General features: G+C 49.7%; 2 protein-coding genes and 1 pseudogene across 2 annotated transcripts; 2 read left to right on the top strand and 1 right to left on the bottom strand.

The window, feature by feature from the left end:
* The first annotated feature begins 4,171 nt into the window (after positions 1 to 4,171).
* On the top strand, positions 4,172 to 33,321 carry Mybl2 (MYB proto-oncogene like 2). The gene is made up of 14 exons (XM_032904902.1): positions 4,172 to 4,391; positions 8,480 to 8,573; positions 10,554 to 10,625; positions 11,978 to 12,070; positions 13,278 to 13,498; positions 17,577 to 17,736; positions 21,768 to 22,061; positions 23,544 to 23,978; positions 24,804 to 24,943; positions 26,817 to 26,916; positions 28,583 to 28,696; positions 29,473 to 29,577; positions 31,129 to 31,278; positions 31,788 to 33,321. The coding sequence occupies exons 1-14, from the start codon at positions 4,372 to 4,374 to the stop codon at positions 31,914 to 31,916; spliced, it is 2,127 nt and encodes a 708-aa protein (XP_032760793.1). The 5' UTR covers positions 4,172 to 4,371; the 3' UTR covers positions 31,917 to 33,321.
* LOC116902458 lies at positions 9,243 to 9,360 on the top strand (annotated as a pseudogene).
* Positions 33,322 to 35,745: 2,424 nt separating the features above from the next.
* On the bottom strand, positions 35,746 to 36,451 carry Gtsf1l (gametocyte specific factor 1 like). Its single transcript, XM_032902505.1, has one exon. It carries the CDS (start codon positions 36,268 to 36,270, stop codon positions 35,815 to 35,817), a length of 456 nt encoding a protein of 151 aa, XP_032758396.1. The 5' UTR covers positions 36,271 to 36,451; the 3' UTR covers positions 35,746 to 35,814.
* Positions 36,452 to 60,948: the final 24,497 nt, after the last annotated feature.

Raw genomic sequence — 60,948 nt, 5'->3', positions numbered from 1 at the left:
TTCCTTCCTCTGTCCATCCTTTCTTTTGTTCCTTCTTTCTCTCCTCCTGTTTTTGTTTTGATGATGTTGATGCTACTGCTAGAGATTATACTTAGGGACTTATGGTTGCTACACAAGTGCTGAACCTCTGAGTTATATTATTAGCCCTCTTTTTACTTTTCATAAGATTTCACTAAGTTGCCCAGGCTGGCCTTGAACTTGTAATCCTCCTGCCTCAACTTCCTAAGAAGCTAGGATTCTGGATCTGTGTCATGTCCAACTTTTTTTTTTTTCCTTTTTTTTTCGGAGCTGGGGACCGAACCCAGGGCCTTGCGCTTCCTAGGCAAGCGCTCTACCACTGAGCTAAATCCCCAACCCCCCAACTTTTTTTTTTTTTAATTTACTTATTTATCACATATAAGTACACTGTAGCTGTCTTAGACACACCAGAAGAGGGCATCAGATCTCATTACAGATGGTTGTGAGCCACCATGTGGTTGCTGGGAATTGAACTCAGGACCTCTGGAAGAGCAGCCAGTGCTCTTAACCACTGAGCCATCTCTCCAGCCCCATGTCCAGCTTTTAAACATCTTTTGTGCTTTTGGTACTGAATGCATTTTGAAATGAGAGCCAGTAGGATCTGTAGATGATCAAGGTTGTGACTTGAAAGGACTCAAGAAGGCTTTGAAGTCTTGCCAGTCTCTGAGAAACCCCCTCACCTGCCCCTCCTTTTGGTCTTTTCCTTTCTCCCACCCACCTTCTCCCCACTCCCCTTCCCTCTTTTTTCTCTTTTGATTGGGGAATCTCCCTAGTCCATGCTAGATAAGCAGATGCTTCAACTCTCCATTCTTCTGTTCTAGCCTTCCAGAGTGCTGTAATTTCAGGCATGCACCACTACTTCAAGGAGAATTATCTTTCGGTTTGGGGTACAGGGTCTCCTTGTTTCTCAGTGTGGCCTGGAACTACGGTGTAGCGAAGGCTGGTTTTGAACTTGGGATTCTCCTGCCTTGGCCTTCCAAGTACAGAGATTAGACATGTGACACCACACCTTGCATAGATTTTCAAATCCTTCTCCTTCCTCCTATGCAAAGGGTGTTCTTTGTCATTCCCTACATTGTCTACCTTGCAAATTCCTAAGTAACCCCACTCTGAGGATCAAGAGGTCCGATTGGGTGGGTGCACTCAGTTTCCTCCTGCCCACCCAGTACCTGTGTGCTCAGTGCAATTGTCTCAGCTTGCTTAGTGGGTTGAGCACGCAGCTTATTTATAGCTTGGTTGCCTGGCGGGCTGAAGCCCAGAGTTTGAAGTGCAGCCCTACAGAACAAAGCAAAACCCAAACCAGAGTTACTCAGGAGAGGGACCGTAACTCTGGACAGGTATCCTATTTATTATTTACCACCAATCAATGTTGTGTCCTCCTTGTTGCCAGGCCAAGTGTATTTTAACAAGATTTGATCTTTGTCTTCTTGAAAAAGAAATAGCCTTGAATTTGGAGCCCAGGGTGGGACAGCTAATTGGATGGCTAAATGGCTAGAGCCTTTCCATCCCAGAAGGGTATACCCACGCAATTCACAATGTACGTTATCTGCTTTGAGCCTAGAGACCACTCCCAGGTATGATAGCACCTGGATGCTGGCAATGCTCTCCCCAGGGGTTATGTGTTGCTATGCTGATAACTAGAGGACACACTTGTGGAGGTCACCAGATTCCTTGTGACTCTGGAGTGATCGTACTGCCTCAACACTGATCTCCAGGCTCCTCTAACTCTGGTGTCCCGATTAACTGGCGCCAGTTCCAAGTTCCAGGTGGACTCTGCATCTGCTCTCTGCCTTTTTGCCTTGGGAAGATTTTGTGCAGATTTCTAGGTCCTGCTCTTGCCCGGAAGGGAGATTGGTAATCTAAATGGGAGTGTGTGCAGCCTGCATGGCGGCTTCTCAGATCTCAGGGGGCAAGGGCAAAGACAGATGGAGTCAGAATATAATCATAGAAGAGGTACAGGTGTTGAGAGTAAGGCACAGGGTTGGGGATTTAGCTCAGTGGTAGAGCGCTTGCCTAGGAAGCGCAAGGCCCTGGGTTCGGTCCCCAGCTCCGGGAAAAAAAAAGAAAAAAGAAAAAAAAAAAAAAGAGAGAGTAAGGCACATGGGAAGGCCCAGGGCTAACCTCAGCAACACACCCCACGTAATAGTTGTATACGCCTTCCACATACTCGATCCTATAACTGCCATTTAGGGGAGGTATCTCTGAAGTGCCTAGGGTTAAAAGTTTGTACCACAGTACTCCAAAGTAAAGTATAGAAGGAAATGACCTCCTACTTTTCCAGCATGCTTTGGCCTGGTTATTCTGCAGAAACCATAGACTAGGAAATAGCTTTGTAAGCAGTCCTTTTGTAAAGGAAATCTACATTAGCCAGCCTCTGTACCAGGAACTGGCTGCTGCCAATAACTTTCTTTTAACTGGGAGACTTTTATCTGCACAACAAGACCACCTATTTGCCACATAATTCCTTTCCTTGTCCCCAACTAGTGGGTGGCAGCACCATCCTGACAGAAGTCCTAGGACCCCATTCCTTTTTGTACCTCAGGAAGCTTCAAACTTCTGAGCCTTTGTATGACATTATTTTATGGGATTCCAATGGATGTGCAAGTAATTAAACATGAGTTTCCTCTTACTTATTTTCCATCTAATTTGCAAATAAACCAAAGATGCTAGGGGGAAAACCATTTTTCTCCTTTCGTTTTTTTAAATATTTATTTATTTATTATGTATACAGCATGCCTGCATGTATGACTGCAAGCCAGAAGATCTCAGTATAGATGGTGTGAGCCACCATGTAGTTGCTGGGAATTGAACTCAGGACCTCTGGAAGAGCAGACAGTGCTCTTAACCTCTGAGCCATCTCTCCAGCCCCATTCTTCCCTTTCTTTACCTCTAGAATTACAGTTTGGGGAAGTCAGTGACTCAGTTTCTCCATCTGCTACCAGGTAATACTTAGCATATAACTCATTGGATTCTTAAGATGATCAAAGATTTTTATGAACTGTTTTTGTAGATGAGGAAACGGGCATGGAGAAGTTTGATAGTTTGTGATAATGGACCCGGGGAAAGGTGGGCTGGGAATCAACCCCTAGGAAATATGGCTGTAAGCCCACTAGCAATGCAGAGCCAATGTCCACATGAATTTCTTTGAAGGGAGAGAGGTGGGGGAAAGCCTTGAATTACGCCTGGTGGAAACTGCTAGCTTCTAAGTCTTCATTCTGCTGTAGTGAATGAAGTTTTCAGAATTGTACTGTCTAAAGGTGGCCAGCAGTTTTTCTAAAGAGACCTGAGGTCTGAGCCTAAAGGACATTTGGCTGGGGCCCTTCCAGGAAGTCCCAGTAAGATGACTCTGAGTATTTAGGTAGTAAATGACAGCCTAAAGCGGACAGCTCTTGCCATCAGAGCTTGTCTTAGCCATTAGAAATTGAACCCGGGGCTGCTGGAGTCCCAGGATGCTCACAGTTCAGCTAGGGAAATGCACAAAGCAAGATGGACAAGAGACCCCAATGAGGGGAGATGTGGGGAGTTACTGGTCCAAATAACGACCCAAACAAAAAGCTAGGAGGCCAAATTTCGTCTCTCTGGGCTCGGCGTGGTGATCTGGAAGACCTTTACAATAACGGAGTAACAAATTTAACCCAAGAGGAGAGGTTTAAGTTTGGTGAGAGGAATGTTGGGATTTTGAGCTGGGTCCCTCTGAGGTCGCCGAAGAAGCAAGAGTTGCAAAGGAAAAGGTGCAAACCTAGTCAAAGGGAGCATGGGGGCTCTGGGGCCAGTCTAAGCAATGACAATTTGGGCGGGAAGTTTCTCCCATTCAGTTCTTTCAGTCTTTGCTATGTGTGTTCCTGGGGGATTATCTAAGATCCACACAGAGCCGGTCCTCGCGCCTCATTGAATCCCAAGGTAGGTGTATCTGGACGTAGTAGATTCCCAACCGCAGCTGGAGCATCTGCCCGCTTGACTAGCACAATCGGTATCTGCCCTCCGGCAAACTACTCCCCATCCTCCTCTTCTTGGGCTCCGCCCCTCCCAGGCTCCTCCTAGGGCCCTGGCGCGCCGGCTCCGCCTCTTGTCCCTAGTACGCCTGGCCCCTTCCGTGAGCTCCGCCCCCGCGCTCGCGCGCCAGGGCCGGGCGGCGCCGACGCACTTGGCGGGAGATAGGAAAGTGGTTCAGTGAGCTCCCTAGGCAGCTGCAGTTCCTGGGAACGTGCGACAAGACCTGCAGACACGCTGACGCCTCAGAGCACCGCCTGGGGCCCGGAGCGGCCGGTGCAGCCTGAGTCCTGACCCCGGCCCGGCTCCCGCTCCGGGCTCGGCCGGCGGGCGTAAGGGCGCGGCGGGGTCCGGGCCGGGGGGATGTCTCGGCGGACGCGCTGGTGAGAGACTGCGGGCGCGCTGGGGTTTTCGCCCTTCTCCTTGGGTCAGCAAGCGTGAGATGGGGATCCCCGGGAGAAATGCACCCCGCGCCGCCGGGTGCAGGGGCGCGCGCCACGTTAGAAGCTCTAGGGACCCCTCGATCGGTTCCCGGGCCTCCTGGGCCCGGGAGCCTGAAAGCGCGGGTTCCCCCTCTAGACACGGTCCCGGCCCTGGGTGAGGTCCATCGTCTCCCGCCTAATTGCTGGGTGGGGAAGGAAGGCTGTTGCCCGCGGTGTCAGCTGGAGGCCCATTACTGGGTAGGGAGAATGTCTCCCCTTGTCGCAGCGAGTGGAAGGCAGAAGTCTGGGAGACACTTGTCGTTCAAGAGTGGCTCGACTTTGCTGGCGTTCTTTTCTTGTTAGCATTCCGGGAAGCACAAAGCCCCTGGGCCCTCCGCGGGATGTGAGGCTGGGGAGTCGTTGTCTCTTGGGGATTCGGCGGCCGGTTCGGTTTGGTTTCAGAACTCCTCTTCCTGTCCCACGCTAGTTTTGGGCAACCGGGGATGAGTAAAGACTAATGGTGTGCAACGAGACTGGTCTGCCAGCAAACGCTGGGCCAAAGGCAGGAACTACGTTTCCCTCCTAGTTCCTTAGAGGTTCGGTGGCTGAGTCAAGTCTGGACCTTTGGTACATCTGTGTATCTGGGGCCTAATCGCGGGGCTTTCTAAGGAGTGGGATAATAGGGTTCCGCTGTGTTCTCTTTGGGTCTCTCCAATTGAGAACACCTTACTCGAGTCTTCAGATGGCCGAATCAAGCTTCGATTGAGGATAAGGAACAGAGATGCCTGCTTGCTTACTTTCAGAGTTCCTCGGGGCTGGGGCGGGTTTGGTTGGGTCCGTGGGCGCTGATCAGGGTGGTTCCCCATGCCCCAGTTTCTAGGGCAGTTCAGTGCCCAGGAAGAGCGTCTGGAAGTACTACTCCGAGAGCGCCGGGGTTCATTGGAGGGACCCTTTTGTGAAGCACGGGCTCAGAGTCCCTGCATCCTCACGTAGCCTTTCTCTGCCACATGGTGTAACTCCCTGTACCCCAGTGGCCCATTTCCCTCTTGGCCTCTGACTCACCTTTCCCTGGAGCATAGCCCAGAACGTACAAGGGCATGAGAAAGGGTATGTGTATATACAAAAATGTGACTTTTCTTTAAACAGCACACAGACCTCTGCTTTTTCATGCTATGGTTGCCAAGGAGGTTAGGGTGTAAAAGTGTGGAGTTTGATGTGGCATAATCTTTGTTGGCCTCACTTTTCACATCTGTTAAATGGAGCCCTTGAGAATGCCAGAATGCATGTGAATGATGGACACTCCCATCTGTTTAATACTGTGACCCTGCCGGGTGGCAACACACACCTTTGATTCCAGCACTCAGACAGGCGAATCTGAGTTCGAGGAACAGCATGGTGGTTTACAGATGGAGTTCCAGACTACATAGAGAAGCTGTGTCTCAAAGAACCATTACAATAGTGTCACCATTACAGGGCCCTGAGGCTTCAGAGCTCTGCTACACAGATTTTTTTTTTTTATCCTGCGACATTGGCCGAGCTCTAATAGAATCAGGGCCTTGTGCTGGGTTTTGGAGAAGCAAACTCAATTGTTAGGACTTAGATTTTTGCCTCCCACTTTAGAGTGGTAGGCAGCGCATGGGTCAGGTCAGACATGACAGAACAAAACTGCTTTTCAGGTCCTGTGACGTGCGTTGCTAGGTCTAGGAACGTCTTTTCATTTTGGTTACGGTTTCTAGAATTGTTTAGTAGGCGGTATCTTTGCAAGAATTCATTCATTCACAAATCCACTCCTTCCCTGGGCAAATATTTCTTTAGGCCTTTTCTGTGCCAAATTCCAGGATGTGAATGAAGGTGGAGCTGACCTTTGTGGGTGATGTCAAGACCCGAGGTTGGAGCTGAGGGCAGGGCCTGGCTTTCCAAAGTGCTTTGGGAGTGTAGGAGTGACTGGAGAGGCTGTGAGGAGTGTGAGGGAAGAAAGGGAGGGGTGTGCAGACACCAACAGCACACTTTGGGGCACAAAGTGTGGCCTGTCTTGCTTGTTTGGAAACCTCCTCTTTTCCCAGTTACATGACTGACTTCACCTTTAGTGTTTGTGAGAGGTGACCCAGTGCGGGCCCCAGGGAAGGATTAAACGAGTTCTGGGAATAACTGGTTGTTTTCCCTTCTTTCTTTAGTTATGTACTTGTGTGTGGCTATGTGCACTTGGGTGTAGGTGCCCATAGAGGCCAGAGTCCCTGGATCCTCGTAGAGCTGGGAATTGTGGGAAGGGGGGTTAGAGGTTAAATTTGGATCCTTGTCAAGAGCTGTGTGTTCCTCGACAGAGACAGCTCTCTAGTCCCTAACGAGCATTCCTAGAACTTCATAGTATGATCTCCTTTCTCAAAACCATTAAACTAGGTAATAGGACAGCAGTCAAAAGGCTCCATGTCAGCCAGGCCGTAGTAGACCCTGCCTTTAGGTAATCCCAGCAGGGAGACAGAGGCAGGCAGATCTCTGAGTCTACCGAATGAGTTCCAGGATAGCTAGGGCTACACAGAGAAACTGTCTTGAGAAACAAATAAAAACAAACAAACAAAAAAAGAACAAAAACTTCCATGTTCGTTCTTTGAAGCTTCCAGACGTCAAATCATTGTATTCTGAGGTCTTTGTTCTCCATTAGTTGTGCCCGTGTACAGGCAAGGATTGGAAAGGGACAGGCAGGAATGAATGAAGTTCGGCTTGGTGAGGTGGACTATGCCTTTAATCCAGATCAAAAGAATGGAAAAAGTTATTGAGGACATACCTAAGAGGTTTAAAATTTTGCATTTTTGATGATTACAGGTTATCTTTAAAATATCCAATGCCGGTGACTGTGGGAGAGGTGCCGCAGAGGTTAAGAACACTTAAAGGCTCTTTCAGATGATCCAGGCTCAGTTCCCAGGACCCACCTGATGGCTTACAATCATCTGGAGCTCCAGTTCCTGGGGGGGAGGGGTCACTATTCTAACTGCATGCACCAGGCTTACGTGCGGTATGCAGATACAGGCAAAACACCGGGGCACGTCATAACATACATCTTAAAAAAAAAACACAGGCAATGCCCAGTGTTAAGTTTGTTACTGAGAAGAAAAAAGTGAGAAGGTGGCTTTGAATATCATTTCCCATCTGTTTTGAGCTAGGTCTGTCTCTAGTTCATGCTGGCCTTGTGTTCGCAGTGGATCTGTCTCAGCCTCCAGTCGTGGGGTCGTAGGCCTGCACAAAAATGGCTCAGCCGAATACCACAGTCTTTGTGAAGAGTTTAGATTTTTGTATTTGTGGTAAGGTGGAGGTTAGGAGCCAGGGCTTTGTGCATGCTGGGCAATTTTATCCCCAAAATAAAGCAACGAGAAGGAAAACAGAGCCAGGCATGGTGGCCTAAGTTTCTAATTTCAATTTACAATCGCAGAGAATTAAGGTGGACTTCATAACAAAACTCTGTCTCAACAAATCAAAAAAAAGTATACGCTTCAGTCGGGCAGATGGCTCTGCGGGTGAAGGTGCTGGTGCACGCGTACACAGGCACACCAATAAGTGTAATTTTTAACGCCCATAAACCCATTTCGTTGAGAAGAAAACAGAGGGCAGAGGCTGGCGGGGCATGCATGCCTTCATTATCAGCACTGGCAGTAAGATCTGCATTTGGGGTCATCCTGGTCCACACAGCAAGTCCCAGGACAGCCAGGAGAGATACCTCATAGACGCTGTCTCAAAAAAGAAACAAAAAGCAAAGTGAAATTCTACCTATATTTTTCAGCTTTTTGAGACAGGGCTTGATGATTTAGCCTTGTCCGGGCTTGTCTGGGCTTGAATTGATTATGTAGTTAGAATGACCTTGAACCTTTCTTTTCTGTCACCTGAGTGCTGGATTACCCGTACGGGCCGCCACACCCGTACCTACTTTTGTACAAGTAGAAAAGGCAGGCCTGCCTCCCCAAACCTCCCTATAGTTGACCTGCCCCTGGCCACACACTACCACCCCCAGGTAAAGGTGTGTAAACACACTGTCCGTGACCTTTAGCTTGCTTCCGCAGTGAGGAACTGGATGAGTTACGCTACCAGGACACGGACTCAGACCTCCTGGAGCAGAGAGACAACAAATGTAAGGTCAAATGGACCCACGAGGAGGTGAGCCTCACAGCTACTCCATGGGACTAGGGGGTGGGGGTGGGTGGCCCTGTGGGGGGAGACCGGAGTAGGCTGGTTAGCCAACACGTGTCTGATGTCATCATCTGTGGACAGTGAAGAAGCTGGTGGGCCATCTGCTTCTCTTTGCCTCCCCAGAGCATTCTCGGGCTCTAAGATCTGAGAATGGGGGTTAGTCCTCAGGCCTCGGGACCTCAATCTCTTCTGTGCTTCTTGCTCTGTATCTTGGCTGGCTTTCTGCTGTTACCGCCTAATGCCAGAGACCAGGTAGCTTATCAAGATTCCAGATTTATTCATCTCACCATCCTGGGGTGCATATACTTGGAAGGCACTCTTCCCTGTGGGGACTGTGTTCCTGGGCAGTGTAGAACATCACACCGTAAGAGGGATACACAAGAGGCAGTGCCAAACTGCTTACGTAACAGACTTATTCTCAAAATGCTAGCCCGTTGATCCATGTGTTGAGAATCTATACTGAGGCCAGAGACACCTCCAACCCCCCTTGGAGTATCTCATGCTGCACAGAGGAGATGAAATTTAAACGTGCTGTGGAGGGAGGCATTTGACCAAGTACTGTTGGCTGCAAGGAAGCTAAATCTGCATCCTTTGTTTTGTTTTTTTTTAAAGTTACTTTTTAAAAGATTTAAAACAGTCTACGGCCATACCACCCTGAACATGCCCAATCTCATCTGATCTTGGGTCTAAGCAGGGTCAGGCCTGGTTAGTACTTGGCTGGGAGACCACCTGGGAATACTGGGTGCTGTAGGCTTAAAAAAAATTAAAACAAAATAATTTTATTATTTTATATGTATGGGTATTTTTTTCCTGCATGTATGTAGGTGCACCACTTGTGTGCCTGGTGTCAATAGAGGCCAGAAGAGGGTGCCAGGTCCTCTGGAACTGGAATTACAGATGGTCGTATACTGCCACGTGGGTGCTGAGAATTGAACCTGTGAAAGAGTAGCCAGTGCCCTTAACCACTGAGCTAGCTCTCCAGTCCCCTTTCATTAATCTTTATGTATGATTTTTGGATGAGAGAGGGCTGGTGTGTGCTACTTTTTTCTTTGTTTTTATTACGTGTGTGTGAGCGTGCTCGCACATGCAGATGCATTGGGACAACTTTTGCGGGTCAGGTCTCTCCCATTTGGGTTCTAGGGATTGAAGCCACAGAGCAATCTTTTTGGTCCTTTTTGTTTGCAGACAGGGTTTCTCACATACACTGGGCAGCCCTCCCAGTTTGTGGTGCAGCCGAGGTTGGTCTTGAGTTTGTTATTTTTCCTGAAGTAAGTGCTGTAGACAACACACGGTGCCCACTAGGGAAGGGCGCGCTCTAGCAGTGCCCACTAGGCAAGGGCGCGCTCTAGCGGCCCAGCTGCATTCTCAGCCCTGAATGCCAAAACCAGTTCTTGTCTGTCTGGGATTCCGTTGTTGCGGTTTGGTTTCAGGTGGATCTCTTGTCTCCCAGGCGGCTCTGGAATGCTAGCTAAGTTGTATATTTTCGGAGAACCTCTGTCTCCAGTGCAGAGGGATAGATGGGAGCCGCCCTTGCTTGGCTTTTGTTTTCTGAAACTTTCCCACTCTGGCAGCTCTCGGATACTTTGTAACAATGACATTGAACCTTGATCATCTGCTTCCCTCTCAGTGGCTAATCTGCCTCTTGGTGATAAGAGTCCTGTCACTGGCATCCTCTCCAGCCGTAGCCGCTTCTCTCCCTTCTCCTCAGTTTAAACTGTCCTCCTGCCTGAAGAGGCGGTAACCGTAGCTTTAGCACAGGGTGTCCTCCAGTGTGGAGTGGCTCTGCTTCTGTTTGCCTGAGGCTTTGATTGGCATCTCTGACTAATGCTTGGCACTTAGTAGGCACTCAGTTCCTGAGTAATGCATGAATATGCTGTTATCACGGCATCTGTAAGACTTTCCATACATGTGAGCTAAGCCCAGCCTGTGTCTTTCTTACCTTGGCAGGATGAGCAACTGAGGGCCCTGGTGAGGCAGTTTGGACAGCAAGACTGGAAGTTCCTGGCCAGTCACTTTCCTGTGAGTATTGCCCCTCCCCCAGGGCAAGGACTCTCCTGTGAGCCCTCTCTAGAAAGCTTAGAAAGTGGAGGTGAGGTGAGGCTGGGAGGCCAGGCTTCCTGTACTACGCTTGGGGAGGCAGAGGCAGGTGGATCTCTGACTTCAAGGTCAGCCTGGTCTGCAGAGTGAGTTCCAAGCCAGCCAGGGCTACACAGAAACCTTGTAGCAAAACCAATTTATGTTTATTCCTGACTAGCTTACAAATAAACGAGACTCAGACTGTGGTTATTATACTTGACTTTGACAATTATGGGGGGGGGTCACCCCTAATCTACTCTTCTAACTGCAGGCCTGGGTACCTCCCCAGCAGTGTACCCCAGATACTTGCTGTTTCTCCTGGCCACGTGCTCATGGTTCCTCTCCTCTCCTAAAGGCTTCTTTCTCCTTCTTCTCCCTCTCCCCCTGGTCTCTCCTCCTCCAACCAGGTCACTCCAAACCCACCTACCTCTAATTCCTCCAGTAATTGGCTATAGCCAATTTTATTTAGCCAATAGTTTTAAATCAAGGAACAAGGTTTGCACAACAAAAGCTTGTAACCCTGAGAAGTCACTGCTAGAGTTTAGCATTATAATATATAGCAGTAGGCCAAACCTCAACCAAATAAAACAAGAAAGTTCCCCGGGAGATGACCTCACATAGCTGCCTTAGTGAATCTTAGTCTGAGGCCCAAAGGCAAGTTTTTCTTCCTGCAAGTCAGGAGCAGCTGGATACTTAGTTCTGGGCCCTGAACTTGAACCTAAGGGGAAGCATCCTTTGAGCAGACTTCAAGCTCCTGCACGGTTTTAGTGCCACTACAGTAACATGCAAAGTCCACGTGGATGAGAGCTCCCTTCTACACACACCCTCCCCAGGACTGCTGGCACCAGGAAAGGCTGGAGTATCCAAGGCTACCACTGACTGCTGGGAGTTCCATAGGCATCCTGGCTGAGTCATCACCCTTCTTTCTGCCCTCTGCCTTTTTCCTTGTAACCCGAGCTCTTTAAAGACTAAAAAAAAAAATTTCTCCAAGAAGAAAGGAGGGATAACTAAATAATTTTCACAAAACTTTCATAGACTCTGAGATAGTGCACCCCACACACACATACGTACTAGGTTCACAGGGTGGGGGGTCCCTTTCCACAGGGCCTGAGTTCATCCTTTAAAGTGAAGCAAAATGACTGTACCCATGTTCTGGTATATTGGCCTCTGGTGTGTGGTGGGTGCGTGGCACAGGACACAGCTACCTAAGGTGTGCTCGTACCCTGCCCCCTGAGCTCAAGGCTCAACCAGAGTTCAATCTTCTAGTGTCAGCATTCTTTCTGTTCCTGTTCTAGAACCGCACAGACCAGCAATGCCAGTACCGGTGGCTGAGGGTTTTGAATCCAGACCTTGTTAAGGGACCATGGACCAAAGAGGAAGATCAGAAGGTCGGTGCTAGCAAAGGGACTGCACACACGGTGGGCTTGCAGGGAATCTGAACATCCCCGTACCACACAGCTTCTCCAGGGACTTGTGGGTGTTTGTGTAGTGAGAAAGACCAGCTTTGTAGCTTGGCTGGTCTCATATTCATGCTGTAGCATAATCTGACCTAGAGCTCAGAGCGCTCCTCGAACCCCAGCCTTCCGAGTGCCAGGCCGAGTGGCCACCTCACTCCACGAATCATCCAGGCAGCTCTTTGTTGTTGGTTGTTTTCTGAGACAGAGTTTCTCTGTGTAACCTTGGCTGTCCTGGAACACACTCTGTAGACCTAGCTGGCCTCAAACGCAAAGAAATCCACTTGCCAGAAGCCACCACCATCCAGTGAGACTACCTAGCTTTTAACTGGTAACCATACCTGCCACATAGAACATCATGGACAGGTAATGGGTGGTCCACATAAGGGGCTTGCTTCGCTAGTGGCAGCTGCCATTGAAGCTATGATAATGTGGTAGACACAGTGATACAGGTTAGACCACACAAACACAATGCTCAGATGCCTGGTTTTAGGGTGCTTCACACGAAACCTGTCTCATGCTGGGTAAAGCTTTCTGCCACTGAGCTTCACCGCTCCTCTGATCCCTGCCCTAGCATTATTTTCTTTTTGAAACGGGGTCTCACGTTAGCTTGGGCTAGCCTCAGACTTGCCGTGCAGCCAAAACTCACCTTAAACTCCTGCTTCTCTCCCCTGTGGGTTACAGGAGTTTTGCCACATTTGACATTCAGTGCCATATTTCCGTAGTCTCGCGGGGTGGGTTATTTGTGTAATAGGTGGGTAAATCAAGGCACAGAGAGGGATTGACATTCCCCAAACTGCGATGACCCTGGGCTGCTTTCCCGGTGCTTCTTTAACCATGCAGAAATGAAATAGAATATTTCCACACGGAAATTCCTTTTTTTCCCTAAGTATCTACTCTTGCCTGGTTTTGCCTGTGCACACATGGGAATATGTGTGTTATCACACATCTTGAGGCCGTACACCACAGAAGTGCTGAAGGGATATATCCTGCCCTAGAGTATGGTGGGGGCTGACCTCTCACAGGCTTACTGTAGCTCTGTAAACTCCTGCAAAGCGAGACCCACCGGGCTATCTAGATGCTTAATGGAGGGCGATGGAGGCGGGATGGGGGCCGGTCCTTCACTGCTGTTCTCTTTAAGGTCATTGAGCTGGTCAAGAAGTACGGCACAAAGCAGTGGACGCTCATTGCCAAGCACCTGAAGGGCCGTCTCGGGAAGCAGTGTCGTGAGCGCTGGCACAACCATCTCAACCCTGAGGTGAAGAAGTCCTGCTGGACAGAGGAGGAAGATCGGATCATCTGTGAGGCCCATAAAGTGCTGGGCAACCGCTGGGCTGAGATCGCCAAGATGCTGCCAGGGAGGTGAGCTATCTCCTGGTAGGGAGGTGAGGCCCTTCCTGGGATAGAGTGTCCCAGAGTACTGTGATCAGCCCTACGTGGTCTTTAACATCCAACCAGCCGGGTCTTCTAGAGTGTGCATTAAATGGAAGTAGGTCCCTCAGGAATGACCTGTCTAAAGAGACAGTACTAGGAAGTCCGGCTGAACCCTGTTGGGGGAATCTGATGGGAGAAACATTAGTTTCTGTCCCCAGACTGGTGTTGAACCCAGGCTGACTTCGAACTTGTGACCTTGGCTTCACAAATGATATTAATGTGGATATGAACCACCATGCCTGGACAGTCTCTGTATTTGTGAATGATAGGCTGTGTTTTTAAGAATATTCTACTTGGGGTTGGAGAGATGGCTCAGTGTCTAAGAGCTCTGACTGCTCTTGCAGAGGTCCTGAGTTCAATTCCCAGCAACCACATGGTGGCTCACAAAAATCGGTAAAGAGATCCGATGCCCTCTTCTGGTGTGTCTGAAGAAAGTGAAAGTGTACTCATATAAATAAAATAAATAAAAATATTATAAAAAACATATTCTACTTGGGTTGGGGATTTAGCTCAGTGGTAGAGCACTTGCCTAGCAAGCACAAGGTCCCCAGCTCCAAAAAAAAAGAAAAAGAAAGAATATTCTACGTAATAATTTTTCTATTTAATGTATGTGAGTGTTTTGCCTACTTGTGCGTCCGTACCATGTGCATGCCTGGTGCCTGAGGAGGCCAGAAGAGGGCATTGGATGCCCTAGGACTAGAATTACAGTCGTGAGCTGGTCTGTGGGTGCTGGGATCAAATCGAGATCCTCTGGAAGAGGGAATGCTGCTGTTACCTGCTGCCGGGCTGTCTGTCTCCATGCACTGTGATGGTTACATCCTGGTTTTCAGCCATGGAGACTTTAACTCCCTGGGCCTCTGACCCTCCCTCCTAGCGCACTGCCCATAAAACTTCACCTAAAGCAGTTGGGGAGAGAAGGGTTGACTTGGCTCGCACTCCCAGGTCACAGTTAATCATCGAGGGATACAGCAAGAACTTGAAGCCAGAACCAAGGAGCAACCCTGCTCGCTGGCCGGTCCCGAGCTTACTTGCATGCTCTTCTGGAGACAGGGTCCTTCCATAGCCCTAGCTATCCCGAAACTCTGCCTATATAAACTGGCCTTGATCTCACAGAAATCCGCCTGCCTCTGCCTCTCAAGTGCTGGGATTAAAGGTGTGCACCCCCGCCTCCCAGCTGACTCCAAGTTATTAATTAAAATGAAGTAGATGTTGGTCCAGGTGCTGGTGATGCACGCCCTTCCCCCAGCACCTAGGAGGCAGAGGCAGGGGATCTTAGTAGTTAGGACAACAGAACTTACACTATGATGCCTCAGACATAGAACTAATCTGCCAGTACTGTCTATGAGTATATTTCCTTATTATCTGGCTTTTGTTCTAAGTGTTTCCCCCTCTACGTTTTTTTTTTTTTTTTTTTTTTTTTTTTTTTTTGTTTTTGCTTTTTTTAATAAAGACAATTTTATTAAAAGTTTAAGAGAAAGACATAGTTCCGGGTAAGTGTAAGTTCCAGCACCCACCAGGAGATGGAGAGAAAGCCATGCCTTTTTAAGTTAGTTGTGGACCAGAAGTAGCTTATTAAGAAAGGTAAGAGCTGGGCATTGGTGGCACACGCCTTTAATACAGGCACTTGGGAGGCAGAGGCTAATGGATGTCTGTGAGTTCAAGGCCAGCCTGGTCTACAGAGTTCCCAGGTAGCCAGGGCAACACAGAGAAACCCTCTTGAAAAACAGAGGATGGGAGGGAGGGAAACAGGGTTGGAGAGATGGCTCAGCATATCTTGCTGCTCTGCGGAGGACCTGGGATCAGTTCCCAGCAGCCACGTGGTGCCTAGCAGCCCTCTGTAACTCACTTCAGGGATCCTTTGTCCTCTTCAGCCTCAGCACGCAAGCGCGTCTTTAGTCCCTAGATAATGTATGCAGGTGGAGCACCGTTCCTCTGAGCTGTGACTGCCGCCCTGTTAAGTTGCTTGTCTTTGACCTCTCACTGTTAGAATGAACTCTCCTTTTCTGTTGTTGTTTACTTCCTTGTTTTAGTGGAGCACACCCTTCATTAGCATCCTGAGCTCAGTCCTCAATTTTTTTTTTTTTTTTTTTTTTTTTTTTTTTTTTTTTTTGGAGCTGGGGACCGAACCAGGGCCTTGTGCTTGCTAGGCAAGCACTCTACCACTGAGCTAAACCCCCAACCCCCAGTCCTCAATTCTATCTCCCACTTAATAGATGATTTGAGTAGGTACAGAGCTTAAAAATAACTTTCGTTCAGAATATTGAGAGCATTATGATGCCTTCGTCTTTTCCTTCTCTCTTTGGTTTCACACGTCCTGGGACATTTCTTTTTTTTTGGGGGGGGGTTCTTTTTTTTCGGAGCTGGGGACCGAACCCAGGGCCTTGCGCTTCCTAGGCAAGCGCTCTACCACTGAGCTAAATCCCCAACCCCTTATTTTTTTTATTTGTTTTAACCCTCCAATCCTTTGGAAATTATTTTGGCTGAGAAGTTTTTGTTTTCTAAATTCTCCTTTTTGGACCAAGTTCCTAATGTATGTTTGCAGCTGCTAAAATGACCAAAACACCTTCTGTGCCTGTCTGTCTGTCTGTCTGTCTGGTGTAGGTGGTAGAGGCTGTGAACCACTACCGGACGGTCAAATGACAAACGCAGGTATTTACAGTTTACAGCGGAAGCAAAGGTACAGTTAGGAGGTAGCAGTGGGAGTGACTTTATGGTTGGGGTCACCACAGCGTTAGGAAATTTGAGAACCACTGGCCGTGTGTCTCTCTCTCTTTGCTGACCCATCCATATTGGTTAACGGGGGAGGTTTGCTGTGAAGGAATGCTGGTCTGTGGACGCCCCTGTGCAGTTAAGAAGCAGTCGGTGACCGTGGTTGAGCTTATCTGTGAATGCCTTTACTGCTTATCTGCTGATGGCCTTTACTGCAGTGTTTGGTGTCCACAGGCCCTTTGGGAGGACATTCCAAGGACCTTTCCTCTGGAGTTAATCATTTCCCCAGAGGCAGGTAATTCCTTTAAGAACATTGTTGCCTGGGCCCCCAGGGTACATAGATGGGGTCTGGGGATCTCCCCCAAGATACAGATTTCCATGGAACCCCAGTTTCTGACCTGTGTGTTGTGTTCACGGTTGCTGGGTTATTTCTCTCTAAAGAGGAAACCTCCTGCCTTGGAGGTTGGACAGCTGTTGTGCTTACTTAACCTGGGTTCCTCACTCCAGTCCTGGGGCTCCTGGAGTTCTGGGAGGAGCCTAGGAATGAATTGGTTCTGACTCGCATCCTCCTGTAAGGTCAATTTGGTTTGAACTCCTAGTCTCCTGGGCTGGCTGTTGTCCGCTTTGCATCTTCTGGTAACTTCCACACGCTCACCTGCTGCCACTTCTTCCCAGGGCCCTTCCTGTTGCTACACCTTTGCGCTCTGGCTCTGTTCCCAGTCTTCCTTTGTTGTTGCAGTGTGGTCCTGGGAGAGGAATAGAGAGGAAGGCAGGTGCCAAGTGTCACCTGAGTCTGAGCTGGCTCTTATCACGGGGTAAACCCATGCATATTATCTTTGGGGGCCTCCCTTGATTCTCGGTTGGGAACTCAGAACTCCTCTGTGGGGCTTGATTGGCCTCGATCGTGCAGTAGCCTCACCTCCCTCTGCAGTCACCTTGGTTGCTTGGTGGTCCTGAGCCATGCCTCCACCTTCCCTTCCCACAGCCGCTGGGCTGGAGCGCAGCCTTGCGTGCCTTGCTGCCGTGCGTGCCCTGTTGTCAGACCCACCAGCTCTCCCGTGTTTCTCAGTGCTTTCTCCAGACAAGTGCTCCAGGCCAGTCCTGCCTTGAGTTCCAAGCTCGCTTATTTCAGGGAGATAATGAAGAATTCACCTAGCCATCGAGGGCTGGAAACAGTGAGACTTCATTGTAGATCTGAATGATGCCTCATGGCCAACACTTCACTTACAGATGTGTGGATAAGCTGCAGCCGCCAAGAGCTGCATGTCAGAGGCCCTGGATTTTTTTTCTTCCTCAGGACGGACAATGCTGTGAAGAATCACTGGAATTCCACCATCAAAAGGAAAGTCGACACGGGAGGGTTCCCAAACGAGTCCAGAGACTGCAAGCCCGTCTACTTGCTCTTGGAGCTCGAGGACAAGGATTACCAACAGAGTGTCCAGCCTGTGGAAGGCCCGGTGAGTGGGCAGGCTTGGGGCTCGTTCTCTGGGCTCGGTTCCAGGCTGGTTGGTTTGCTTTATTTCCTGGTCATCTGACCCAATCTCCCCAAGAACTTCCTCAGAGCCACTCACCCATTTTTTGCCTAGGGTCTGAGTGTGGCCAGCATTTTCTAGAGCTTTGCTTGTGACAGATCAGCTAGCCCTGGTTCTCATACAGGAGAGGAGAGCAGTGGTATGATGGGTAACACTGAGGATGATGGGTAACGCTGGGGAGGGGTCCTAAGGCTCTGTCCTCTCAGTGACTGTCTTCCCGTCAATCTGCCTGTGTGGAGGTCAGAGGACAACTCGTCATGGTGACTTATATGTTTTTTCTTTCTTTTGGGGTGGGGTGGGGGAGGGGTGCATCTTGTGAGAGGCTCTCTTTCTGTGTGGCTCTGTCCTGGAATGTGCTGTACAGGCCATGCTGGCCTCAGACTGCCTCCCAAGTACTGGGATTAAAGGCACACACCACTATGTTCTGCCCTCAGAAGCCAACGTGGAGGAGTCGGTTCTCTCCTTCCGCCATATGAGTTTCCGCTCATTCTATCTGCTGAGCCATCTCGCTAGCCCATGTTTCCGATTTAAAGTTGTTCGTTATATGTGTGTGTAGGAGCCCACAAGATCAGACGAGAACATTAGATCCCCTAAAACTAGGTTCTGGGAACTGAACATGGGTCCTCTGCAAGAGTAGTAAAGTATTCTTAATTGCTGAGTGGTCTCTGTAGCTCTCTATTTGCTGGTTTTTTTTAAAAAAATTATTGGCATATATTCTGAATTATGATAATTCTATAAATGCACATTGGTGCATTAACAGCCACCATGATATTTCTGCATTAGCATCTACCCAGAATCCTTTGCGCTTTCTGTCGGACTTTAACTCCCCTCGTCTCCCTGATGTGTTTTCTGTCCATCACAGTTATAAACAATGACACTGGTAGGTGCGTGGGCTAAGTCTCCACTCCCCAGACAGCTGCATTTTCCCTTCTGTTCATGTGTGTGTGAGTACGAGCACAGGTGTAGGGGTCAGAGGGTAGCTTTTGGGTGCCAGATCTCGCCTACCCTGGATTCTAGAAACTGAACCCCAGGTGTCGGGCTTGTGCATCCTACCCAGTTGCTCCCAGTTTCTTTGGAGATGGGGTCTTTTACCCAGGTATAGTTAAGGGTAGATTAACTTCAGCTTCTGGTCTTCTGCACGTAACTCCAGAGGCTGGACTCACATGCATACGCACTGCGCGTGCCCAGTTCATTTGGTCTGGAAGTTGAATGTAAGAGTATTAGGGCTGTCTAGAGGAACTGCTTATGGACTGAAAGTGTGTGTGTGTGTGTGTGTGTGAGATATAAATTTGCATTATACATATATATATACACACATATAAAATGGAGATTCATGAGAATGTCTTACAAACTGTGTCCAGCTTGTCCAAGGATCCAGTGGTTGTTCAGTCCACAAGACTGGATGTCTCTCTTTTTTTTTTTTTATTAACTTGAGTATTTCTTTTTTACATTTTGATTTTTATTCCCCTTCCCGGTTTCCGGGCCAACATTCCCCTTCTAGATGGGTTTCCCCTCCCCATCCTCCCCCCATTACCACCCTCCCCCCAACAATCATGTTCACTGGGGGTTCAAGACCAGATGTCTTAGATGGTCTCTATACACTGAATTCTGAAGTTGGCTCTAATGCCAGTGGAGGTGTGGACTTGCCAGCCGGTGATGGTCAGCTGGCAAAGAGCAAAAGCTTCCTTCTTCTGTGGCTTATGGAGGCTGCCAGCAGGCAGGGGCATTAAAGGAAGATCTTCCCACCACAAAAGATCCAAGTTAAAAGTGGTTTTTCCTGCTTGAAAGCTTTAAGGAAAATTCCTCACAAGTGCACCCAGCTCCTTGGGTTTGAGTTCATTCCAGATGTAGTCAAGTTGACCACCAAGAAGAGCCATCTCACTAGGGCTTCCTGCAAACTAAGCAGTCACTCCCCCAATTAATTGGCTAACTGATTTACAGCTCTGCCTCCCAAGCGTTACATTTTAAACGGTGTCTGCCTCAATTTGATTTTCTTTACACATAACATCTTATCTAAGAAGTCAAGAAACTGATTTATTTTTTAAAAAGTAAGACTGGAAACAAAGATGGCGCTGGGAAGATTTCACAGCGAGCAGCTCTGCGTTGTCTTGTGCTTTCTGTGCACCAAGCTGGTCAATGATGTGTGTGTTTGTGTCTTAGTTAGGGTTTTACTGTTGTGAACCATGACCAAGACAACTCTTACAGGGACAACATTTCATTGGGGCTGGCTTATAGGGTTAGAGGTTCAGCCCATTATCCTCAAGGTGGGAGCATGACAGCATCCAGGCAGGCATGGTGCAGGAGGAGCTGATAGTTCTACATCTTCATCTGAAGGCTGCTAGCAGAAGACTGGCTTCCAGGCAGCTAGGGTGAGGGTCTTATTGCCCACACCCACAGTGACACACCTATTCCAACAGGGCCACACCTTCTAAAAGTGCTACTTAGTGGGCCGAGCATAGATAAACTGTCACAGTTTGTTTTGTACCCTTTGACTTGTTCTTTCCTTTAAAGGTGTTTTGTACACATTATGTTGTAACAGTATCTCTCTTACTGCTTGGTGGAGACTTGCTGCTTGTTCCACCTGCTAGAGATGGTGTTTGGCCCCCTGCTGACAAGTGCAGCTCTGTAGGGGGTATGGCATTGATTGTCGAGGAAAGGGGAGAATAGAGTGAAAGGATGTCTCCTAGTCCTAATTCCCCTGACGTCTCCTTGCCAAAGGAGTCAGCTTCTGGCAGTTTCCTTGATATCTGTCACAGCGTTGGGATAATGTGTTTTCAGACTCTATAATAAGCACCCAGAAGAGTTTCAGGAATAGTGCAGGGAGTCCCCACGTATACTCGGTTGGTTCCATCCTCATCCCATTCCTAAAGGGCCTTGTTCTTGCTCAATAAGCACCTTCCACAGACCTGCAACCCCAGGGCTCAGCTCAGTTAACCATTTGCCAGATCTATATCAACTCACTGTATTGATTCTGTGTGTCCTGTCCTGTTTGAGATTTACTTCATCTAGGGCAGGGGGCCGGGTCCATGCCTTTAGTCTCAGCACCCAGAGGCAGAAGCTGGTCAGCACAGACTTCTATGCCAACTGGGGCTAATTAAAGATACTGCCTCAAAAAAAAGGAAAGAAAGAAAGAAAAAGGGAAAACTCAGACCTACTACGTTTTTATCCCCTGAATGAATGCTTCATACTTTGGCTTGTATATATATTTTTTTTTCTTTTCCCTTTTCTTTTTTTTCGGAGCTGGGGACTGAACTCAGGGCCTTGCGCTTGCTAGGCAAGCGCTCTACCACTGAGCTAAATCCCTAACCCCTGGCTTGTATTTTCTAAGATGTGGGCAGTCACTTACATGGTGGTGACATGTTTATTTCTAAGTCAGGGACTTCCATATTGATCCTGAATCTTGTGGAGATAACAATTTATTTTTGTTTGCTTGCTTTAAGACATTTTAAAAAACCAAAACAAGTGTATGCACGCGTGCACGCACCTGCACGCAAGCACACATGAAGAAGTTGGGACAGAGTCTGTTTTCTCCTACTGTGTGGGTCTTAAGGGTTAAATTCAGGTCATCAGCCCAGCTTCAAGCACCTTTACTTAATGAGCCAATTTTAGCCTGTGCTGCTGTGGAATTCACTTAACTTCTGGTGATCGTCCTGCCTTGGCCTTCCAAGTTCTGGGATAGTAGGCAAGTGCAGCTGTGCCCAGCCTTGACTCCAGAGCCTCTGTCTCGCCTGTGGTCTGTTCCATTTTGTTAACGACAGTGTCATTTATGCATAAGTCTCATTAGCCCCTGTCATGATACTAATATGTTTTCCAGTGTTCTGGAGGGTTGGGATGTCCCTCAGTCTCTGTTCACATGAGTTCTTTAGATATTTGATTGGGGTTATGTGTCTTTAGCTACAAACAACATTAGCACGGTATTTCAACAAAAATCTCCAGTGTGCCCTTGCGTCCGACAGGGAAGTCTCGTGAGCAGCTGGCCCCTGGCGCCCTCTACTGTGAAGGAGGAGGAGAGCAGCGAGGAGGAGGCTGCCGTGGCTACTACTTCTGCTAAGGAACACAGGCAGGAGCCCATCCCCGCTGATCTGGGGGAAGTGCGCACCCCAGAGCCCCTGGAATTCCTCAAGCGTGAATACCAGGAGGAATCCTCCCCAGAAACAAGCCTGCCCTACAAGTGGGTGGTGGAGGCCGCGAACCTCCTCATCCCTGCTGTGGAGTCCAGCCTCTCCGAAGCTCTGGACTTGATCGAGTCGGTATGTTTATTGGTCCCAGCAGGCACACAGCAAATAGCACTTCCCTTGTGAGCTGCCCCCTCCACCGCTGCCATCCTCCTAGCATTTATTGAATGATGGGGGCTGCACAGCTCTGAGCAGTCTTTACCCTCCAGCATGGAGTGGGGTGAAAGGGCTTCCCAGAAAGAAAGGCTGAATTGGCGCTGCATAGCCAGATCTCACTGGAGAGAAGCCCCGAAGGGCCAGGAGTAACAAGACAGTTTCGGCTGCTCAGCCAAGGCCGTATACTGTTGTGATTCGTGCTCCCCGCACGGCTTTTTCTGAGGAGACAAACACACAACCTGTTTACCCCAGATAAGTGGTGCTAAGGGCAGGTGAAAGGAGCAAGTGCACACAGGTCTAGCATGGCAGACTAATAAAATCCTTAGAGACACTGGCAGGACCGTGGGTGACAGGAAGACTGCTGCATGACCAGAAGAATGACAGACTCATAAAGGCGCTCTCCCTGGAGCTTCCGGCCCAACACGCATGCAACCCGCAGGGCAGCATCTCCTCTTTTCACCAGCAGTTATTTACAGCTTTAGAATCCTGGGGAGGGGCCTTGTGGCTCTTGTAACTTTCCTCTAGGAGGGACCGTGGCATTTCTGAGAAAATAGCTCAACAATGACTTTGCCTGCAAGCCTGTGGGTGGAGCCACTCCTCTTGGTTGTGACCTCCAGCTTTAGGCTCTGTCAGCCAGAAGTCCCTCATGTCTAACCCTTCCAAGGTGACGATCAGGGAAAGATGCGCAGAGCCTGCTCTCTATGCCCCCCTCCGCATCTTCCCCAGACACTGTTGCAGGATAGCTTCCTACCACCAGGGTAGATGCCTTCAGTCTCCACGACCTCTGGTCTCTGAGGTCTCTGATCCCCGCTGCCAGCTAGTTTCCACTTAGGAATAAACTGTCCCGGCTCCGGCAAGTCCCCACAGCCACAACCTGCAGCTGGGCTTGATCGACTCAGGGCCACATTTCCAGGATCAAAGTGGAACCTTCTGTTTCCAGAGAGCTTTGGGTAAGGAAAGACAGAGGACATGTGGTTCCTGTTTGTTCTTAGGAGCTTAGCGTGGGTTCCTTGATGTGCGAGTGGGAAAAGGAGCTAGTGAGATGGCCCAGTGGGTAGAGGAGCTTATCACCAAGCCCGGCCATCTGAAGTCACCCCCCAGGACCCACGAGGTAGGAGAGACCTAACTCCTTACACTAATGCATACATTTATGTAGTGAGCTGACAGACAAAAAACAGCAAACGCATGTTTTCCCAGCCGGTTGCTATGGGCACTGTAAAGCCGTTGATGGGCAAGCATCCCGTTCAAGTCGCACTATGGTATGTAGGACGCTGAGGAAATGAATGTAAACAGTAGCGACTAAGTGGATCAGGGAGCAAGTTTGACACCGGTCTGTCTTCCTCCTGTGTTTCAGTTAAGTTCTGCCGTATTAGGAAGACCTTTAACCTCCCTTTCTGGCAGGACCCCGATGCTTGGTGTGACCTCAGTAAATTTGATCTTCCTGAAGAACCGTCTGCAGAGGGCAGTGTCAACAGCAGCCCAGTCCAACTCCAGACACCGCAGCAGCAGCAGCAGCAGCAGCAGCAGCAGCAGGCACTGTCATTCCACCAGGCTGCCACACCAGGGCCCAGTGTGACTGAGTATCGCCTTGATGGCCACACTATTTCAGACCTGAGCCGGAGCAGCCGGGGAGAGCTGATCCCCATTTCCCCAAGCACTGAGTTTGGGGGCTCAGGCATTGGCACACCGCCCTCAGTGCTCAAGCGACAGAAGAAACGGCGCGTGGCCCTGTCGCCTGTCACAGAGAACAGTGCCAGCCTGTCCTTCCTGGACTCCTGTAACAGCCTTACCCCGAAGAGCACACCTGTCAAAACCCTTCCCTTCTCTCCTTCCCAGGTGTGTGGGCACCTCTGCCTGCCTTGGCTTCCATACATAAACACCTCGTGCCTGGCGAGGGCCTGGCACAGCTACACACTAGATAATTCGCTGGTTCTCTCCCTGTGCTCGGTTCTTGGGAACCAGTGGTGAGCAAAACCAGAGCTGGCCCTCCCCTTATGGAGCTAACACTCTGGTCTGCGGATCCAGATGGGTGATCGCATAAAAAGGAAGAAAGAGGCTATGGGGCTGGAAGAGGGGCTGGCTAAGGTCATTCGTGGAAGCAACTGAAGGAAGGACAGCCCTATTTGGGCTTCAGGTCTAGGGTATAGTCCACCCAGGCTAGGAACTCGTGGTAGCCGGAGCTGAGAGCAGCTAGTCATACTACAGCCGGCCAAGAGGCAGAATGATGTCCCATTCGGCTTCCTTTTCCCTTGTCAGTCAATCTGAGAACCCAGCCTGTGGACGGGCACTGTCCATATTAGGGTGGGTAATCCCACCTCATTTAACTGAACCTAGAAAATACTTGCAGACAGGCCGAGGCTTTTTTCCACAGTGACTGTGTAAACCATCAAGTTGATAACTAGGGATCCAGAACTCCTAGGGGTGGAGCTTCCATTGAGAAAGCTGAAAGGCCCCCCTGGATGCTAACAGACAGAAGGGCTGAGTCATGTTTGTTGAAAGAAGTCTTTGCTGGTGCCCTACAGGTCAGGACAAGACCTCAACCTTCCTGAACAAGCAGTCATAGGGAAGGGGGGGTCTAAGGAGCTGTCCCTCCTCCCCACAAAGGCCTCATGGACGCTTACAAAGGTCGCCTTGTCACATGTCTTCTCTCTTCCCTGGCAGTTTCTGAACTTCTGGAACAAACAGGATACCCTGGAGTTGGAGAGCCCCTCCCTGACGTCCACTCCGGTGTGCAGCCAAAAGGTGGTAGTCACCACACCCTTGCACAGGGATAAGACGCCCCTGCACCAGAAGTATCCATCGTGAGTCCCACAAGGCCACCTGGCCACCCTGGACGATGGGGAGGTGCTCTGGTCCTGGGGAAGGGGGGTGGCTGCCACACCCCTGCCCTGGTCTTAAACATCTTTGTCCCTCTCTTGTCTTTTAACTTGATGATCTCAGAAATGTCAACTGCCACAAAAATCCAGATCTTTCCCTCCGTCGATAAGCATCAAGTGTGGATCAGATGTGTTTGAACCATAAGGTGCCCCTGGGCGCTGTCTGACTCTGGAGCCTAGAGTTCAGCAGTGTGTCTGTCCTCAGCCTGCTGTGAGGAGGGTTGTCCAAGGGCGTCCACTTCCTCTGGTGGCGAATAGAGTTCCGGGTCCATGAGGGTGCTGTCATTGCTCCTGTTCGTTGGTTTGCAGTGAAGCATTGCAGTCTGTCCAAGGAACCATTTCAGGGATTGTACAACGTATCGAGATGCCTTCAGAAACAAGTTACTAATCCACTGCTCAGTCTGAAATGATAGGCCTTGCGAGAAGTTCTTACATTCAAACGAGAATCCTTTAAATAGGGACGCTGAACCACAGAGCAGGCCTGGCCTTCTTCACCTTTTTGTTTTTTTGGAGCTGGGGACCGAACCCAGGGCCTTGCACTTCCTAGGCAAGCGCTCTACCACTGAGCTAAATCCCCAACCCCAGGCCTGGCCTTCTTCACAGTCGCAGATGACTAGAGACCGGTGCTGTCAGTAAGAAGTGGGTCCTTTAAAGGATCTACTAAGATGGGACAGAGCAGGGTGGGCTTGGTAGTGCATGCCTGTGGAACAATTGGACCTCTGAGTTCAAGGGCAGCTTGGTCTTCAGAGCACGTTTCAGGCCTACCAAAGCTGCACAGTGAGCCCCCATCTCAACAAGGGATAGCGCTCATCTGGTGTAGCCAGTGAGAAAGAGTGTCCTTCCGGGCCTGTGAGTCACGCACAGGCTGTTTCCTCTAGTTTTTCTGAGTCGTCCTCACGTGGGCCAAGGTGGTTTCCTCACCTGACTGCACAGGATAGTATGGCGCTGAGAATACTTTGAAGGGCCTGCTGCGCTGACAATGTCACCGTTGACAGCCAGCCCTTCCTCTCAGGCACTGCCTGTGTCAGCACTCAGCAGCTAGTTGCCCAGTGTTGGATGGACCCTTTCTCTCTGCGGCTCACGTGTCTGCTAGGCTCGACCTGGGTGCCCCTCCCTATTCTGTGGATAGCATAACTGGAATAGCCATAGACTCTCCCCTCTTTTGGGGGATCACTTTCCCCAGTTCCCTGATGTCCCCAATACCACTGTTCAGCCATCTCTTCTCCTGCCGAGAGGGTATTTCTGGTTCTTGTTGCATTTTGTCCAGAGGTAGAAGACTTTGATTGTATCTTTAAATGCAGAAAGGGACCAAGGGAGGAACCACCAAAGCTTGAAGGTAGAAGCATACCCTTGTGTATGCTGTGGCTCTTGAGCTGGGAAGGGGTAGAGTGAGAACATGGGGGAATGTGGCAAATGGGTTCTCACCACGTTTCTGTCTCCACCGTGATGATTTGAGAGGACTCGTGGAGATAGATCATGACCTCATGACACGTTCTGTAGAGAGGGCATACAGGGAGCGTGTAGTCTTCCCAGGCCTGCCTGTTTCTGTGACGTCCCACATATGTACTTTGATGGGGCAACACTCTCCAGTATTGTCCTGGTCTCCCCCCTCTTCCTGTCCTTTCTTTGAGGACAGCCCCTGCTCTGGGCCCCTGACCTAGACTTTTGCAGGCAGGCAGGCAGGCAGGCACCATTGGACCTCTGTGGTAGGGGAGGGTATCTGTGGGGGAGCGGTGGGCATGACCTGGAAAGTGAATCTGCTCTTCTTTGCTGAGCTGCTGCCTCTGGCCTGTAGCAGGTTTGTAACCCCAGATCAGAAGTATTCCATGGACAACACTCCCCACACACCAACCCCGTTCAAGAATGCTCTGGAGAAATATGGACCACTGAAACCCCTGGTATGTGGCATGGATGCTTTGAGTCTCTGGGCTGGGTTTATCTAACATGGGATGACAAACCCTTTTTTCTCTGGGGTCTCTATATTCTAGCAAGGTACAGTTTCCACTTGTCACCTCATCTCCATGCCCTGAGTCCCCTCAGCGCACCGGGCAGACACTGGCTGGCTGTTGAGGTAGTGGTGACTTGGATAGGGGGGATGTGGACATTAAAACGCATGCTATCTAAACAACGGAGGAGTTTACTGTAAAGGAAAGGTTCGAGACGTGCTGGCCACATACGTCTGTAATACCAGTACCTGACTGGTGGAGGAGGCAGGCAGATCAAAAGTTCGAGGTCATCCTCTGCTGCCTAGCAAGTTTGAGGCTAGCCTAACTGGCACGAGACCCTATTTTTAAGAAAAAGCTGGAAGCCAGGTATGGTGGTCTTATAATCCAGCACTCGGGTTCCTGGGGCAAGCGGATGGAGAGCCAGTCTTCACAACATGGGGAGGAAGGAAGGGAGGGCTCACAGAGGTTGACTCCAGTTAAGTGAGGTTTTTGGGTATGGTTACATGTGGCAGAGTTACACACACTGGTTGATGCTGCCCTTCTCTGTTGGGAGTAGAGATGCTCTCGGCTGAACTATAAGGCTAGAGCTCACCCATCATGCTTGTTCTTGGCAGCTGTGGCTCATGCTCAGGGACTCCTCGTATGACACCTGAAGTGTCACTGTGCCCCCAGGACAGGAGCTCCTGAGCAATGGAAATGGACACCCTTGTGTCCCAGTTAGTGTGGAGCAAAGACAGAAGGAACGTGGCTTTCGGGGTCTGTAGGTTCTTTAGTTTTTGAGGTAACTTGTCTACAAAGCCCAGTGTCTTAGGTTTCTGTTGCTTTGGTAAAAAACATTGTGACCAAAAGCAACCTAAGAAAGATAGGGTTTATTACAGCTTACAGTTAAAGCCCATCACTGAGGGAATCGACGGAAGGAACCTGGAGGAGGGAACTGATGTAGAGGCCATGGAGGAGTTGCCTTCTTATACACTCCTGGACCACCTGCCCAAGAGGGGCACAGCCCACCCTCGGCCCTCCCACATCAATCTCTAATGGAGAAAATACCCATACAGATTTGCCTATAGCCCAGTCTCACTGGGTGTCTCATTTCTCAGTTGAGGGTCCCTCTTCTCGGATGGCTCTAGTTTGTATCAAGTTAATGGAGATCTAACCAGCACACCCAGACCAGCCCTGAACTTGCCTGGGCCAATTCCTCCACCTTGGCCTCTTGGGTGCTTAGGTCATAGAAGGTGGTGCTGTCTGAAATTCCTGGGTTCAAAGGGTGCTTCTACCTCCACACATGAGAGCTGGGACTCAGTGGAAGACTGGGCTCACGAATCTGGGCTCTAATGACTGCTATGGTTTGGGTCGGGCCCTTGGTGTGAGCCTGAGTTTGGACTCCGGACATGGTAATTGCTACACAGCATTATGGGGGTGCAGAGCTGAACCCATAGGCCTTCGGGGTTAATGTCTTCGTCCATTTGTCCAAGGCAGGACAGTTCATGGTTATGAGCAGTGCACGTGAGGGCATCGTCCTGGCGTGGGCTCTCTGCTTGCCTGTACTGCTTACCTCTTAGACGTACACGTCCTGCAGTCTGAGTGGCCCTCCCGTGCTCACCCTCGCCTCTGCCCACAGCCCCAGACCCCGCACCTGGAAGAGGACTTGAAGGAGGTGCTTCGTTCCGAGGCCGGCATTGAGCTCATCATTGAGGATGACATGAGGCCCGAGAAGCAGAAGAGGAAGCCTGGGGTGAGTGGCCGTGGGCTTGACCCTCAGCTCTGCCCGGGCAGTTCACATAGAAAGCCAGACCTGAGGGCTGGCGGACCCATAAGTGCCTTACGTGACTGCTCCTTCAGAGAGGGCCCTGGCTTCTCACCTGGGTCCTCCCGTACTGTGAATGATGCAGCCTTTCCTCCAGCGTCGTGACTGGGCGTCCTGACATGAGCTTGGTTGTCTGTGGTGGGTGCCGTAGTGGTTAGGCGAGATTCTCGGTGCTCAGGGGACGGAGAATGGCATACCGCACACTTACTTCATGGCTGTCTGAATCCATGTGGGAGGAAAGGCAGTAGACGGGACAGATCCCAAGGGTTCCTTTCAGGAGCGAGGGCCTCCCTCGGCCATGAAAGTAGCACAGGGTGTCATTGAGTGAGGTGTGATTCACAGGCTGCTGTGTGGTGGGGGAGGCCCCAGTCTCAGGGTGAGCGCCCTTCCTTACACTGTCTCTGGCCACAGGTGGCACTTGAACTCTCTCCTTGTTTCTTTTTTTTTTTTTTTTTTTTCTAGACTGCTCTAAGGAGGGGTGATAGTTAAAGCTAGACAGTGAGGCTGGGGAGATCCCCAGTGTCTGGCAGGGTAAAGTTCATCTGGGTCAGAATCTAGTGTGGCCAAGGGCTCCTGGTCTTCCCCTATCCCTGGAGCAAGAGCTGCTAGCTAGGCCTTGAAAGTTCCACTCTTAATTCACTGAGGCGCTGGCCATGGGGACCTGATGGCTGACGCTGACCGTCCGTTTTCTTCCTAACCCTCAGCTCCGGCGAAGCCCTATCAAGAAGGTTCGGAAGTCTCTGGCTCTTGACATTGTGGATGAGGATGGGAAGATGATGTCATCGACCTCGCCCAAGACTCTGTCCTTGGTAAGGGGCTGACAGCACCTGCCTCAGATCTTCAGGAACCTTCTGTCTTTGGAGCTGTCTGGTCATGGAGAGGACACTTCAGATGGAGTGGGTTCTTGTCCTCCAGCTGGGCTGTGTTGGCACTAAGCCTGATGTCTTTCCTAGGTTTTATTGGACAGTAGTTTTATTGATAGAATGCTATGGGCCCCCAGCACCACCCTTCTCACTGAGGGTCACCCATCTGTGCCCCCAAGCACAGCCTGCGGTTGAGGCATAACCCCAAGTGGCTACTGTCTGTCTGGTCTGTGGGCCAGCCTTGTTCTTCCAGGTACAGAGTCACTGCCGTTAAGAGTCCAGATGCTGTGGGGGACGCTGGTCCCTTGCAGCTGATGGGAGGTGGCCTGGCTTGACTGAACCGATGGCGTGGCCGGGCTGTGATATGGTTATGGGGAGGTTTTATGGAGGCATCTGGAGTCCAGAGCAGAGAAAGCAGACTGAGCATGGACAGCAGACTAGACATGGCCAGGGCCTCCGGCTCTGTGAGTGTGGGGAGAATGGCAGCTGAAGAGAACAGAGAAACCATGGTGAGGGTATCAGGGCTCTGAGGAGGAGGAGCTGCTAGGAGGGAGCTGGAGGAGGTTAGGGGAGGGGGAGATAAGGACTGGGTGGGCTTTGGAGTGCGTGACAGGTACTTGAGATGCTGAGGGAGCCTGGAGGCCAGCATAGACTGAGAGGTACGGTGCCTATCTGTCCCTTCTGCCAGAGGGACGGAAAAACACTCCTTCTGGTGGAGTGGAACCGGCTTCACAAGTTCCTAAGGAATGCCGGCTCTTACCTAACTGCCAGGAATCCTTCTGTAGACCAGGTTGAGCTGTCTAGGAGTTTGGGAGATCGGAGTTTCTTTTGGACCTGGCACCAATAGAGAAGCTGTGAGGAGGGGGTGGGGAACATTATCAAAGGACATGAACTGCTAAAGAGATCTTACAAGTAAGGCTGTGTCCCGTGTCCGTCTAGAAAAGCTTTTGTCCCGGGAAGCCTGCCAGGTAGGCTTGCCCCCTTCATTCAGACATTTTTGGCTACCTCTACTTGAAGTTTTTTTTTTTTTTTAAAGCAGTACTGGGGGTTGAGCCCAGGGCCTCACCCGCTCACTCTGGGTGTGAGCTCTGCTGTGGAGGTGGTGTGGGAAGTAATTAGCCTGTGCCCCAGCCCCAAGTGGGACATTAGGAAGGGAGCACTGAGCAGAGCAGGGAGCGCCTTCTGGGTCCATGTCCTCCCCTACTTGATGCTTACGGGATTTCTAGACCAGGAAGCCTGATCCTCCGGCGATAGGAGCTGGCATTGCTGGGCTCTGAAATGAACAGTTCACAGATACTCCCTTAATCCTTTAAGCAAGAAGATTAAGGGAGCTCATCTAAACTTCCGTGTCGGAAAGGGAACTGAGCCTTAGAGAGGTGCATCCTGCTCCGGATGGCGGCAGCCCAGGGTGGTGTCAGGGTGTGTTGGTTTGTTGTGTTTTCCTCTCCTTGCAAAGATCTCGCGGCAAAGTGGTGACTAACTCGGTTTTGATTCCAGCCGACCAGTGTCCCATCCAGCTCCTCTGGCTTCATCTTGCCGGGTATCAAGGAGGATAACAGCCTGCTCAACCAGGGTTTCCTACAGGCCAAACCCGAGAAGGTGGTGGCCACCCAGAAGCCCCAGAGCCACATTCCAGCCCCTGCTCCTGTGAGTGCAGTAGACAGGTCCTTCTGCCCACCCTTTCACCCCAGGGCCTGCCTTCTGCTGAGTTCCCAGCTGCTGGGCTGATTGACTTAAACGGTTACCATAGCGCAGATGCAGCTTCCTACAGGAAGCCATTCCTGACCTCGCTGGAGAGATGCCCCCAGCCTCATTTCCTTCCTGAGGCCCAGACTTACTGTCACTAGGTCATTATCTGTGTTAGGTTTGCTTATTGCTCTGTCCCTGACAGCTGGCCTGGGCCTCGCATCCCAGTGTCCTCGTCTGCTTGGCTGACTCCTCGAGATCCCCCACCACCTCCTTTCCTGTCCCGGCCTCCTGCTCTCTTTGCCTTACTGTTAAAAGCCCAAAGATGAAGCATGGCTTCCCCAGGTCCCCCAAGAAAATGGAGGAAGCACAGACGGGCTTCCAGCATCGAGAGGGGTCTAGAAACGCACCCCCTCTTATAGTCAGGACCACTAGGTTTGTACAGAGCTAACCCCCTCACCTCCTTTCAGATGACCCGTGCCTGGAAGACGGTGGCCTGTGGGGGCACCAAAGACCAGCTCTTCATGCAAGAGAAGGCCCGGCAGCTCCTGGGCCGCCTGAAGTCCAGCCACACATCTCGGACCCTCATTCTGTCCTGAGGGGCTTGCAGGGAACAAGCCAGCTCTCATGTTTACAGGGGTAGGGTGTGGGGTAAGGTGTGCGTTGAAGTCACATTAAATGACCAGCTTCAGGAAGTCTTCTGCCAGCCCCTCAGTCTGCTCAGGTGGCAGAAGTCACATGGTACATCTCTTCCCCAGGTCTAGCTTTTGGGGAGTTCCTGGTGGTGCTAATAGAACAAAGTCCCACTCCTGGGCCTGCCTGCCCTCCGCCCAGTGCCACAGGAGCCCTATTAGGGTCTCCCAGGCTCTCATCAGACTCCTGCTTAGGATGGGGTGTGGCGAGGGGTGCTCCTTCCCTTGTTTGTTGGTACACTGTCTCCACAATAAAATACCGTTCTCCCTATGCAGCCCCGACTCTGCCCTCTGAGTCTTGAAGTACCTTGAAGGCCCTCTCCTGACACGTAGGCCTGTAGACCTCTGTCCTTGGGTACAGCTTTCCCCAGTGAGCATCTCTGCAACGGTCCCAAGAGCTCTGAGTGGATGAAGATGGGTTCTGAGAACCTGTTAGAATGGTGTATTCACCTTTGCCCTGATGCCTCAGGACCATGGCTTGGGGCATGGGTGGCTCTTATGGCTTCCACAGAGCAGCTGCTACCTTAAGCCGAGCCTGCGGTAGGTAAGACCATTAATATAGGTAGAGGGATGGATGGCAGGCCTTTCGACTCTGGCCAATGTGCGGAAGGCTGCCCAGCTCCTGGATCTTTTATCCTGAATTGGTGGCAGCCATGGCCTGATCTGTCACCTCCCTTGGAGTCAGTGGGTAGAGCGTGGTCCATAGTTCAGTCAGTTAAGAGCTTGACTAGGGAGATGCTGAGCCTAATGTCTACGTTAGGAAGTGTTGTTTTCTGTAGCCTGCATGGGTGTCCCTGGGTTGGGAGTTAGGTGGACCTATGGGAGGTCTAGACTTAGTCCTGGTTGAAGGGGAGACTTGAGGCAAATGTTCTCCAACTGGGCAAGAGATAACGTCTGAAGAAGACTGCGCTAGCACACCAGAGTCCAGGCGCTCTCCTGTAAAAGATACGGGAGCCGGGCTGTGCTCTCACACTGTGCCTCCTGCAGCCTCCTTGTCTGAGCCCCATGCTCAGTGAGCAGCACCTGCCTCACCCCTGGCTCGCTAGTTCTTTTCTCAGAATGGCTAAGGCGACTAGCAGCCACGCGTGTGTGCGGTCTGTGCTTGAGAAGGCATGGTGGAGGACAGGCTGTCAAGCAGAGGATAAAGGCTGCTGGTGCCTACCAGGCTCTCCTACAGTCGGGGCTCTCCAAGGGGTGCTGCAGCCTGCATTTAGTGGGGCTCTTAAGCCTGGAATTTCCTCGCAGACACACCCAAATGTGTGCCTTCTTGTCAGCCAAGTTGACAATAAAGAGTAGCAAATTGTAGTGTCTGTGCCTCTGTATGTAGTCTCTGGCTCTACCTTCTTCTCTGCCATAAAAGGCTGGCTGCTTCCTTGGGGAAGAGGCCTGAACTGCCTTGTTTCCAAAGGTTCCTACCAAGACTCTGGAGTGTCGTGGCTGCCTGCCGCTGCCCAGAAATTCTTAGGTCTAAAGGCTTTCAAGAGGAGCCCAGTCCAAGTCTGACTGTGCTGAGCTAGCCTAGGAGAGGGACCTCAGGCTACCTACCCGGTCCCATTTCCTGTCTCTGGTCTGGCTCTCAGGAGCTACCTATTCCAGGAGGAGCCCACTGGGGAGAGGGCGACCTGTTACCACTCACTTGTGACATAGGTGATTCAGCTGTGGTGAGCCTTACAGCCTTCATCAGCTGGGCTTCCTAAGCTATTGTAATGAACTCGTGCTGGGAGCAGAATGGGACTACATGCGAGTAGGAAGTCTTCCTGAAGATTGGACAGGGTCGAGCTAGCAAGATCCAAGGTGAAGATGGGAAACTGAGGCTGGGACACGGAGGATTCGAGCTGACACTCAGGCTTGGGAGAGCCTCACCTGAAAGAGCCCACACAGGACACAAACTGAGGTGGCACTGAAGCAGGCCTAGGCCACAGCTGATGGCTGGAACCTGGGTTTGTGGGTGGGACTTTGCCTGGGAAGAATGGCTTGGACGGCTCAACCATTAAGGTCATTAGCATTGAGGGAAAGGCTCCTTAGTCAGAATTCACTGAACTCCTCAGTCCTTTTAACAAACATGAGCTGTACTCATGAACAGCTGGTGGGAACTTCCCAAACCCAGCACTGGACGGAGACAAGAGCTGGGACTTAGCCCGCACCAGGCTGTGCAGGGCCATTAAGTCTTCTGAGCTTCACCTGGTCTTTCTACTTGCAAATTTCTGTGACCATGTAATGAATTCTCAAAACCTTACTGCTTCCCTACCAATTCCTATCTCACCAGGAAGAATGGCTGGTGTAAACCATCCACAAAACTCCAGACTTCGGGGTTGGGGATTTAGCTCAGTGGTAGAGCGCTTGCCTAGCAAGCATAAGGCCCTGGGTTCGGTCCCCAGCTCCGAAAAAAAAAAAAAAAAACTCCAGACTTAATATGACTTTTACCAGGTTTTGTTTGTTTTGCCCTCTATTTCTGTATTCCGTGTATGTCACATGGCATTTAGCATATGTATCTAAACTCCATTATGGAAGACTTCAACTTTAGATACAAGTAGGCCAAAGACATAGCAAGCGATAGCGTGCGTGTTGAGTGTGTGCAAAGCCCTGGGTTTTGTCCTTAGCACCAACTGTACACAAGAGTGAAATGCTAGGATGGATTTATTTAAGAGATGAAAGTAAAATTTGTTGTCGATGACCAATTTATCTCATAACCCACATCAGACTTCTTTTCCTGGCCTTATACAACTATTCTGTGCACTACGTCCCCTAGATAACCACGTCGCAGTTCTTTAAATTTTACTAAGAGCCAGAGAGATGGCTCTCAGTGGTTAAAGACACTTCCTGTTCTAGAAGGCACTAATTCCAGCCCCAGTGGCACCTTCCAATACCTGGCATACATTCGCACACAATAAAAATAAATCTTAAAATTATTGGATATATGTTGGGGGGGGTGCCCACATGGAGGTCAGAGGACATGTGGAATTGATTTTCTTCCCACCTTTATGTAGGTTCTAGAGTTTGAATTCGGGTCAGCAGGCTTCTCGCTAACCCACCGAATAATTGTGCCAAACTTCACATACCCAGAACCTTCTCTCTTTGGAGAGAGGGACAATTTCATGGAAACAACTGAAGAGGCAAGTGTGTGGAGTATAAGTTATGGTTAAAAAAAAAAAAGTTTCCTCCTAAACTGGATGTGGTGGGGACACCTGTGATCCCATCAGAAACTGGAAACTTCAAAGTTTAAGGCCAACTGACATCCCACCAGCCAAATCCAGCCTGCTGCCGGTTTGTGTAGACAGTTTTATTGGAACACTGCCTTAGGTGTTCTCTCTGGCTGTTTTAAGGCTAAAGAACCAAGTAGCTGGTTCTACCTATAGACTTCTGAACAATCAATGTCAGAGTTTTCACACCCATAGACTGTACCCCTGTTTCTGGACGGTATCATCTCTCCTTTGTAAAGCTGCAATAGTTTCCTTAGTTAGGCTCTCCCTCTGGGTAAGTCAATGCCGCTATAAATAACACCTCACTGAATAACTGTATTCAACTCCATTTTCTGCATGTGGCTGGCTGTGCAGGGTGATGTTTTAGATGTAGAATTACTTGATCACAGCCTGTGTGTGTTAAGCATTTTTCATAGCTACTGTTAAGTGTTCCCGGTGGAAGTTGGTTCAACTTGACATTCTCAGCTCTGTCCTAAACCCCACCTCCACCGCAGCTCTTCCCAAGCCCTCAGAAACAACCAGCAGAGCTCGCATGGTTACTTTGTAGGTTTTTATTCAGATGAGATGCACATCCATCTGAGCATTTGAAAGCCCACTTCCTCCTGCTAGAAGGTTGCCTTCCTGGTCCTAGTCTGAGGATCTTCTGGGCATTGGTCTCCTCCCGGTGACTCTTGGATGTCACTTTCACAAACAAGTTTTTGGGGAACAAAACTCTTAAGGACGAACATTGGGTGACAGTTGGCACCGTCAACATTCCAAATATCAGGGCTGGAAAGCCAATGGACCTGTAGTGTGTCCTCGTTCTGAGGCTGTGGGAGGCTGACTTGTAGAGGGCCTAAGGCGTCCTCTTCCTCCATGGAGCTTCTGTTGACACAGGTAGCTTCATGTTCAGCCAGCTTTCTGATGGGGACCACATGACAGGCGTTGTATTTACAGCTGGCCATCTTTTTGGCTTTCTTGGGGTTCTTCTTTCTGCACGACGCCAGGTGGTACTGGAATCTGCTGAGGGGAATTCGGTGATGTGGGTTGTAAGGACAAATTTCTATGGATTCTGGCTCCATGGGGGAGTTGACTTGAAGCCAGGTGTCCTGCTACCCAAAGTGTAAGTGGTACACCTCACTAGGAAACGCCTCTTCCTAAGAGAGATTGTGCTGCCAGGCTTTGGCTCTTAGGACTCTGGAGTGAAATTCTTACTCTTCCAAGTTCTGTCAGCAACAGCTATGCAGAGAAAGCCATAAAATGGCCACCAGAGACGTTAACTCAGGCAGATACAAGAGCCCAAAACAGTAGCTTCCAAGGAGGTGAAGTTAGCAGGTTATAATAACGCTTTGACTCGAAGGGCTAAGATACCCTGTGTCGTCAAGGGACAGAACGGGTGGTCACAATGGGCAGCTTATGACATCAGGAACAGACTGTCCACTGGGTGGGGGAGTGGCTTGAGGAAAGCTGCTATTCAAATCTGTTTATGACACGGACCTGGACACTCTCGGCCTCTGACTTCATTAGCATAATTAACCCCCTTTTTCATTTCAGTTTAAATCAGCTTACCCGTTTAGTCTTTTTTCTTTTCTTTTCTTTTTTTTTTTTTTTTTTTTTCTTTTTTCAGAGCTGGGGACCGAACCCAGGGCCTTGCGCTTGCTAGGCAAGCGCTCTACCACTGAACTAAATCCCCAACCCCCCGTTTAGTCTTTCTAAAACATCTTTTTCACATCATGTGTTTCTCTGTTAGGAGTGGCATGGGTGGTACACTTGGAGGTTGGAGAACAACTTGTAGGAAGGACTTGGTGTTTCCACGTGGGCTCTGGGGATCATCAAATCCAGGTTATCAGGCTTAGCAGCAAACACTTTTACCCAATGAGTCTTCCTGCCATTCCTTCCAAGTCCTTCCTTTGTTCCTCTGCTGTCCCCCTCCCTAGCTCAGGTTGGCCTTGACCTTGATATGACCTTGTATGCTGGGATTATGGATGTGTGCCTCCATATCCAATTTACATGGTGCTGGGGACCAAATCCAGAGCTTCATGTGTTTATGGCAAGTGATCTGTCAACTGGGCTATATCCTCAGTCCTTAGTTCCTGCTCTCTTTTTGGTTCATTTTTTCTCTATCCATCTATCCATTCATCCATCCATCCCTCCATCCTTCCATCCATCCCTCCATCCTTCCATCCTTCCATCCATCCCTCCATCCTTCCATCCATCCCTCCATCCATCCATTCATCCTTCCATCCCTCCCTCCCTCCCTCCATCCATCCATCTATCCAGGCTACTAGGTCTTAGTGTAGGCAGTTCCAAACTTAAACCCCTCATGCCCCAGCTTCCCGCATGCTACGGTTTCTTCCAGTGCACTTGACATCATTCCTCATTTTAAGTACACAGTGTTAAAGAAAATTTCTACCCCTTTCTCAATCTGTGCATTTTTCTTTTCTTTTCTTTTCTTTTCTTTCTTTCTTTCTTTCTTTATTCATTTATTTTTATATGCAAGTTCGTTGTCACGCACCAGAAAAGGGCATCGGATCCCATTACAGATGGTTGTGAGCCACCATGTGGTTGCTGGGATTTGAACTCGGGACCTCTGGAAGAGCAGTCAGTGTTCCTAACCGCTGAGCCATCTCTCCGGCCCCTGTGCATTTTTCTAATTGTTTAGTATTACAAATTGAATCATCCACGGATGATTTACCAGTGTCTTTTTAATTTTTTTTTTTTATTTTGTGTGTGAGCATTTTTCCTGCATGTGTGCAAGTGCACCGTGTGTGTGCCGAGCCGGAAGAGGGCTCTGGATCTTCTGGAACTGGAGTGACAGACAGCTGTAAGCCACCATGTGGGTGCTGGGAACTGAACTCGGGTCATATGGGAGAGCAGCGAAGGCTCAACCACTGAGACATCTCTCTAGTCCTCGATTTACCAAAATTTACTACTTTACCCTTGCTGGATCATGTGAAGCTGTCTTTTAATCCACCAGCCCACCTCCCTCCCTCCCTTTCTCCCTTTTAGTGCTGGAGACTGAACCTAAGGTCTTACACACATCCTCAACCTCTTCTCTGCATTTTAAACCTTGTTTTACTGCTATTACTTTTTATGAAGCCGAGTTAGGGTTTTATAAAGATATTTTGGAGGCGTGTAACACAACTAACTTAAGCTTATCCCCAACTAGCTTACACATAGATGAGACTCAGTCTGTCGTCGTTATTTTACTTGGCTTTGATCCCCAGCGGTGTCCCCAGATACCTGCTGTTTCTCTTGGCTCATGGTCCATCTCCTCTCATGGTGCCTTCACTCTCCCCTTTTGGTCTCTCCTCTCTCCCTCTCCTGTCGCCACCCCCCAACTAGGTAACTCAAAACCCACCTACCTCTAATCCCTCCTGGCTGTAGCCATTTTTATATTTTATTTTATTTTATTTTATTTTATTTTTTTGGTTCTTTTTTTCGGAGCTGGGGATCGAACCCAGGGCCTTGCGCTTCCTAGGCAAGCGCTCTACCACTGAGCTAAATCCCCAACCCCTAGCCATTTTTATTTAACCAGTGGTTTTAAATTAAGGGACAAGGTTTTGCACAACAAAAGCTGGTAACGGTGAGAATTCACTCATAGGCCTAGACCTTTGGGTTCAGAAGTTAGCATTGTGGGGTTGGGGATTTAGCTCAGTGGTAGAGCCCAAGCAAGCGCAAGGCCCTGGGTTCGGTCCTCAGCTCCAAAAAAACAAAACAAAACAAAACAAAAACAAAAAACAAAAAACGAAAAAACAAACAAACAAAAACCCAGAATTTAGCATTGTAATACACAGCAACAGATCAAACCTCAACAGAAGACTGGAGAGATTACTCAGTACTTAAATACTTCTGTTCTTTCAGATCCAGCGCCCTCATGAGAGCTCACAGTTGTCTATTACACCAGTTCTAGAGGAGCTTGGTGCCCTCTTCTGGTCTCCATAGACTCCTGCATGCATGTGAGCGTCTCAAAGGAGGCAGGGCAGACAAGGACTTACATAAGGATGATGGAAAGGGGTTCTGAAGGGAGAGTTACTAACTCTGATCTAAAGGCCTCCCTGGACCTCACTGCTCTTGTCATTTTGTATCCTTGAGATTTCCTTCTGTTTCTCCTCTTGTGGGTGCCGGGAATCGAATTGGGGTCCTCTTGCTTCTAGAATCTGCACCTGCCTCTGCTATTCTGGCTTAGCTTGCTTCTTACCCCCACTTAGGGAATCACTGTCCTTGTGATTCAAGTTCAACTTCCTGACTTCCTTTTGACTGACTGGCCGGCCACCGTTAGTGCCATCACACTCTAATTTCACCTCTTTTGACCTTAAAGATTTATTTTATTTATGTGTGTCTCCATGTAAGTGTATACTGTGTGTATGTGGCGCCCTCAGAGGCCAGAAGCAGGTGTTGCAGGTGTTGTCAGAGCCTGATGTGGGTTCTCTGGATGAGCAGCAAGGGCTCTTAGCTGATGACCCTGTCCTCTAGCACCCACTTTTATTTATTAAGATTTATTTTATTAGTTTGTGTTCATGTATGTAGGTGGACCAAGTGTGCACCTGGTGCTCTCAGAGGTCAGAGAGGGTGTTGGATCTTGGAGGACTGGCGTTACAGGCAGTTGTGATCTTCCGTGTGGGTGCTGGGAATCAAACCGGGGTCCTCTCTAAGAACAACAAATGCTCTAACCACTGAGCCAACTTTCCAGCAACTTCCTCCCCCCTTTATTTTTGAACAGTATTTTCTCTGACTTGCAGTGAGTTACTTCCTCTTTTCCCTTCAGCTAAATCCAGTTTTTATCGTTCTACATGGAGTTAAGGGTCCAGCTCAGGTACTCACACCTTTGCGTGTGTGTGTGTGTGTGTGTGTGTGTGTGTGTGTGTGTGTGTGTGTGTGTGCGTGCGCGCGCGCGCACAAGGAGCCAGATGACTATGGTAGGCATTACCCACTGCTCACCTCCCTTGTGGAAGGATCTTTCACTGGCCTAGTGCTCACCGGTTAGGCTAAATTGGCCAGCAAGTCTCCGCCCCCGTCTCTGGGATTCTAAGCGGGCACTACTGTGTCCTGTAGCCTTTTCACCTGGGCTCCAGGGACTGAAACCTCAGGTTTCCAAGGACTTGGCTCCTCAGACCTGTGTGGTCAGAACTTCACCGATGAGCTCTCTCCAAGCCTTTAACTTGATAGAAGATAGTCTATTTCCTTTTCTAAGTCTTACAGAACTTTTATTGTTGGTTGTTTCCACAGCCTAACCTTTTTATTGAGGTGAGGTATTTCTCTTTCTTCTGTTATTTCTTCTTGTGCATTTGCTACTGAGACGGAGTCCCACTGCCATACATAAGCTAGGCGCACACCCTGCCATAGAACTTACAGCCTCGAACTTTTCTTCTCTGTGGACGTTGAGACAGAGCGTTGCTAAATTATCCAGGCTGGATTTGAACTTGTTTCTGACTTAGACTCCAGCATGCCTCAGATTAGCAGGCCTGACTGGGTGGTGATTTTCCTCTTTTATTCTTTTTCTGGTTTTGGAACACACAAATGGATGAAGCTGTGAGAGGTTTCTGGGACCTCGTGAGAAAGCGCCAAGCAAACCCGACAAGAGTCTTGCAACCCCTGTCCCTCTATAACACGGCTGTTCTAGGAATGTGCCCCTCCCAGGGGTGAGACTAGGAGTGGATTTTACTTTAGATTACTCATCACTAACCCTGTTATTCAGAATAATGTTTTCAGGCACGTGTTCTCCTAGCAACGGTACAGAGCTCGCACTAATGCGACCTTGCCCTGGTGACTGTATAAGTCTGAACTCATGTGACCTTTGCTCATATGACCTTGCTCAATTTTCAAGAATACCCTCAGAGTATGAATTGTCAGAGTTGGCTACTGCGTGAGACTTTATTCCACTTCAGTTTTAGGATCCACTCGCCCAGGTTCACGGTGCCAACAGAGCGGTAACACCCTGTACTTACTCGGTTTCTTGAACCTGGGTGTGGCTATCTTGTGTTGGTTTTGGAAAACATTCAGCCGCGCCTCAAAGGCTGCTTCTGCCTCATTCTCCCCCATCCCCCACTGAGGACCCTAGTGCTACCCTCACCAATCCGAGCATCTCACACCCTCTTCCACGCATGTCCTGTGAGATAAACTATAATTTCCTCCGATCGCAGTGCTAAAACAGTGCTTTAGCTCACTGTTTCTTCTACAGGGACAGATCTGTTGCCAGATGCCCCTGCTCCTCCTTTAACTGAGAGTGTGTTGCGTGTGTGTGTACATGTTTGTGTGGGTTTGCCTGTGTGAGCAGAGCCTACAGGATAGCATTGGGCATCATCTTCAGTCCCTCCACTTTTTTTTTTTTAAAGCGAGACAAAGTTTCTCAATGAACCTGGTGCTCGCTGGGTGTTTTTAACCTTTAAAAAAATTTTTTTTTTTAATATTGTTGGGTGTACCGCCTGCATGTGTATGCCCATATATGGTATGCATGTAGCAGTGCCCACGAGACTAGAAGAGAGCATTGGAGACCCCGAACTGCAGTCACAGGTGGTTGCGAGCCATCGCATTGGTGCTGGGAATTGACCTAGGGTCCTCGGAAGTGCAACCAATGCTCTTAACCACCAAGAATTCCCCTCACTCTACCACAGGCTCAGAAACTCGGTTCCCATTGTGTATTGACTGGTTTTATGCTAACTTGACACAAATTAGCTAGCGTCATGAGGGAGGAACCTCACTCAATTGAGAAAATACCCCTTTAAGATCCAGCCGTAAGGCATTTTCTAAATTAGTGATGAACGAGGCAGGGTCCAGCCCTTTGTGGGTGGGGCCATCCCCTGGGCTAGTGGTCCTGGGTTCTATAAGAAAGCCAATAAGCTGCATCCCTCCATGGCTTCTTCATCAGCTCCTGCCTCCAGGCTCCCACGCTGAGTTCCTGTCCCGACTTCCTTCAGTGATGAACAGTACAGTGGAAGTCTGAGCTGAATAAACCCTTTCCTCCCCAGTTTGCTTTGGGCATGGTATTTCATTGCAGCAATAGACACCCTAACCAGGATAGGGTGTGTGGTTATTTACATGAGGAAGGTTGAGTACTTAGCTCCCACTTGGTGGGTAGGTCTAGGAGGTGTGGCCTTACTTCTGGTCATAGTGTTTTAGGACTGAAACAGGAAAGTAATGACTACGTATCTGCCCCTGCCTCGGCACTGGCATCATAGGAGCCCAGACCCAGCTTTGTCTGTGGGTGCTGGGATCGAAACTCAGGTCCTGAGGCTTTTTCGGCAAGCACTTTACCCACCGAGCCGTGTACCCAGCCCTTCCCCACTGAATCATAACTTGGGTGTTTACAGTTTGCATGTCTAGGGCTCTGGTTGTTTTTCCAACCATCCACACTGCCTTGAATAGCTTCCTGCTCTGTGCAGACAGAACAGGAAGTTGGCCATTTCATTTTTTTAAAGTGTGATAAGCTGAGTTGATTAAAAACTGTGTTTGAAGCCCGTGGACCTGTTTTTTTGCAAATTCATTTTGGCTTGAGGGAGGGAGGATCCTATTATGTAGTTTAAGCTAACCTTGAACTGGCAATCCTCCTGCCTCAGCGTCCTAAACTGGGATAGTAGACGTGTGCTGCCATTACCAGCTAACTAGTTTTAGTTAGTAGCTTGGTGCTCATTATCTTTGGGAAATCCTTAGTAGTGCAAATTCTGTTGCCCTAAAGTGTAAGATAGATGTGTCCTCCTCCTGAAGAACTTTGCCAGGGACCGCTACAGCGCCAGGGACCGCCTCCACTGAGTCACAGCCTCCTTAGCTGGCAAGCTTCTGTACCTCGCAGAGACTGGCATAAAGGCGTGAGCCTGCAAGCGTGGCTCTCAGTTTTGCCCTCCTTTACAAGTAGCTCAGCTGCTACCCCGGGAAGCCTCCCAAAGTCTCACTGGGTGGAAAGAAACCTTCAGATGCTTCCCTGTATCCGTGAAGCTGGAGCTCTTGGTACCTCGGCTGGATGTGGGAAACAGTCCTTGCTCTGGGCGTGAGGGTGGGGGTAGGGATTCACTCCCACTACTGTTCTGCTTCCACTGCACAGGGCAGAACTGAAGTCCAAATCACACATAATTCTAGGAGGGTTCGTGGTTCTTCGTTTGAGGCAGCGCCTCACGTATCTCAGGCTGGCCTCAAACGCAGATGTATCTAAGCGTGCTCAGAACTTCTGCCTTTTCCCACCTCCCGCTCCCAAGTGCTGGGATGACGATGGGAGTCATGTTGTTGATGTTGTTGTTGTCGTTAGTGCGTGCATGAGTGTGAGTGCGTGTGTGTGCATGAGAGAGAAGGGGGCAGGGACAACTCTAGACAGCAACATTGGGACCTCTACTTTATGAGCTTTGCTCTCATGTTAGGCCAACTCTCTGCTTGCTATTTTTCTTCCAAAAAGAGGGCAAGGCACGACTATCTTCGCGGATCTGTATTTCCGGGTCGGGCATCAATAAACGATGACCCATGGCCTGAATCCAGATCTGCTCCTGTGAAGTCTTGAAACCTCGCCAAACCCACTTATTTACATAGCGTCTCCTGGTTGCTGCGACTCGTTTGAGTAGTTTGGACAGTCCAGATGTTTGCTGGCTGGCCCATTCGGGAGCTTCCCGCCCCAGTTCTTGCTGAGTTTCGTAATCGGCATGAGTACTTTCCAAATCCCTCATCAATAATGGCTCAGAAAGCAGACTTATGGCTCAGGTTTAAATCCTCCTGCCCGCTGCTTAACACTTTTGTGACTTGGGACGTGCACATGTGTGTGCCTGACATATACACAGTACCCTGAATTTTCTAATCTCTATCAGTGGTTTGTGGGTTTTTTTTTCCCCCAGTAAGTTTAGTATTTTCTTTGTGTTGGACATTATAGTGGTTAATATTGTTAACTTGATAGGATCTAGAACCCTATAGGAGACTATCTAAATATGGTCTGTACCATCCTACGGGGTGACATCCCAGGCTGAATGAAAAGGAGAAGCACCTTAGAGGTTGTTATGGTTTGCATATGCTTGGCCCAGGAAGTGGCACTATTAGAAGGTGTGGCCTTGTTGGAAGAAGTGTGTCACTGTGGGGGTGGGCTAGGAGACCCTCCTCCTAGCTGCCTGAGGATGTCAGTCTGTTCCTGGCTTCCTTCAGGTGAAGATGTAGAACTCAGCTCCTCCTGCACCATGCCTGCCTGGATGCTGCCATGCTCCCGCCTTGATGATAATAGACTGAACCTCTGAACCTGTAAACCAGTCCCTTTATAAAACTTATATTGGTCATGGTGTCTGTTCACAGCAATAAGACCCTAACTAAGACAGAAGGTGGTACCAGGGACTGGGGTATTGATGTGATAAGCCTGATCATGCTTTTGCTCAGAAGAATGTGAATTTTGGGACTTTGGATTTGGAAAGCAGTGGAATGCTTTAAATGGGGCTTAATGGGCTTTCCTGGTAGGAACGTGGAAGTCTTTGTTACTGAGAGTGAGTTGAATTGTGCAGGCCCGGCCCAAGAGGTTTCAGAGGAGAATAATTTTGGTAAGTTCTGTAAAGACTGCTTTTGTGGTATTTTGGTGAAGAATGTGGCTGCTTTTTGCCTTTGTCTGAAGAGTCGGCCTGAGGCTAAGGTGAAAAGACTCAGATTACATTGGCAAAAGAAGTCTCAGAAACGCCCATCATAGATTTTATTCTCCAGTTAAGTCTCATGAAGAGCATTTTAATGAAAAAAGGGAAGTTGAAAGAGGAAAAATACAAAATGTGTGGTTCAAGTATTAAAGGGACGCCTGGAAGACCCCGGTGTATTGGAGATGTCGGGACCGTGGGATGATCACCAGGAACAGCTGAGGCAGTGGAGTGGATCAACCTGAGTGCTACAGAGGGCAGAGCTGGAGAAGTGAAGCCAGCCCTTTGGAGGATCATGGACATTGAAACAAGTTCCCTTGGAGACGCAAAGATGTTAAAGATGCCAGAGTCACGGGCTACCTGCTGAGGAAAGCTGCTAACAGGGAGTGGAACCAGCCCAGGAGAAAGAAGTGTATGACAGACAACAAAGATGAAAAGGGCGTTGAAGAACTAAAGACTGCTTTGACATCAGACATGGAGAAGACAGAGTTTGGAGTTTGCCTAGCTGGTTGCCTGTCTTAATTGGGGGATTGCCCTTTACCGCCATGCCTCTTCCTTACCCTTATACCCTCAGGCAGCACCAGGACAGGCAGGGTCAGACTGGTACGCACAGATGCTTTAAGTAGTAATGTAAGGTTCGCCACGGCATGGAGTAGTAGAACTTGTCTGAAGCAGGCGCCTGGGACATGGGGTGCCTGGGACGGGGGATCTGCTTGTTGCTATCAAGAGGGCCTTAGGTTTATTAGGCCTCTGTAGCAGTTCATGCTTCCGTCTAAAAAGAGATGAGGCCCATGGTGAGCCGTGCACTAGCTGTGTGTGTGTGTGTGTGTGTGTGTGTGCTTCATATGCGTGACGTATGCATGTGTGTGAGCAGATATAGAAGCCCAAGGAGGCATTGAGGCCTTACAGTGCTCTGCCAAATTCCTAAGACAGATCTCTCACTGAGCTCAGAGCTAGGCTGGGATCCAGCCTGCCTCAGAGATTCTCCAGTCCCTGTCCCCAACAGCGTTGGACTTAAAGATATGTGCATGGGCACACGTGGGTGCTGGGGATTCAAACTCAGGTCCTCATGCATGAGCAACACGTGTCCTTACCCACGGAGCTGTCTTCCTAGCTGCTTTCCCTAGCTTTTAAAGCTGCGACCCCGGAATGGTAACTACCCCTCCTAGTGACCTTTCACTGTCTAAAGCTTGCTAACTTCAGGGTTCCAGGAGTTGTTGTTGTTTCAAATTTCCAGGCACAAAGCCAGTCCCGAGGTCTCTCCCTGTCTCTTTGCTTCAGTACATAGTTCCGTTTCTCTAAGCACAGAACACGCTTCCACCTTTGCTAGGAAATAAACCCACCTCCCAACTCAGAGTGGTCTTCTTGACGTTGGACAGGACTCTAGCACTCCCTGATCCGATAGCCTTTGGGTCGGTACGTAAATGAGAGACTTTTGCTGGGATTTCCTTCTCTGACTTTCTCTGGGGAATTCTAAGCACCTCAGGCCTCTACCTGAGGAGTGTCCTATAGCCTTAGTTCAATTACAGGATCAATTTCTTTTCTCCTGATAACAACCTGTTCAGCTAGCACCTGAGATTCCTGAGATGCTTCCCCCTGCTGATGAGCCATTTCGGTACCCTCGGCCCTCAGCCCTCAGCCAATGATGTTTACCCGTCCTGGATGTTCCTATCCTCAGTCCCTCAAAACTTTATACGCCTTGAGTCACCCAAAGTAAAGTTGTTTTGCCCCCCGATAGCTGGTCCTGGTGTGGCCATTCACCAAATATACTCACAGGGCTTCCAACTTCCAAACCCCCCTCCCCCGCAACTTCTCTGCTCCCACTTCCCCCCTGAACCTATAGGCTGATGGTCCCTGAGAACGGGAGAGGAAACACCCCAAGGAAAGTTCCGGTTTGCTCTGCTCAGACTAGATCCTTGGTAAAGAATGACTTCTACCATTGCTGTGGCAGATACTCTCTTTGTGGTGCCTGCAGCCCAGCTCAGGAGAAGCCCTGTTGTTAGCCCTGTAGGGAGTCAGCAGACGCTTTGGCTCTTGCTCCACACAACCCAGGAGGTGCCTTTTCATGACCAGGGATCCAGGCTGCAGTTCTGAACCCCTGAAAGGCCACATATGGTGACAGCAATGGTCGCACTTCATCTACCCTGGAAACCATAGTACAGTAGTAGGCTCTTAGGGTGTTTAATGGCCAAACAGGCATTAGCCCAGCAGGTAGATGTTAAGTCCATTAGTGACAAAGGGAGAGCTGAGTGCTTGTGCTCCTAAAGGATGTCTTGAGTGGCCCTCCAGCCTGCAGCCTGCTCCCAGCATCCCCCACCCCCCAGCCTGAGCCTGGGACCCGAGAGGTTGCTCACCATGGTAACCTGAGGGGAGAGCAGGATGTACACACATCTGTCTGGGTAGTGCTTTTTCAGACCTGTCAACACAGACAGGATCCATGATGTAGGTGAGATCAGAGCTGCTGTCCACATACCTGCATCTTTTTCCAAGAGATGCTACCAACGGTTGGTAGAATGGGCCCAGAGAGGAAGATTTGGCCTGTGTACAAACAGCTTCCCCCAAGATGAAAACCATGTGTCAGGGAGGAGTAGGGGAGGGAGCGTCGTGTACACAGCTCGGAGGAAGTCATCATCCTGGGTGGCTGCTTTAAGGTCACCCACGTTTCTATCTATAACCCCCCCTGCCTTGCTCTGTCTGTAACATTAATAAACTCATTGGTTCCCCGGGGAGACCTTGGTGGATCTGGACTTTGCTTCACCATTGGGACCTTACTTAGGAGGAAGCAGGTCCATGTGGCCTAGCCCTGGCCCAGGGTGAAAATTCTGTGTATATTCCTGTTATTAATCAGAGGCTCAGTCACAATTGGGCTTCCTAGCAGCATCAGCTGCCAGCCTTGAGGAAGGGGAGGTGGTTTGGGGGGAGGGAAAGCACTTCCTGTTCATCTGGTGAACTCCAAGGGTACCTCATCCTGACAATGGACGTCCTACACTGCTAATTTATTTAATTTTTGATCGTGTGTGAATGTGGGTGTTTGTACATGTGTGAGTATAGATGCCTGGGGAGAAGCAGGAAACAGCCTGGGGTCCTTTGGCGTTAGAGGCGGCTGTGTGTCTCTGGACACAGGTACTGGGAACGGAAACTGGGTCCTCTGCAAGACCAGCCCGTGCTCTTGACTCCTGAGCCGTCTCTCCTGAGTGCTATTCTCTTGTAATCAAAACTCTGCTCTGGACGGTTGGGGATTTAGCTCAGTGGTAGAGCGCTTGCCTAGGAAGCCCAAGGCCCTGGGTTCGGTCCCCAGCTCCGAAAAAAAAAGAAAAAAAAAAAAAAAAAAAAAAAAAAAGAACCAAAAAAAAAAAAAAAAACCAACAAAAACTCTGCTCTGTACCTGGTACTAAACTACCTTCACTTTTCTACCGCTTCTTATCCTGGGTGTCCACAAACCTGGGCCCTTCCCCACTGTTTACAAGAAGCTGCCTGTGAGGTTAGCTCACTCCTATTCCTATGCCTTCTATCTCATGGATTCGACGTTTGCTTTTTTGTTTTTCTCTCCGGGTTTATCTCAGTGCTTGTTTTCTCTCTCGGGTAATATGCTTCATTTATTTTCTTCCTTGTTTAATGACGAAGTCACATAGAGCGATGGGGGGAGGGGTGTTGGTTATATTCCCCACGTTTCCTGCCTGGGGTTCCGGTCCCCGTTATGCGCTGAACTGCTTATAACTGGCATTCTCTTCCTTGTGTTTGATCTGAGCCATTAGGGAGTACATTTCCAAGTGATTGGTTTTTGTTTACCTTGGGTTTAACGGTTCTGTCTTTATTGCATTGTGGCTAGTGTGGCCTGGCTAACCATGGCTTCTTAATGACCCAGGTGCTTTTGTGACCCAGAACCTATCGGTGTTCGAATCCAGGAGGCCAGTCCTTTTGTTTTTCTTTCCCAAAATGGGAATATTTATGTTTTAATTTTTAAATTTGTTTTAAATGATTTATTTATTCAGCGTGTGGGCTCACATGCATTGCAAAGCACAAACGCGGTGCATGTGTGCCCTGTGTGTGTGTGTGTCTGTGTGTGCGTGTGTGTGTGCGTGCCGTGTGTGTGTGTGTGTATGCGTGTGTGTGTGTGTGTGTGTGTGTGTGTGTGTGTGTGTGTGTGTGTGTGTGTGTGTGTGTGTATACCGTGTAGGTGTGTATGTGTGTGTGTGTGTGTGTGTGTGTGTGTGTGTGTGTGTGTGTGTGTGTGTGTGAACACTGTGCTCTTTCCACAGTGTGGAAATCAAAGTCAGGGTGGTAGAGCTTGGTGCCAGGTACTGTTGTGGGATGAGCTGTCACACAAGGCTTGTTTTTAAATGTTAATAGCCCTGATCTCCACCCCCACCACCCCTGTGTCTCCCTCCTCCACCACGGCAAATGAAATTGTTTTTCCCATGTACTGTAGGGACTCAAGTTACTATTTTTTGTTGTTTCTGTGGTGTTGGGGCTTGAACTGAGCACACTGTGCTTTCTGGGCAAGCGTTCCACCGCCGAACTATACAGCCCTAGCCCCTCCAGGTTCTCTTTTACAGTGAATTATTCTCCCAAATACATTTATTTGTGGCACAGAAATAGGACTGGTGGTACTGGGACCACCAATAATGAAGAAGTCACGGCAGCATCAAAGACTAAACCAGGAGGTCTCGCCTGGTGTGGACACTGGTACCCAGACATCAAGACGTCACTAGCCAGTAGGCGGCCCTCACCACTGGCCTCAATTTGGGAAGCCCGCTGCTGCTATGCAGCCACTCACCACGAGAGGGCAGCACTTCCCCGGTCTCTACTAAGGGCCTGAGATCAGTTCAATAGGGAGAAATTTATTCCTTGAAACAGATCCTTGGGTTGAAGTCTGGGACCATCTCCCTTCAAAATTACCTGGGCATTTGACAATTGTAGGGTGGTTTTGTGTGTGTGTGTGTGTGTGTGTGTGTGTGTGTGTGTGTGTGTGTGTGTGTGTGTGTGTGTTTTAAACCTACTCTGTCAGTGTCTTAGAAGCTGTGGGTGGGCAGAAGTGTCAGCTTGAGGATTTGTACAGCAGAGTCTTGACAATTTGGAGAGCAGTACTCCAGAGGGAAGGGGCGGTAAGCCTAGCCTCCCAGAGCCTGAGTCCATGGTCCCTGTGTGTGTGCATGACAAACATTAAGTAGGGTGGACAGCTTGGTGGTTGGTTTTGGATAAGTACCAGATGTCTTTGTTTTAAATCCTTTTTCTTATCCACCTATCTCATGTATGTGTGTGGGAAACATGTGGGTGTGTGTATGTGTGTCTGTGTGGGTGTGGGCATGTGAGTGAGGAGGTCAGAGGCAGAGGACAGACATTTTTCTCCATCCCTCTTCGCCGTTTCTTTTAAGACCGGATCTGACTGACCCTAGAGTTCACCAATTTGGCTGGGCTGGCTACCCAGTGAGCTACAGGGATCCTCCTGTCTTTCCCTGCAACATGAGGCACAGACATTCACTGCCATGTTGACTTTTTATGTGGGTGGTCACATTTGCCTGACAAGCACTTCACTGACTGGGCCATCTCCCTAGGCCCCCTAAACCCCTTCTCAAGCCCAGGCTGTTGTGTGTCTAGGAGACACATTGCAGAAAAGGTGCATTTAATATAACATTACAATTTACAGCAGATGGTGATGTGTCCTACTGGGTGCTACAGGACTGATAGTTTTTCCCCTTTGGCTTGGCCAGAGAGCTGGAGTTTGAGAGGAATCCACTAGGCTCTCCAAGTGTTTCATGCATGAAAATCTCTCCCGTGCAAAGGCCCTGAGGTAGACTTGATCCTCCTCTGTGCAGGAAAGGCAAGTTGGCAGCATGGCTGGGGTAGGAGAAAATGGTCAGTGGCTGGAGTTGGGTAGCAGGTCAGGGCTGGGCACTTCAGAGTATCGAGCTGGGGCAAAACGTCTGTGTGGTAAAGAGGATCTGGTGTCACGGTATGCTTGAAGCATCATGGCGCCCAGCCCACAGAATGGGGTGAACCAGATGTGGCAGAAGTATGTGTGTGTGTGTGTGGGGGGGAGTGTCTGTGTAGAGGCACAGCTGCTTAAAGACCAAACCTGGGGATACACCAGGCAGGTGCGGGACCAGCTGAGGAGCTTCGGTTTTTAGCGTGGTGAAAGTTACCGTTTAGTGTCCGTCTCTCACTGGAAACAGAGCGCAACTGGAGAACACATTGTTTTCTTTATCTAGGCCATGATGACTAATTACTAAACTCACTTCAAAAGGTTACCCTGTGCAGACATGCGATTGGGCGGAGAGGAGAGCTGGAACCCCAACTCATTCCGAAACCCCGGTTGATTAAAACTCGTGTGTGGTTCCCGAGCACAACGACTGTGAACATTCTCTCTCACTCAGCTGTCACCACAGGCGTGACACAAAACAGAAGGCTCTGCATCCGCTCCCTGGAGCATCCGGCGCGGCTCGTGGTGGAGCTTGAGATCTCTGCCCGACTCTATAGGCTACACGAGTGGCCAGGCAAATGATAGGGAGAGGCAGGGTACCAGACCTGGAGCTGGGGAGCTGTTGCTAGGCGTGGCTTTGTCACATAGCAACCACATCCATCCCATCTGGCCCAGGCCTTTCTAGTGTTGTTGCCCAGTGACATTCATGAGGGCTGCAACACTCTCCATCTTTCCGAGTTTTAGGTTTTCTTCCCATCACTTTAGAGTTCTCCTGGGGGCTGCCTCATTCTTTTTTTTTTTTTTTTTTTTTTTTTTTTTTTTTTTTCTTTTTCAGAGCTGGGGACCGAACCCAGGGCCTTGCGCTTCCTAGGCAAGCGCTCACCACTGAGCTAAGTCCCCAACCCCGGCTGCCTCATTCTATGGGCCATCTCTTTCTTGCAAATCTAGCGGCGTTAATTCCTGCAGTCCACACCCCACTGAGAACAAACTTCTTTGTTCCCTTCCCTCGAAGGGCGGGCCAGTGGTTCGATCTGACGATGCGTGAGCCCACTGTGACCCCATGTAGGACACAAGCGCACCAGATTTAACCCAAGGATGCAGCTGGTCTGATGCCTTATAGGGCCCCGAGACTCACTGCTTTGCTTCCTCTCCACAGGACTGGCCAAGGGACAATCATTGAGTTAGTATCAGGGCCAAAGATGAACTGGGGCTTTCTAAGGGTCTAGTGTACTGCTAGACACTTGGCCAACATGGCCGAGTTTCTTCCCCCCCTGACCCTGTGAAGTCGTCAGCCAACGCCCACCTGAGGAACAGAGAGGCTCTGACAGTTTCCCAAGTCCACATAGTAAGCAGGGCAGAATGGGACTGCTGCTCAAGCCGGCCTACTCCTGCCTCATGGCTAACTTTGCACACTAACCCCCTCTTCTCCTTTAATGCTCACAACAGCAGCAAGGCCATCAACAGGCACCAAATGGTGGGGGCCTCTTTCTGAAAAAAAATGTATTTATGTGTTTATGTGCACATACCCACAGATACATGTATGTCATGGCATGTGTGGAGAGGCCAGAGGGCAGGTTTTGGGAGCCTGTGATTGTCTGTTACTGTGTAGGTCCCAGGGACTGGACTTAGCTCATCAGACTTGGAAGTGTTACCTTCACCCACTGAGTTACGTCGCTGGCCTGTCAAAGGCTTTTACAGGACACAGAATGGAGAACTTGGCATCCTCCCTCAGCCCCTTGGCCTGGTTTGGAAGGCACGAGGCCTCATTGCCCATGTGACTGTGTTAGCTTTTCACACGCCTCCTCCTGTGACCAGGCTCAACGGTGGGACACTTCCGGTGCTCACACCAAGTAGAGAGCCTCCAGGAGCAGGGTGTTTGTTGGCCATGTGCCCCATGTTGCTTCAGTAATCTTGGAAGCACCTAATGCTGCCGGAGTGCGGAGTGCTGGCCTTAGACCTAAGCCAGACTGAAGCCAGGCTCACTGGTTCTTCTGTGAGCTAACGGGAGGAGGCTGCCTGCCTGCCCTCTTACTCCGAGGAACTGACTAGTAGCTGGACTAGTTTGGAGAGGGTCCGTCACCACATCAGAAGTTGCATTGTCTGGCTGCTGAGTATTCCCAGGAGGAGATCAGTGTTGAAATGGAACAGGATCCACCGTCGTTGCCCCTGGTGACGCACTGAAGGCCATTCCTGCATCATTTCCACGAACTCAAAACCTCCATTTAAGCAAAAGGTTCTTGCTCCCAAGTAGATGCTTCTAGGAGCGCAAAGCTTCCCCAGACATGCAAATACAATTTTGCAGATTATTTTCCAAACTTGACTCCTTTCCTCCTTTTTTTCTCACCACAGAAAAGTACAGGACCCATTCAGGGGCTTTTTACAGTGTGTGTACTTGCGGGTGTATGCGTGCATGCCAGAGGTTGGCCTTGGGATAAAACTGCCAAACCTCTTTCCTAGCAGCTGTAACAGCCTACATCCCAGCCACGCTCAGGTGAGCATCCAGCGAGCATAGTGTCCTTGGTGGTACTTTTCACTGTGTATGAGAGTGTAATGGCACAGGCTACGGTCTCCGCTTCCAACTCAGGAAGATGAGGTAGGACGCACTCTCGTGCTTACGTGCTCAAGGGCAGCTGGGTTGTTACAGCAAGACCTTGTTCTGGAAAATCATTCTAATAGACACGTGAGTATTCACCGTGGCTTTTAGTTGAGTTTTTTTGAGATGTTTTGTTTTGTTTTGTTTGCTTGTTTTGTTTTCAAGACAGGGTTTCTCTGTATAGCCCTGGCTGTTCTAGAACTTGCTCTGTAAACCAGGCTGGCCTGGAACTCAGAGATCTGCCTGCCTTTGCCTCCTAAGCACTGGGATTAAAGGAGCGCACCACCACTGCATTCCGTTATTATTATTATTATTATTATTATTATTATTATTATTATTACTATATAAAACCTTTTTTTTGTGGGTACATGTGGATACATGCCATGCTATGTGTGTAGAGGTCCGGGGACCACTATATTTATTTATTCATTCATTCATTCATTCACATCCCAAATGCTGCTCCTTCTCTGTCCTCCCCTCACAGAGTCCCTCCTCCCATCCCTCTCCTCCTTCTCTGAGAGGGTGGGACCCCTCCAACACACCACCCCCCCCGTGCATCAAATCTCTGCAGGGTTAGGTGTATCCTCTCCCACTGTAGCCAGACAAGGCGGCCATGTTAGGGAATCAGGCTATACCTTCAAGGGCAGCCCTGTTCATTTTTGGGGGGGACCCACATAGAGCCTGAGCTACACATCAGCTACGTATGCGCTGGGGGCCTCGGTCCAGCCTGTATAGGCTCTTTGGTTGGTAACTCAGTCTCCGAGAACTCTCAGGGGTCCAGGTTGGTTGATCTGTTGGTCTTCCTGTGGAGTTCCTCTCCTCTTCAGGGCCTTCAATCCCCCAACTCTTCCCTAAGAGTTCCAGGACCACTTTTGAGATTCATTTCTCTCCTTCTACCACGTGGGCTCCAGGGATCAAACTGAGGTCATCGGGCTTGTCCTAAAGTACTTGTGTCTGCTGAGCAATCTTACCAACCGGGAGAAACATATGAATTTTAACTATAGATTTTTTTTTAAAGACAGGTTTGGCTACATAGCCCAGGCTAGCCTCACTTCTTTTCTGTCTTTCTTTCCCTTTCACTGTGGTAAAATATTCTGATAACCAAGGGAGAAAAGGTTTATTCTGGTTCACATTTCAAGGGTATGGAACAAGCCCATCATGACAAGCAGAGCCACGCCAGGAAGCAGTGAATGACGCACGTGACTCAGCTTCCCATCCCCATTTACAGAGTCCAGGGCTGCAGCCAAGGAAAGGTCCTGCCCACAGTGGGCTGGGCTTCCGCCCAAAATGAACACAACCAACAGAGCTCTGCATAGGCATCGCCGAGACCCTTCTCCTGGGTGATTCTTGTCAAGCCGACAGCCACACCAATCATCATAATGGTGCGCCCGACCTCCGCTCCAATGCATCTTCAGCTCTCACCTGTGTCTGAGCCTCCTCCCGCTGTCTGTCTGTCCATCCATCCATCCATGTATCTGTCTTTGCCTCTCCTTTTCCCTTCCGTCCCTCCTCCTCCTCCTCCTCCTCCTCCTCCTCTCCTCTCTCTCTCTCTCTCTCTCTCTCTCTCTCTGTCTCTCTCTGAAGCTGTAATTTCTCTAGACAGGACTCCATTTCCAGTAACTTCCCATCCCACTCCTTATACTTATAGGTAATGTTCTTGTCTGCTTGTTTCCCATCTCACACAGCCCTGGCTGGGCTCGAGCTTACTAAGTAACAGGCCGATTTAGAACTTGCAATCTGATCTTTTGGCGGCCGTGTACACCCCTGAGCGCTGGGATTAAAGACATTTGCCACTGTGCCTGGTTTTATTTGGTGCTGGGGTTAGAGCCCAGGTCCTTGTTCATGCCAAGGAAGCACTCCGGGAACTGAGTGGGATTCCTAGCCCCCATTTGTAGTTGGCCTGTGACATCCTGGTCTCAGCAGATCCTTGATCAGCCAAACCAGCCAGCCGCCACCCTCACCCCATGCCGCATGCTGCGTGAACTCCCTTCTTCATGTATCTGAGGCTGTTTCCCCTTCAGCGAAGGGGTCAAGGTGGAGGAAGGGCCAGAAGGTGGAGACGTTACCGGGATTGCATCTACTGCTTTTCAGTCCCTGTGATAAAGTACTCAGGACACAATCTAAGGGACAAAGGTTTTTGTTTTTTCTCCCCTTTTGGCTTACAGTTCAAGGTTACAGTCTTGGAAGGAAGTCGAGGTGACTCCGAAGCAGCCAGCAGACATGCTGTGCTCATGGCTTCCTCTTTGAGCCCAGGAGATGGCACACCCCCTCCTTAGGGTAGGTCTTCCTGCTCCAGTTAACCTAATCCCCGTAATTCCTTTCAGTAGTGTCCTGAGGCGTGCTGAGTGATTCCAGCTCCTGTGATAACCACGCCAATCACCACGGACTCTTCCGCAGTCTTTGGAGGGAATGGGATTTGGTAAATGTGTCTCCATTTCCCTTTAGAGTGTGGGTAGTTAAAACCCTTTGTCCCCAAGGCCACTCAGATGCATGGACCCAACAAGAAAAGCCCTGTTTTCCACCCCAAAGCCAATCAATATCGGTGCTAGATGGGGCGGCGGATGGCGAAGCCAGGCTGGTGTGATGGATGGAGTATGGTATTGTGTGAGAGGGATTAGGAGTCAGATGAGCAGCCTTGTCAGTAGATGGAAATGCTGGCGGTGGATGAGTACGCCTGTGGCTGGTTATCCGCAACCCCCATCAGGGTAGCTATTTTTACTACCGAGGCTGGCCTCAAAATCTATAAGTACCTGAGGATGACCTTGAACTCCTGATCCTCCTGCCAGTACCCCCGTGCTGGGATGACAGGTATGTGTGTCCACTCTGTGGAGACCTCCAACCCAGGGTCTAGTGCATGCTGGGTAATCAAGCGCTTTACCAACTGAGCTACATCAGTGGCGCCCTCACATCTCCAGCTGCCTTGGGGATGCGTGCCAGCATCCAAACAAAACCCGTGGTTGAAGATCTGGAAGGGTCTGGCCAGTGGGTTAAAAAGACTGCTCCCATAAAAAGCTCCTGTTGCCAGGGTCCATTTGTAGATTTTTTGAGAGAAATGGGAATGCATAGGATTGACTAATATGATGCACATTTACTGCATCCGTGCTGCCGTCAAGGCTTGAGAGATGCGCTCTTTTGTCTAATTAGCTATTGTGGCTGTGTCTCCATGGTGACTTTTATGTCAGTACTCAAAAGACACGTGTGCATCCATTAGAGGGATGTAGTTGCCAAACACAAGTAGTGGGTCCAGGATGAAGTGGCTTTTTACAGCACAGGCTTCGAGCTGCTTTGGAAAGTACCAGAAGCAGCAGAAGGATGGCTGTTCTGAGCCATAGTGAGGGGTGTGAGACCTGGGAGGGTGGGGTGCTCGCACCCGTTGGTGTTGGGAACTCCCCAGGGAGAGAGTCATTTATTATCTTCTAAACAGATACCAAACAGATTTTTAATGAAGGAGCCAGAAAGGTATTAAATATTGGTTCAGAAGAAAAGCCACACCTCAAGTGTAGGCATCTGGGAGTGAGGAAAGCAGGGTGTAATGCTGTACTCCTGTAACCACAGCACTTGGAAGATGGTCAAAAGTTCAAGGCCAGCCTTGGCTATATGCAATTCCAGGCTAGCTTAACCTACAAGAATCACCTTTTTTAAAAAATCACAGAAGTTGGTTAATAGATTGAAAAAATTGGTTCTCGGGCTGGAGAGATGGCTCAGTGGTTAAGAGCACTGACTCCTCTTCCAGAGGTCCTGAGTTCAATTCCCACATGGTGGCTTACAGTCATCTGTAAAGTGATCAGATGCCCTCTTCTGGTGTGTCTGAAGAGAGTGACAGTGTACTCAAAATAAATAAATAATCTTTACAAAAAGGAAAAAGAGAAAGTTGATTCTCCTAAGAGAACAGGTAGAGGGGCTGACAAAATTTAGCCTTTGATTTTCTTCAGGGTTGGGAATTGAACTCAGAACATTGTGCTTAGAAAGCAGTTCTACCATCGAACTCCTGTACTCATGAACACTGTAACCTGTGCCCAAGATTTTAGGTTTTCACTGAAGAGCAAGGGATGTCCAGTTTTTCTCATGAATTCTCTGATGGCTCAGTGACTGGTGAGGACCAGGCACTTGATAAGACTGGGTCACCAGGGCCTGGGTCTTTGGGGGGACTGTGCATCAGGATGGGCAGGCACTTCTGGGGTTTGTCTCTCTCCTGCCCTGCTTTTTTAGAATCTGCAGAAGGCCCAGAGTATGGTCAGGGTGGCGCAGGCTGCGGGGCTTGAGAGGCAAAGCTGGGTTGCCCAGAAGGGTGGAGACAGACACCAAAGCTGGGCTACGGGCTACCAGCTCAGCCCCTTGAGGATGTCTCTTCCACAGTCCTGTCTGCTGAAGACTAGCTGCAAAGGGCTTTTGTATTTCTCCTGGCTGCTTTGTCTGCTGGGTTCACAGGACTGAGCAGACCCCCCAGCTAGTTTACCAGGCTTGACATGAGCTGGGGAGAGCTCCAAACATGAGTTCTCAGGCTTGCAACCTACCAGCCATAACAGGAGAATCTGATCACTAACACCTACCTGGAGGTGTCTCAACCAGGGCCAACCCCGGAAGCAAGCCGCATAGGTGGTGCTGTGTTGAAACACACGAATCGACTACCCCTCACTGGTAGCCATTTTTTTTTCTAATTTTGCACATAAGGGGGAATTGAAATTAAAGGAAGCTCTGGGGTGGCTGTTGGTCAGGAAGAGTAGCTGAGAGTCTGAGAGTAAAGTTGGGAATGAGTCAAATGTAAGGTAGCTAAAGGGGCCAGGATAGCATTCTGGGATCATGGGATCTCTCTGAGGAGAGACTTTCTCTTCCTCTGGCCTCATTCACAGCTTGGCTCTCGAGTAAACCTATGGTCATTGAAGAGAGAGCTTCCTGACAATTTTAAGAACTTTGGAACTCCAATGTTCTAGGTTCAATCCCCATGTCTGCGGTGCCCCAGAAAATCTTCTAGAACAATGACTGTATTTTAGGATACTGGTGGGGCCCTAGGAGTTTACAAGTCATGTGATAACTTCTTATGGAAAAAACAGTCTGCTGTGGGGCCGGGAAGATGGCTCAGTCTGTGCTTCTGAGCCAGCATGAAGACCAGAGTTTGTCCCTAGCACCCACACTTAAAAGCCAAGTGTGGCAGCTTACGCCTATGAACCTAGTGGTACTGGAGAAACAGAGACAGGGGAATCTTGGGCCCCCCAGTCTCCTGTATTTTGTTTTAAGATTTATTTATTTTTATTTTATGTATAGGGGTGTTTTACCTGCTTGTATGAGTATGTACCATGTGCATGCAATACCAGTAGAGGCCCCAAGAGGGCACTGGAACTGGAGCTACAGACAGTTGTGAGTGGCCATGTGGGTGCTGGGAACAGAGCCTGGGTCCTCGGCAAGAGCAGCCAGTGCTCCTAACCACTGAGCCACTCTGCAGCTTCCTTCTGGATTTTCAATAGTCATATCACATTGAATAAAAAGCTGGAAATGGGGGTTGGGGACTTAGCTCAGTGGTAGAGCGCTCGCCTAAAAGCACAAGGCCCTGGGTTCGGTCCCCAGCTCAAAAAAAAGAACCAAAAAAAAAAAAAAAAAAAAAAAAAAGCTGGAAATGTCCACGGCTGTGATTTTACAGTGCTGGGCAGGCCTGACTCTAGCTCTGTTCTCATCATCAATCTTATGGTCTTTGCCCCATGGGCTCCTCGTCTATAATGAATGACAGTGACAACCCCTTCCTTTTTTTTTTTTTCTGGTTCTTTTTTTCGGAGCTGGGGATCGAACCCAGGGCCTTGCGCTTCCTAGGCAAGCGCTCTACCACTGAGCTAAATCCCCAACCCCCGACAACCCCTTCCTTGAAGAATGTTGGTTGTCCATTCAACAAGTACTGCTGGGGCACCTTCAGGGCCCAGCACTGTTCTAGGGAAGCAGGGAGTCAAGGAAATCACAGGTTTCCAATCGAGCACGGGTTCCACAGGGTGAGAGATGAGGTACGGTCTCTTTTAGAGGCCGCTTCGAGACTCAGGCCGAGACCCAGGCCACCCTCCCCTTCATAAGACAAGATCCTGGACCCGTTCCCACCCCCACACGGCTACGTCTGCTAATTGGGTGGACTTACATCTGGTAAATCGTTAGCCGCACTGGTTTTGAGATCCTGCCTAGAACAGCGCCAGGCCTGTGAAGGCTGACGGATCCATCCAAATCTGCCAAGGCCCATCTTCTCTAGAATTTCTGGGCTCTGCAAATTGTGAATTAGAGCGAACCGCTTTTCACACGCTGCAGCAGCGCTGTGGAGGGCCGGGGGATGGCAAGCCCAGCAAAGAGGCGCTTCCTCCCCCCCACCCTTCCCAACCCCCCACCGCTCTAAGAAGTGGGGATTCCAGAGCCTGAACCCTGCAGGCAGGAAGGGGTTAAGAGAGAAATGTGCATTTCCACTGAACAAGAAAATCAACTTAGAAAAGAAATGTGTATTGGAAAATATCTATTTGCCTGCAAAATAATGTAAAAATAATGAGCTCCTATTCCCCTTTGATGTGCAGCGCACGCTTTTAAGGAAAGATTCTGCATTTCTGAGATACTGGGCCTGCCGAGTAATGAAGTGGTTGTTATGGCAACAACTTTCAAAAGCAAGTATTTTTCTGAGAGATGTGCTCCACACAGCCAGCGTGAGAGAGAAAAACATGAAAACAGAGACAGGGGGACGAGCTAAACAGAAGTTATCAGCTGCAGAGAGCTTCCGCTCTGGTTCAAATGGGCCCACTCCAGCTCCCACCACCCTGGCCGAGCCTGCGGACCTGAAGGGAAAGCCAGCCCTCCCCGGAAAATGGCTCTAGAGGGACTGGGGGAGGGTGTATGTCCGTCCTTGGCCCCACTGAATGGTCCTCTCCTTCCCTGCTGGCCCCAACCTCAGCCTCTTTCCCTCTCCATCCACCGCCATAGCTCCCTCCTGGGTTCTTTGCCTCAAGAGTATTAGAAGCAACCCCCAGCCCCCATTTTCTTTGAGGCATTGATTTTTCCCTGGCACCATCCGTGTCTCCTGCTCCCTAGAGACCCCAAAGGCTCTGCTAATCCAACATGGCGTGGAGAGTTGGGGTCAGGCACCTCCTTTAACCTGTATGACAACCTTGTATGCCTTGCCAGTGCCTGGTCAGTGGAAGCCAATTGGCCCCATTTTGCTGTAGAGGGAGCAGCCCATGTTTGTCAGGCAGTGAAGCAGGCCCTGCCTCCCTATTCCTGTTTATACCAAGTCTCCACCAGCTGTTGTAAGGACTCCTGCGCAGACACCTCTGACCATGATGTCATGAACATGACACTTTTCGGAGAGACCTCTTGGGTGTCTCTCTTCATAGAGAATCTGGGCTGAGCAGACCTGTCTGGGGCAAGGGGCTGCATGGAAGGAAGGTGGCCTGGGAACAATGTTTACTTGGTTCTGTATGCGCCTTCCTATGGAGCCCAGCATAGGTACACATTTGGGAAACCTAGGTGCCTGAGAGGAACCTTAGGGGACAGATAGTCCTGGAAGGTTCTGAGTATACTGGACAGGTTTCTGGAGGTCCTGAAGGCCACCAACTAATTCTTTCCCAAGATATGGATATCTGGCATCAGGCATGGTTAGCAGCAGAGGAGAGGGGTCCTGGAGTATACAGCATGGGTTGTGTACACATGTATG

This window comes from Rattus rattus, chromosome 5 (genome assembly GCF_011064425.1).
Source record: "Rattus rattus isolate New Zealand chromosome 5, Rrattus_CSIRO_v1, whole genome shotgun sequence".
Taxonomy (NCBI): Eukaryota; Metazoa; Chordata; class Mammalia; order Rodentia; family Muridae; genus Rattus; species Rattus rattus.
Note: the sequence above shows the minus strand (reverse complement) of the source record. Positions and strands in the feature narration are given on the sequence as shown.

Bases quoted from the DNA above. Each gene is read 5' to 3' on its own strand.
- Gtsf1l (XM_032902505.1), bottom strand. From the start codon at position 36,270: ATGGAGCCAGAATCCATAGAAATTTGTCCTTACAACCCACATCACCGA.
- Mybl2 (XM_032904902.1), top strand. From the start codon at position 4,372: ATGTCTCGGCGGACGCGCTG. The intron at 28,697-29,472 runs GTGAGTGGCCGT...CCTAACCCTCAG, and splicing joins AGCAGAAGAGGAAGCCTGGG to CTCCGGCGAAGCCCTATCAA. The intron at 29,578-31,128 runs GTAAGGGGCTGA...TTTTGATTCCAG, and splicing joins CGCCCAAGACTCTGTCCTTG to CCGACCAGTGTCCCATCCAG.